At 37.9% G+C, this 70,573-nt stretch overlaps 8 protein-coding genes across 10 annotated transcripts in view; 6 read left to right on the forward strand and 2 right to left on the reverse strand.

Annotated features, from left to right (window-relative positions):
* The first annotated feature begins 984 nt into the window (after nt 1-984).
* On the forward strand, nt 985-4,384 carry LOC147856419 (copper transport protein ATX1-like). 2 transcript variants are annotated; one of them, XM_087329779.1, is made up of 4 exons: nt 985-1,135; nt 1,418-1,483; nt 3,899-3,974; nt 4,099-4,384. In XM_087329779.1, the coding sequence occupies exons 1-4, from the start codon at nt 1,079-1,081 to the stop codon at nt 4,257-4,259; spliced, it is 360 nt and encodes a 119-aa protein (XP_087185905.1). In that variant the 5' UTR covers nt 985-1,078; the 3' UTR covers nt 4,260-4,384. The 2 variants fall into 2 exon arrangements, with proteins under 2 accessions (XP_087185905.1, XP_087185906.1); XM_087329780.1 differs by lacking the exon at nt 1,418-1,483 and having other exon boundaries at nt 1,012-1,135.
* Nucleotides 4,385-21,347: 16,963 nt separating this feature from the next.
* LOC147856420 (serine/threonine-protein kinase D6PK-like) lies at nt 21,348-24,475 on the forward strand. Its single transcript, XM_087329252.1, has 2 exons — nt 21,348-22,252; nt 23,451-24,475. The coding sequence occupies exons 1-2, from the start codon at nt 21,501-21,503 to the stop codon at nt 24,349-24,351; spliced, it is 1,653 nt and encodes a 550-aa protein (XP_087185378.1). The 5' UTR covers nt 21,348-21,500; the 3' UTR covers nt 24,352-24,475.
* A 1,746-nt stretch (nt 24,476-26,221) lies between these two features.
* On the reverse strand, nt 26,222-35,073 carry LOC147856421 (uncharacterized). Its single transcript, XM_087329251.1, has 14 exons — nt 34,807-35,073; nt 33,111-33,200; nt 32,838-33,020; nt 32,525-32,731; nt 31,432-31,821; nt 31,246-31,340; nt 30,362-30,503; nt 30,119-30,285; nt 28,877-29,111; nt 28,655-28,798; nt 28,423-28,551; nt 28,263-28,349; nt 27,707-27,805; nt 26,222-27,620 (listed from the first exon to the last, which is right to left on the reverse strand). The coding sequence occupies exons 1-14, from the start codon at nt 35,056-35,058 to the stop codon at nt 26,505-26,507; spliced, it is 3,336 nt and encodes a 1,111-aa protein (XP_087185377.1). The 5' UTR covers nt 35,059-35,073; the 3' UTR covers nt 26,222-26,504.
* Nucleotides 35,074-38,580: 3,507 nt separating this feature from the next.
* Nucleotides 38,581-40,312, forward strand: LOC147856422 (uncharacterized). Its single transcript, XM_087329614.1, has 3 exons — nt 38,581-39,336; nt 39,596-39,781; nt 39,942-40,312. Exons 1-3 carry the CDS (start codon nt 38,581-38,583, stop codon nt 40,218-40,220), a joined length of 1,221 nt encoding a protein of 406 aa, XP_087185740.1. The 3' UTR covers nt 40,221-40,312.
* Nucleotides 40,313-41,816: 1,504 nt separating this feature from the next.
* On the reverse strand, nt 41,817-43,869 carry LOC147856423 (zinc finger (C2H2 type) family protein). The gene is made up of 4 exons (XM_087328992.1): nt 43,705-43,869; nt 43,459-43,558; nt 42,873-42,935; nt 41,817-42,125 (listed from the first exon to the last, which is right to left on the reverse strand). Exons 1-4 carry the CDS (start codon nt 43,787-43,789, stop codon nt 42,005-42,007), a joined length of 369 nt encoding a protein of 122 aa, XP_087185118.1. The 5' UTR covers nt 43,790-43,869; the 3' UTR covers nt 41,817-42,004.
* Nucleotides 43,870-47,756: 3,887 nt separating this feature from the next.
* Nucleotides 47,757-53,657, forward strand: GBSS1 (UDP-Glycosyltransferase superfamily protein). The gene is made up of 13 exons (XM_087329308.1): nt 47,757-48,150; nt 49,134-49,214; nt 49,752-49,850; nt 49,964-50,053; nt 50,155-50,215; nt 50,308-50,408; nt 50,598-50,707; nt 50,820-51,063; nt 51,663-51,839; nt 52,106-52,297; nt 52,623-52,712; nt 52,812-52,940; nt 53,277-53,657. Exons 1-13 carry the CDS (start codon nt 47,782-47,784, stop codon nt 53,391-53,393), a joined length of 1,860 nt encoding a protein of 619 aa, XP_087185434.1. The 5' UTR covers nt 47,757-47,781; the 3' UTR covers nt 53,394-53,657.
* Nucleotides 53,658-57,609: 3,952 nt separating this feature from the next.
* On the forward strand, nt 57,610-63,400 carry LOC147856425 (uncharacterized). Of its 2 annotated transcripts, XM_087329433.1 has the most exons (3): nt 57,610-57,710; nt 58,218-58,594; nt 58,764-63,400. In XM_087329433.1, exons 2-3 carry the CDS (start codon nt 58,421-58,423, stop codon nt 63,090-63,092), a joined length of 4,503 nt encoding a protein of 1,500 aa, XP_087185559.1. In that variant the 5' UTR covers nt 57,610-57,710; nt 58,218-58,420; the 3' UTR covers nt 63,093-63,400. The 2 variants fall into 2 exon arrangements, with proteins under 2 accessions (XP_087185559.1, XP_087185558.1); XM_087329432.1 differs by lacking the exon at nt 57,610-57,710 and having other exon boundaries at nt 58,061-58,594.
* A 6,306-nt stretch (nt 63,401-69,706) lies between these two features.
* LOC147856426 (uncharacterized) overlaps nt 69,707-70,573 on the forward strand; it is a 7,650-nt gene continuing 6,783 nt past the window's right edge. The window contains exon 1 of the mRNA XM_087329516.1: nt 69,707-69,927. Coding sequence (XP_087185642.1) covers nt 69,764-69,927 — 164 coding nt within the window. The 5' untranslated portion in view covers nt 69,707-69,763. The remainder of the gene's footprint in view (nt 69,928-70,573) is intronic.

The following is a 70,573-nucleotide window of genomic DNA, read 5'->3' on the forward strand; positions in this document are numbered from 1 at the left end:
TGCGCTATTACTAGACGCTTCGCCTCTAGATCATGAAGAGGGCTCCTATTTATAGTACATGTTACCAAGGATGAGTCTGGTCTCCATTTTTTTATTTTTGTTTCCAAAACAAAATATCCTTCCATTAGTTTTAAAAAACCTATCAAGTACAAACTACAAAAGAGATGAAAAAGAAGAGGAAAAAGGACTATCCCAATGACTAGCCATGGATCCTGCCGCTTACTTTCATCATACCAGAAAATGACATCATAATAATTAGACACCTTACACATGCCAGATACATATCCTTAATAATGTGAGCACAATATCAAGATTATGAGCACATGTTTACCACAAAAAAAAATGGGGAATCCTCTTTGAGATAGTATGTGTTCTGTTTGGAACTATGTTCTTGACCATATGAACGAGTCACAAGATGACAAAACTAAGTTTTACCACTACATTGTAAAGAATAGGGTGAGCACTATGTTGACATCCCTCTATATAGGATAAATAATACATGATGATTCAACAAGCAAGTTTTGATGAAACTTACGATAATTTTCGGATACTTTCATTTCATATGATTTAAATAATTGCATCTCATGCCTTTCTCTTTTCATAGTAGTATCAATTTCTATACTCTTCCCTCATATGTAGGAATTTATATGCACATTGCACACAATTCCCGCATTCTAACAAGATAAAATCACCTTGTGGTTTTAGGATAGTTCATCTACAAATTTCATTGTTGTCCTTAGGTTAAGCGGTTTGCCACACCATCTTCTACCATTCTTTCATTTTTTTAACAATCTTTGGAGAAAAAAACAAAACATCTATTTAATTCAAGTATATGCTAATGTTACGGCACATGCCACTATGCTTTAAAGTTCAGTATGGTATTAAATTGTAGTGGGTTGATATGATATTAAAATCTTAGTGGGGTGATACGTTGGAAGAATGCTACCCTTTCCACCTTAACCATTGAGTTCTCTATAAAAGCAAATAATTGTCAAGTATCCGTCCTCGTAATATCCTTTGCTCAATTATTTGTTCGTCATTTCATTTGTTCATTTAGCAGTGAACTCATTGTGTGGCTATGGCAACCATTGATGAGCAACCTCCTCAAATAGTGGTTGTGAAGACTAACAATGAGGTAATCTCTCTCTCTCTCTCTCTCTCTCTCTCTCTCTCTGAGCCACTAAAGCACACCATGATGATTTCATTGGATAAAATATTTGGAGGAATTTCCTTGGAGCTCCCATGCTCTTATGGATATTGATGTTTAAAAGATAGTGTTTTTCTTTAAACTATATCTTTCAAATTCTTTATGTAAATCTAGATAACGATCAAGTAACTACTCATACCATTCAATTAATTTCTTGTTCCACCATTTCATACATTGGTTTATTCATTTATTGGAGAGCATTCTTCTCAGATAGTGGATACAAGTGGCATTTGTGAGCAACCTCCTCATGTCGTGGTTACAGAGATCGCAAGCCAGGTGATTTTTTTTTTATTCACTCACTCAAACACTGATTCTCTCTCTTTTTTTGGTAAAAGTACTCAATTCTAATAATTTTATGTAAAATCCATCTGTAACTTCTACATACCTATGTAGGGAGAGGGACACCCTATAAAGCCATTAGAAAACTTGAATACACACGGGAGGAAATGATCTGACATGCTCTAACATCCATAAATTCCTTTTTTAAGAATGCCTTCCAATTTCTTCATATAGGTTTTCACCCTATGTCTAACTCTCTCTCTCTCTCTCTCTCTCTCTCTCTCACACACACACACACACACACACACACACACACACACACACAAGTCTCTATTAGCCACCTTTACACACAAGAAACAAAAATTCTTGAATAGACACGATAGGAGTTCCCATCCGCTTACAGATATTGTATGCGTCTTTATCTACCACAACTTATGTTGTACCGTCTGTTGCGCGATCGATTCTTCGGCTTATGTAATCCGAAACACTGCTACTACATGCGTCTCGAGCGCTAACCGCAACATCTACTGAGCAACAATCAAAACAAAACAAAAAAAAACCCCAGAAACAAAAAGGGTTAATTGAGCGATCGTAAGCAACAATGCGATGTAGGAATCGCGAGGTTAGGGGGCGGCGAGTACAGATGGAGCTAACCGCAGCAGCGTGTGTGTGCTGTGTGATTAGCGCATTGCGGATCGAATGATCGATCGATCATCATGTGGAGGAGGAGGAGGAGGAGGAGGGCCAATAGCGACTTGGGTCGGAGATGGGCGGGCCAACGAAGCGGACAAACCATATGAATTGAATGAAGGAGGAGGTGCTAATGCTTGTGTGTAATTTGTGTTATCGATATCTAGAAGAATGAAAAAGAATGAAGAATGAAGAATGAAAAAGAATGAAAAAGAATGAAGAAGGGGGTAGAATAAAGAGAAAGTAAAGAAAATCGTCTTTCGAACTTCCTTGCCTTTCCTCAGTCTGAGTCAGAGACTTGTGAAGTATTCTTGTGTGGCTATGGCGACCACTAGCCAGGTAAGATCTTGCCCCGCCTGCACCTTCCCCCTTCCCCTTCCTCTGATGGTTTTCCTGAAAACGCCCCCCCCGTATATCTGATGATTTTCCTGAAAACACCCCCGTCTAATATCCTTTCCTGTTTGACTTAGATTAGATCTACATACGTTTGATCCTGGCTCTGATCTGTTCTCTGTCTACGTTTGCAACCCCGTTTTTTCTTTCTCTCTTTTTGTTCTTTCTTGTTTTTTAGGGCATCCAATACCTGGATGGATGCGCGTGCTTTTGACCCCCTTTCTTCTACCTGCTGTTTTTGGATAAATTCACAATTGCTGACGTTTTTTTCTTCCTCTTTTTTTTTTGGCATCATCGATCCTGCCTTTGCCATTCCTAATGCGCATGAGTAATGTTGTTTTTAGCCTCTTTCTCCTGTTAAATTGTGTCCTTTGATTTCCTTCTATATCTGATTCTCTGTTCTTGGATGCGCTTAGGTTTTTAACGTTCTGTAGTTCTTTCGTGTATTTCGGTTTTTCTGGAAAAACAGACACATACATCGATGTCTTTTCCGAGAAGGCCTTCTTTCTGTTCACGAAAATGATCAATATATTCGTGTATGTGGTGTGAAGAGAAATTCCTCTCTCGTCTGACAAACGCCTTTGGTTGGCTGGAGTCTCAATTTTCAAAAACTGTTAGTTGAGAGGTCTGAATTGATCTATAACCTCACAAGTCAGTGGGATGTCTCCACACAGGCTCCTGGAGGCCTGCCAAGGAAAGATGGCCCAGGTCTTCCTCTCAGGTTGGGGTCATTCTCGCATTTTTCTTGGTTTCATTGCTGATTATCTTGTATGTCGGTATATGCTCCCTCATTTTTCTGGATTTCCAGGGCCTCTTGAGCTTAGAATGTTTGTAAATACCATTACTTTATATTTGCACTTCCCTCAGAATTAGGCCAGACTGGAAATTCTGAAATAAGTTTTCTACAAGTGATATAAACCCCTGTTTTTGAGCGATGAAGAGAGAGAGAGGGAGAGAGGCTTTAAATGATGGATTTCCCAAACTTATCCTGTATTACTTGATTGGTCGTACTGGAGAAAATCCAAAACTTTTAACCCGTGGATTTCTATTTCCCAGCCTTGGAGAGAAAAGAAAATCTGTGTCGAGATGTCTTTTTGCATATATTTATGTCTAGAATTATCCCTAAAGCCCACTGGACTTTTCTTCAGGCTTGCTCTTTTACTTGTGGATTTGTTAAAACTTAATCGTTAACCTGTGTGGAATGGAATATGTTCTAAGAAGTAGGATCCAGAGTTATAAAAGGGTATCAGTTCAGACAAGCATCCAGATGTTTTAAGTCGCGGCCATTATTGCTAAACTTATCACTCTTGATCTATTGACTTCTATCAGACTGTAGAGCTGAAAGTGGCCATGAGCTGCAATGGTTGTGTTGGAGCTGTGAAGAGAGTCCTGGGGAAATTGGAAGGTACTCATTTTTGTGCATTTACATAGGCAATTGCATAGTTTGTCTATATAAGTTGAGAGACTTTGGAAGGAATGATGAAGCTTTTTAACCGAGTGTCTTATGGTGTTTGTTTGCCTTCTACTAGGTGTGGAAACTTATGACATTGATTTGAATGCGCAAAAAGTTACCGTGAAAGGGACTCTAACTCCTGAAGAAGTTTTATCGTCTGTCTCTAAGACAGGTAAAGCCACTTCATATTGGCCAGCCGAGGACAAGGCCGAGAAAGAGGATAAGGTTGAGAAATGAAGATGTTGATGGTTTTAAGCATTCCCGATGTAACCCTATCCTGTCATACAAACTACTGGCATTGTCCAGAATAATGCATTCTTTGTACGTTGTAAAAGTACACATGTCATGGTTTTTTAAGTTTCTTTCTGCTTGGTAACAGGTTCACATGAAAAAAATACATGAAAAAAATATTTGATGAAAGTACAATGTTTCCTGCTCTTTGTGTATTTCCGACTTCATATGAATAAAAATAACATGTTTCGTGCTTTAACTACATGCATAAATATGTGTTGGTATCACATGTATATCTATATAATAATCTCTCTAATGTTTTTTTAGCTTGAAGTTTAGATGTAGATGAGTTTTTACCCGAAAATTGGTATGCACATGTCATAATCTTTATGGTTTTTTTTTGTTCGTCGAGGATAAATCATACATTTATAACATATCTAGAATGATACTTTGGCTGGGTGGGTTAATCAGGCTGATTCAAAATCATTGCCCTAACGAAATGTGGCTTCTTGTTGTCTAGCTATTCGTGTTAATGAAAACCTTTGGAAGCAGATACTATGTGATCAGTTGAATTAGTTTTTCTTCTGCTTTTTTGGAACTGAAAAGCTCTCTAACAAATTGTATGTGTGGTGTACCTGTTTAAAATGTTTAGATGCATGGTTTTTTTGAGGCACCATTATGTCTAAAGATTCAAGGCATCGTTTATGTCTAAAGATTCAAGGTAAGTAGTGCATTTTTCTGATCTGAAGGTTTTTGGAAGGTTTATGCATCAAATATTTCTTGATCTCAAGTGGATTGTTGTGTTGGAGCATGTTCTATGGCTCGTATTGTAAGTATGAACTTGCGTAGATTTGGTGATATGTAAGGAGTTCAGAGAGAGAATTGATGATTGCACTTAACAAATGGTAATATGGCGGTGTGCGATGATAGTGCTATATAGAAAGTTCAGACAAAAGCTAATTGCTTTGATATTTAATATGGCTAAGCTTATGACGGTGGTATACATCATGTATCATGTGGTTCTTCGGATTTGACACTTATAATGTGAAATGATTGCACAGTACATTCAGGCATGGTATATGTTCTTGATGTTGGAGTATCATGTTTGTGGAATATGTATTCATGCTATGCACTCGTGTTTCTAATGATCCTTATTAAAGCCCCAATACATAAGTATATATGCAAATACAATAATTTATTCTTGTGGCCATGGAAATAGAAATTTATTACCCTCGTATGTAATAGTCGAGAATCTATTGTATTGAAAAAAGTATGCTTTCCTTTCCTCTTAACTAAATGATTGATCAAAAAGCGCATTCCTAACATCATGAAAAAGTGGAAGACAATTGCGCTCATGCATTGTTAGTGTGATTAGTATTTTTATATATCTCATGCACTTTTTATTGGTTAGCCACTTGATGGTGTGTTGATTGATGTTATCTCCTCAAAGCTATTGATAGTGAGCAGTAAGGGTATGATGTATCCGCACTTAGGCTTAGAGCTCATCACTTTGGCATTCATTATTTGTCTTGAATAAATGGCGTGACTATTTCAAAACAAATAATGTGGCATTATCTCGTAGAGAGTTTACGATAATACTAAAATCTGCCTAAAATGGGGAAAAAGAGTAATATTAAACTAGAACTAGTAGTATATATGAAAAATTGACCAAGAGCAGTATGTCTAACTAGCTTCCCTTACGAAATAACACAAGAAATAAATTGAATCGAATATGTAACTAATGCAAGGAGGTTTTTGTTTTGGAAAAAAAAATTAAAAAAATCTTGCCATTGCACAACTTGCATATGCTTGCTTAGTTATCTTATCCCTACCCTACACTTCTTAACTTTCTTAAGGGAAAAGCAAACAAATCCCAACATGTGCACTCCACACAAAGAGTGTGCCCCCCTCCCCCAACACACACAATCTCTATGTTCTGACAAAATATTTCAATTTGACTTGCGACAACCTACAAAAACCAAATAACCTCCTTCCCTCTTTATATACTTGAAACACATAACAATTTTGCATCATGATAATAAGGCATAACAATTTTGCGTCATGTTTTTTCTTGCTTTTAGATTCACATGGTTAAAGGCTATATATATGCCATATACCACATGGTCTTCTCCATATACCATATGTTTTGAAGATTTACTATGAGTGGCAAGAGAAGGGAAGGAATTCCCACGTGACCAAGAAATAGAGGAGTTGGTAAAATAATGTCAAGATGCCCATGTTTCTCACAACTCTTGACGTCAATGATGTTCCTTACCTTTATAAAAGGTTCTAACGAATGATAACGTTGATATTTCAATAAACATATTAATCACAAAGAGACATTTTCCTTTGACAAATATTTACTTTTTAAGTATCAATGGTACATTTCATTTCCCATGCCATTCCAATGACGTTGACAATGGCATTAGTACCAAAATGACAAGTCGAGAGCAAGGAAAAAGGGGCAGGACGAGATAAAAAGGAAGAGACAAAGACCCTTGTTGTCACTACTATAAAAGGTTATATACAAGCCACTTTGATGGGTTTCTTCACTTCTCCATTGAGCTTGAGTCATAACCCCCCTCTCTCTCTTTGTGAAAACACACAATCATATTAATAAGTGTGAGTGAAAAACATTACAATGGTCCCATCAAAGGAGCTTGGGTGCTCCTTTGATGGGTTTCTTGACTTCTCCATTGAGCTTGAGTCATAATCTCTCTCTCTCTCTCTCTCTCTCTCTCTCTCTCTCTCTCTCTCTCTCTCTCTCTTTGTGAAAACACACAATCATATTAATAAGTGCGAGTGAAAAGCACTACAATGGTTCCACAACTAAGTGGTGTCACCGTTGCATGGTACGGACATGCTAAACAACTGATAGGCAATATGAAGAACACTCCACTAAGTAAAGAATTTTGACTTGCACCAATAAACAAAATTGCAACATCAATCCTCCAACTTTCGTTGATATGCTCTCTCTCTCTCTCTCTCTCATGGAAACACATAATATTATATTTATAGAATGTATGTGAAAAGCACTACAATGGTACCAAGTGGCAAGAATGATTAATGTCACCACTACTTGGGTAGTGGGACATGTTGAAACGCTAACATGCAAGAAGAACACTCCACATAGGAAAGAATTTTGAATTGCTCCAATAAGCAAAAGTGCTACATCAATACTCCCTTCAACTTTTGTAGATATGTCCTAATTCTAAGCGCAACATTCAAAGGTATGAGTTGTGTTGGCCCCTTTGAGAAAACTCGATCTAGGAACGAACACAACTTATACCTTGGCGTGTTCCATTTCGAAGGATTGCTACCGAGTCTTCACAATCACATTCCTCACAATGAGCTAACTAAGGGATTGGGGGATGCCACTCCCCAATGGCAAAGATTAAGTTAAACTAGAATTAACACATCAAAAGCAAGTTTTAACCCGTTGGTATTTGAGTCCTGAACAATGGGTTTTTTATAAGTATGTTCAAAATGGTTCAAATGATGACATGGAGATATTGTTCCAATTTTTACGTTATTGGGGATTACAACACAATTGGAATATGGGTAATGCTTTCATGTTTGATAATAAACATGGGGTGAAAGCTTATATGAAGAAGTTGAAAGGTATTCTTATGTGGAATTTCTAGATGTTAGAGCATGTGGGGATCATCTCCTCAAATGCATATGCAGGTTTTCTAATGGCATACAAGACGTCCCTCTACCTACATAGGATAGGTAGGTAGAAGAGACTAAGAAGTGTTGTAATTGTGGATTTTACATACAATTAATATAATTGTGTGCTTTTACCAAAAAGAAAAGAAAAAGTAGGAATATAAAAAGATACAGATGTAGGAATTGCGGTTAGAGATTCAGAGGGATATCCTTGAGTTTTTGCTTAGATGGACCAATGAGACGACTTCATTGCATCTTGTTTTCAATTCTTGATTCGCTAATCCAAGGTTGTTCAAGATTTTGGCACTGCATCCACCTTGATCCAAAATTCCTCTCAACAAGGAGTTCTCCTCTCCCTTTTATAGGTAGAGGAGAATTAAGATAACTAAGATAAGACTTTTTGTTATCCTTTTTATACTATCATGACTATCTTTTCATACTGCCTTGTCCTTCAATATTATCTCTCTCTCTCTCTCTCTCTCTCTCTCTCTCTCTATATATATATATATATATATATATATATATATATATAACTTGTTTCCTCAAGTGCAAATGCTTTTGGTGATTTTCCTTATCATTGACTACATCTAAACACATAAGGCACTTCCAAGCTTCATGACATTCCTTATCAAACCATTGTTTCTTTCAACGACTTTTCTGGATGCCTTAGCAAGCTATGTGCTTTACTAAACAATACTTGTTTGTGCTAGAAAAATGACTTTCTTGAAAGCTTCCCATTTGCATTCAAGTGGTGCATCATCCTTATCTCTGTCCTTTGTAACACATCCTTAAATATCTTGGAATATATGAGTGCTAGTTTAAAATTTATGCTCAAATATGGTTGTTTGAACTTTGATATACTCAATGACCTTCTTCTACTTAAACCTTTTCATAAATTTGAGGTTAATAAATAAAGTCCTATAATCGGCTCCCAAAATTATCGGAAAAAAAAATCTATAAAAGAGCGACTACACATTTGTATATGTTGTTGTATCCTTGAGATATGTGGCATGAAAGATTATTGTGTATCACATGTAAACTTCTTGTATGAGCATTCATGTCACCAAAGACAATAACTTACCCCTTTGCTTTAAAATAAGTAATATCATAATCTAGATTGACAAAGGTTGATCTCCATCCAAATAAGCATAAAAGCTAGAATCTTGATGAGGAATGTTGCATCCATCTACACAAGTGAGTACGTCATTTGGTGGTTTTCTATTTTAAACATAGGTAGTATTTATGTTCGTCATTGTTTATCATCAACACATATTTTTCCAATTCCCTTTTAATCAAACATGAAGCGTGTAAATACAGCGAGAATATTCTCGGCTCCGTTACATGGAGTGATCAAGGGACCAAAGAAAGAAGAATAGGTAGATAGGAGTACATGTTGAGAAGAAAAAATCACGAATAGAGCTTCAAGGGGGAAATCCTTGAGTTTCGATGCAACATCTCAATGAACGACAACCATGTGGCATTTTGTTATTGTTGATTTTGCATGCTCTCTTGATTCGCAATCCCTGAGCTTTGAGCTTTCTTTGGATTCCGACAATGGTCCAACCCAAACAATAAGCTCTCTTCATCCTTTAATAGTATTCGAGAGAATCTCTCGTAGTGGATGCTTTTTTAGTTTAGCATGCACCACACTCTTTTTTCCCACGCACGCTCTACTTTTTCTCTAACACATGAAGTTAGAGAAAACCTAATCATAATGTCCACCATACTAATAATTTGTTCACTTAATCTACCAAGGTTCAAGTGGGATTTGAATTAACCTCCCACTCATTGCACATGCTCTTACCAATTGATCCAAACCTTTTTTTATATTACTATTTAGGACTAGTTAGAGACCTTCCTTGGTTGTTTTTTCCGGAAGGTCTCTCAGTCTAACTAAACTTCATGTTCCTCAAAGGGTTCTTTGAGCTCTTCAAAGGCACACCCTAACTTTATCATTCAAATTTTTTGGTATTCCTAGTTTAACTTATTTCCTCCTATGTGCACCCCACATCACGACATCGTTAAAAAAGGATAAAAAGGAAGAGAGAAGGAGACACACAATACAATATTTCTATTAAGAAATAGCAATCAGCTTTTGAAGTTACAAACATTAGTCTTGTTATAGGTTTATGAGGTATAGTCATCCAAATCATGATGGCATGGAAAAATTAGAACAACTCTTCACTATAAAGTCGTAAAGCCTAACCATAGATTCCCGAGACTTAATTATGTGACAAAGCAATCTTAGTTACATATGTCCAAATTCATTAGGTAGCCCAATTTGAGCATAATGAAGATGCAGTTGAAGCTCTAATTGGAGATTAGGAAGTTCCTAAGCCCAATTGTGCATTAAGGTTAACAAAATCATGCTAGAAAATAGTTGAAGGAATAAGGAGGATGTTCACCAAAGTAAAGTAATGGATTTGATAGGAAACATGTTGAAATATAGTCCAATATTGAAGGATAATGAGTTGCCAATATAAAATAGAGTAACATCCATATGTTGAAACCAATTAGCACCTAGAACCTTTGATTGTTGCTTGTATGAAGGATAATCCAATACAAGGTCAAGACATGTGTGATGGAGGTGATACTTTGTCACAAAATCAAACAAGAAAGAGCCTATGTATGGCATAGAGATTGCCAATGATGGAGAGTTTTGGTACACCTAAATTATTTCAATCCTTTACATTGAAGAAATAAACAAAACTTCATTTCAAAACAAGTCAAACCCAAGTATGAAGACTTTGATTCAATAGTAATGAACTTAGGAATAGAATACCAAAAGAGTACAAACAAGATAGCAAGAATTCTTGAGAAAGAATTAACAAACTGTATTAAAGATGTCATATGTATAATAACACAAAGAGCACAAACAAAACAAGGGAAACTTAGGAACACATTCATAACTTGCATTGAGGGGGAAGGTTGAACAAACAATAGAAGAGACCACCTTTTTCTTGCTTAATGCACGTGGAACAATTAGTCTAGTGCATCTTTCCTATCTAATCCAGGTGGAATAATCAATCAAAGGATTTTATTTGACCATACGTATGATACCCACATGGTCATTACATTTAACCAATTTACTTTTATTGTAGCTATCAATGGACATATCATCCACAACCAATATGAGGATGACTAAACTTCCAACTTTTTTGCCTTCTCAATGTAGAGAGTTTGCTAACATTTCAAAGTGGCAAGATTGAAAATGAAAGTGAAAGGTGAGAACAATTTCCAACTATGGACATGTTAGCCATTACTTGAACACCTACAATATCAACTCATATCATTGACCGAAAGCAATAAGCATTAAAGTGAAGCGGCTCATGTAGGCAATTGTAACAACATACACATGGTACACAATCAACATAATCAAACAATAAAAGTTTATATGATATCCTTTATTAAAGCAATCTAAAGTATATCATAAAACTAACATGTAGTATAACTGAAGTAGATGGTTCGATATTATGACATTCTACACAGGGACATAATGCATGTTTGGAATGTTGATTGGCCATTAATGACACAAATTTTTCTTTATTGATTGTACTTGCATGTTTGGAATGTTGGTTGGCCATTAATGACACAAAACTTTCTTTATTGATTGTCGGTACACGATTGGGAGGTCTTCATCATGAAGAGGTGGGCGGGTTAGGCTGTTAGTTGTAGGATTACTGGAAGACTAGAGAAGGTGGTAACCCAACTGATACATGGGGTTGTTGCTGGATTAGGTAAGTTGATTGTGGAAGAGATAGTTTGTTCAGGCTGGTTTGTAGGTGAGGGTGATGCACAACTTATCCGTGGTAGGTGCTCCACTAGCGAGGATCGTTTGTGGGGTAATTGACAGATGATGGTAGGTGGTTGGCAGTGCGGGTGGCAGTGTTGGAGGGTAAGTGTTGGCAATTGAACCTAGACCCTAAGACACTGAATCATGATCGTAGAATATGGCTTTTCGATAACAAGCCCTTATATGAGTTGGAGTGGGATCCATTGGAGGTATGGTGGCAAGCACCAGGAACAAATATCTTGAAAAAGTTTTTTGAGTACAATACCAAGCTAGGAAGACGAATCATTGGCTCCAAAACCGTGGGTGTTGTAATGATTCGCAATAGTTGGAAGGATAAAGGCATTTCAGACAATGATTTGAAGTCGTTTTGGAGGAAACTATGGGCATTGGATATGCCAGAAAAAATTAAGGCTTGGTTGTGGCTTCTTAGCCACAAGGCGGTACCTGTATGCGAGTGGTTGAGCTCCCGTGGTGGTGAGGCTGGTTGTAAGTTATGTGGACATGCTTTGGAATCAATCTCTCACTATTTCTGGAATTGTATAGAGGCGATTACCATTTGGAGTAGAAGCCTTCGAATCGTGGCAGCCTATGGTGTGAAAGGGAACGTTGTGTGGGGCGCAATACAAGGGTTGTCCCTAAAAGGGGACAACTGAGGTGAACGGTTAAACCCACAAGGACATGGATTTATAGTGCAAGGTGGTAGTGTGTTCCAATGTGATGGGGTGAGACCACGTACAAATTCTAAAATTTTCGAGGAGATTTGGCTTATGGTGGCATGTTTAATGGCCTGGCACATCTGGATCAGGCGTTGTAAGTTTGTTTTTCAATAGCAAAAGCTCTCATGTGGGGAGATGATGTTAAATATATGGTTTGATCTTGTGGCTTGGTTGCGCGGTCGGTATGATTCGATTCAAGGGGAATCGGAAGAAGCAGAAAGGGCAAGGTCAAAGTTCTTGCTGAAATGGAGCAGCTCTCCCATGCTAGTCAAATCTTCATCGAGGCCTAAGTGGAATTACCAGGCACCTAGGTGGTTGTTTCCACCAATGGCTCCCAATATTGTACATGGGTTGTAATTATGTATGTATAGCTGACACAAGCGTGCGTCAGTATAGTCATGTTACCTAGATAATGTTGTTAGAAAAGAGTTAATTGAGAGTTGTGGAGTCGGGGTAAATTAGGGTTTATTTCAGTTTTGTTTGAGTTAAGGATCGGTTGAGTTTTTTGTTGTTTTTGTTTGATAGTTTTGGAGTTGTTCCTCCAAGTTGTATATGTTGACCCCATTGTGGATTTGGGTAAACTCTATTGTATTCTATTTGCTAACTAATGCGAAGTAGTGTTTTTTTTGGGAAAAAAAAAATACAACAAATTATCTCATAAAATCTCAAAAACAACGCCATTGGTTTGCCATTACTGCCCTTCCATTTAAAATGGAGGCATGGTGTTGTTACAACCATTCAAATGCAACATATCTAATAGCTAGTGTCACTAAACTTATGCTCAATGCACATAAAGAACACAATGACCTTTGGAAATGATCATCTCTCTCCTATTTATCTTGGTTATTATTACACACATTTCTTTTATTATTCTCAACTGCATGAAATCGTGATTAGCATGATGAACAAAATACAAAATTCTAGGCATTTTACCTTGTTTGGCATGGTCATTGTTGCAATGATATAACGACTAATGTTTCATTATTTGTGTGTTCTCAAAGGAAATGTTGTATTTCATTCTAAAAGACATCATGCTAAATCTCCATGATCTAAAATCTAATCTTACTAAATCAAGGGTCCATGCCCTCAAAGAACATACAAATAACATATTATGGTTCTCTCATTGAGTTGTAAAAATAAGCGCCTCTTGTACTTTCTTTAGTCATTGTCACTTAGTCGTAACAAGAAGTGCGCATATCCACCTCCATCCCCCCCCTGTGCAACAAGGATTCATAAAATATAAACTTCAACTCTCTCAATATCAAGCATAAAAAATAACAAGAGTACATATTTTACTAAACGTTCATATTAAAAAAGAGCACATCTCATTTCCATGCTTTGGAATATTGGTGATGGAGATTTGAGAAGGTACTGATAGATGTAAAATAAAAGAAAAACTTGTGGAAAATGGGTTGAGATATTTTTTAATGAAAGTCACAAACACAATCCACCATCACAATTCCTATGAAGGATAGCATATAAGATGATAAACACTTTACAAAAGTGAGGAGAATGCATAAAAATATGAATTAGTCTTTTAGCATATTAGAAATCTTGCAAAACAAAAATGTAATAAGTCATGTTCTAGAATATGTGTCAATAACAAATTAATAACTATACAATATTTTGTAAGGATGCAATGCAACAATGCACAAATGAATGCCAATGCAATTGTGCGTGTTTTCAACTATTTGATTGTATATACTTTTAGAGTTCTTTTCACTCAATTTCGCAATCGAATGAGTTACAATGAAAAGGATTTGGTTAGCAATTAGCTCGCAAGTTGGTTAATTTGCTCAATGCAATCAAGATATGTTGTCTCCAATTATCAAAACTAAAAGTAAGCCAGAGTAGTTGGTTCATAAATACATGGTACCAAACCTACTAAACATTTCAATAAGTCTTTCACCCTAGTATCCGAGTCTAACATATGATTTGCACATCACTATTGTTATGAGCCTTCACTATGCTTTCCTCTTGCTTCACCCTACTTAGGCATCATTCGCCATCTTTTGAATCCCATCAAATACATTCCCTATTAAACCATTCGTAGATTCATGGTTGGTTGATGGTGCAATCAGCAAGGGTTATCCAACATATGAGGTTACTTTCGCCTTAATCTTGTATATATGCTAGACTTTGGTTTGTATTTCAAAATGACTCATATGTAAAGCCTAGAGCACCAACATTCTGAGCATGAAAGTGCATGTGGCTCTCCTATCAACACTCACTTTGTACCTCTACAACCTTGATGACATCATGGATCAAGAGCTATAAATATTCTTATTGTATGAAATCCCTTCTTCGTGAATGACAAATTTATTTATAGAACTCATGAAATTGAATCATTTTCTAAACTACAAACATTGCCGTTCTATTTAAAGTTTGAGACCTTTTGTTAAACAAAGGTTTTAACATCATTTGCATGAATAAGGCTTGGCAATGTCTATGTTGGTTAGTGTAAACTACAATCTAATACTTATTTTCTCTACTATGGCCTATATTGGTCTCACATTGTGCTTAACAAAATACTATGAAGACAAAATTCAACCAATGTGTAGCCTTGTGGGTCAATGATGAAACGCGTCCAACGTGATATCTAGGCCATGCATTCCACTAGCTTAATCATAGGGTATCATGAAGACATACACTTTGGCTTACAAGAATTCAAACCCACAACTTCTTGGTTTATGTGTTAACCTTTAACCATTATAATAACATATATGATGTATAATCATCAAGATATTTAGAGTATTCTAGAACATTATAGAGTATTTATTCTGGAACATTCTAGATTATTCCATGATTATCATAAATATCTTAAATATTCTAGAATACTCCTTAAGAACTTATCAATAGGTGACTATTCATTCATCACAAGTAATTCGGTTCAACACCAATCTTCACCCCTTAGTCTACTCTTTGTAACCGTTGTTCTCTTATAATATAAACTCCTTCTAGTTTCTCTCTCTCTCTCTCTCTCTCTCTCTCCTGCTCTCAAGTCATGACATGGGGAGCCCATTGGTTACTTAGGTTGCATTGTTGGTATAGATTTACCATCTAAAGTGATGATATCACCATTGCATGTTATCAATAAAGTGTAAGCTATTATATTGGGAATCTCGGCACCTCTCCTTTGCAGGCCAAGTTGTGATTGCAAATTCAGTCTTGCTAGCCTCCGATGTGGTTTATCACATCCGTCTAGGTCGGCAATAATGAAAGTTCAAAGTCTCATGCGTAACTTCCACTGGGGTGGAAAGAATGGGCCTCACGCAGTGGCCAAGGTGGCATGGAATGTCTTGATTATGCCTAAAAGCCAAGGAGTTATGGCTTTAATAGATCCCTTGATGCAATCTCGAGATCTCTAACAAAGTTTGTAGGCAGAGGACTGTTGTCAAGAATAGAGGCCTAGAAGGGTATGCTGCTTAATCAACTAATGCAATTATCTTCCAAGACGGGAGGAAACTGGTTGCCATCTTTGAAATGGATGTTCTTGATAGATGTACAAACACCGAGACAAAATCTGTCATTAAATAGATTTCTCCTAGGAATCGTCAGAGCATAGGATGTAATCAAAATTTTCTTACACAAACAGATGCCTGACACACAGGATGGCTGGATGAATCAACCTCTTCAAGCTATTCTCTCATCCAGGATTTTGTTGGAAAAGTATTGGGCCTTAGGACTCGTCTTGCTTGAGGAAAACTTGATAATGGGCTAACAACATCAGTGACATCTTGGATTCATTTTCAACAAATGTCAAAAGCAGATAATCTTGAGTAGTTACGCTCGATACATGGTGTGAAGACAATAACAATGGATATTCCAGCAGCTTTCTCGCAACCTTAGGGCAATTTCAGCCAATGTAGGAGCATATTTGGTTTGGTTGCCTTACGAATGCTATGATGTTTTTTGTTAAAGGAATTTCTGCAAATGAACGTATTTTTTATTTTCATATTAAACAGGATAATAAATTCTAGCCTAATATACCCTTGGGCAATTCACTACAAAACTTACTTGTTGTTCCAATTAGGGTGATGGCTAAATCCGGTAAGAAATGGCTACACTACATCCACAACCATCAATAGCTTATTTGTGGGATATGCTTTGGTTATATGCATGGCAGCCAGTTGGTAGGCTTATGTGGGACCTAAGGGATGGTTCTAGACCAATCCCATGATGGATCTATTGCAGAAAGTTCCATTCTTTCAGTACACTGTGAAATTTGGCAAAACCTTACTCATGTCTAAGAATACTCTAATTCCTTCAGTGAGAAGCACTGGCATAACTGGGGTGTTTAAAGTATGATGCATTTGAAGGCTTATTGGAAATGGATTTGGTCTTTTAGGGAACCAACCAAATATATTCTCTTCAAATGACTTTTACTACATGCATAACACTACCAGTAGGTCAGTCACCGAAAGGAGATGTGACAACCATTCTTAGACAATGTTGTTATTGTTGTGACATGCAAGAAACTACCAAGCATGCTCTCTGGTCCTGTTCACTAGCTCATCAAGTATAGAATAACGTTCCTTCTTTATTCCCAACGACTAATGCAGGTTGCCTCTTCTCCTTGGGATCAACAATATGGGGGGTTCTCCATTCCAGTCTAGAGTCACTTGTTGTATGAGGCAAATGATGTTCCAGAGGCTATGATAGTCATCAAGAGGCACCTAATTTATGTCTCCCTCTTTCAGCAACCTCGCAAGCAAGTGCATGCAACCCATGTATGGAAAACAATGTCAACAATTACATTATAGATCTTATGGAAGTATCGTTGTAAAAGATGATATTGTTCCATAACTCCTCTTCTCTTAGATATATTGCCCAACCTATGGGAGAGCTTGTTGGCGGTAGTGTGCAGGCAATATGACACTATGCATGGTTCTTTGGAGGTTCTTAAGAAAAGGAAAAAATTACTTCAGTTATGGAGGAAGTTGCCTCTATTCACAGTCTCCCCTCAAGGACCAATCTGGAATTACCATTTCCCCCGGTCCTTGCTCTGACCATCTCCTTTGTACATAACACTTTCTAACTATACATTTTGTAGCCTTCCGACGTTCTTTTAATACTAATGAAGAAAATCTTTTGAGAAAAAAAAAAAAAAACCAATGTGGGAGGTTTTCGTGTGGCCAATCTATTTTACTACAATTGGACCCCAAGTTAACACCTTTTAAGGAGTCATACGTTTTTTTTTTTTCATTTCAAGATCCAACAAATTAGTTTGCATAAGGAACTTGCAACATTGTCCAAAGATTTGATAAAGTACTTGTGACACTTGATCTTTCCCATGGATCATTCCACCTACTTAGTGTTGGTGGGTTTTATCTAGCTTGCTAGTTTGATGTTATCTAGGTCAATTGTGAATCATTTTTTATATACCACATTAGCAAAAGCAAATTTCTACATTTATCTGTGAAGGCACACTTCTCTAGATCCAACTTCAACCTTGTATCTTGGCACTATTGCAAGTACAAAGTTATTACTTACGTTGAGGAAATTCACTCTTTACCCAACAATGTCATGCACAAATACTTTTATTAATTTTATGAGGCAATCATGGAACACCCTTTCTAATATCACTCATGTATTTCAAAGTTCAATTATCATAATGGCAACCCTAGTCCCCCTCAAAACTCAATCAAAAAGGTTGTTTTGATCTTGTTTCTAACTACATTTTTGGCTTGGACATAACCAATGAACCCATCAAAGATACTTATCAGTTTTAGTGTTGGAGTTCTAGTAGTTAGTACATTCCCTTAATTTCTTGTTTTTTTGGAGGAACACTACCACATATAACTTCTAGGTTTATTTCCTACCAATTGTATGAACTAAATCCTTTATGGCATATCAATTTCGTCCTTCAACATTTTCCCATAGTTGCGTTTCATACAATACCTTGATTGTTTGTTTGACACTACTCTCACCTAATGTAGGTTTGTCTTACGCTCATAAAGTTTGTGGTTGTTGCTCTTCGTGTTTGTTTGTGCAGGTTCTATGATGCAATCAAGATTAGGACCATTTAAACCATTTTTAATTTTTACCATTTTAAGAGACGTGTTAGTTAATTAAGATCCAATAATTATTTCTATAGTTCCACCTTGCACTCCTCAAGTGTGCCCAACCTGGCATTGCCCTTTGAATAATATTGTATGTATTGGCCATTCAACTTCCTAGCTGTAGCACCAAGTGAGTCTCTACTTTCGTTGTTTTCCTTCCCTATAGTGCGAAGAAGGATTAGAATATAAGAACTCTTCTTCTATGGTGGGGATGGTAAAGTAATGACACAACCATCCTCCTTGGCAACATACGAAAAAGATAAACAAGAGTGCCTAACTTTTGTAGAACACTTGGTCTTAAATAAGGGCGCACAATTCTTTTCCACTATTCGGATATTAGGTAAAGCGGTGTTTAACAACAACAACAATATTAGCAATAGGAGACGGAAGTAGCACTAGTAGTGGGAGTGCTCTAGCAATAGCGGTAGAAGGAATAGGAGTAGGAGCAGCAAGAAAACAAGGGGGAGGAAAATAAAAACAAACAACTCGTGGGTCGAAAGATATTCGGTCGAACTCACAAAAAGCATGCAACTGCTCGGAAGCATGAATTGTAATATATATGCAAACATACATATAATGAAGCAGAAAAAAACAACACTAAAATCAATAGATAAATAAGAAAAATTCAAGTATGGATAGTATACAAATAAGTATTAAATATAATACTCAAAACATACATATTATACAAACACACTTACACATAGACATACAGATATACAAGTTCACATACACATACACATACACATACATATTATACAAACACACATACATATTATATAAACACACATACACATATACAAGTACACGTATACAAGTACACATGCAAATGCACATACACATACACATACACATACATATTATACAAACACACATACATATTATATAAACACACATACACATATACAAGTACACGTATACAAGTACACATGCAAATGCACATACACATACACATACATATACACATACACATACACATACACACACATACACATACACATACACATACACATACACCATGTACACATACACATACACATACACATACACATACACATACACATACACATACACATACACATACACATACACATACACATACACATACACATACACATACACCATGTACACATACACATACACATACACATACACATACACCATGTACACATACACATACACATACACATACACATACACATACACATACACATACACATACACATACACATACACATACACATACACATACACATACACATACACATACACATACACATACACATACAACATACACATACACATACAACATACACATACACATACAACATACACATACACATACAGCATGTACACATACACATAGCAAAGAAAGGTATATTATTAGGAATTAACAACCATCATCAATAACAAAACAAGAACCCAAAAAGAAAACAACAGACAAGAATTAAGTAATATACCCCCCCCCCCCCCCTTCTTCCCCCGAGGATATAGTTTACTCTGCTTTAATGGCTGCCCCATTCCCTTTCCCAATCTAAATCTCACAGTGTCCTCCTCATCCCCCCTTCACTTCTTCTGCATCAGCATCATCGGATTCGAAGGTGAGTTTGAACTTTTCTCACTGCTTCATGCTATGTGGAAGAGAACATTAACGAAAAAACAGGGATTATCATATCATTCGCCTCTGTTTCTGCATTTCTCTTTTTCTTTTCTTTTCTTTTTTCTGTGAGATCTCAATCGTTCATCAGCTTTCTTTCTGCGTTTTTTTTGTTAGTTTCTTGATTTGGGTTCTTTTTTGTCACAAAAAACCTGCAATTGCTTAACTCTGGTTTTCAGCGATTCTGTTTATTTCTTGATTTTTGGGTTTTCTATTTTTTTATTTATTACTTTCTCCATATCTCAATCTACCATCGCTTTATTTCAGAGATTGATGTTGGTTTTTATTAGTTTCAATGGTGTTAGAGGCTTTTATTTAGCCAAAAGTATGCTTGATCATTCTCAAAAGCATATATTTATATGCTTGCTACTATATATTTGAATTTCTTATCTTGTAGCAACATCCTTGACCATATACCCCTTAATATAAAGTGGATGAGGATAGATGGGAATATTTTTTTGCTTGTTCATAGTTATTTTGCTCGTGCACAATAAATGGCAATGCACATTGCTTATATTTCTGCATGTAACATGTTCTGAAAATGGAATCGATTTAATTATGAACTTTAGGGCCTACTTGTCTCGATCTATGAGATCAATTGCTAATGGTGAGAAATAGCCAAACGTTTTTCTATGTAGCGGTGAAATCATTTCTCCACTACATTAATTTGAGTGCTACATAGAAATACGAAAAGGTTTACACAATTTTGCAGTTCTTATACACTGTCCGATATTCTTGCTTTGGTAGTTCTTGTGAACTGGTGATACACATGGTTTGTCGCAATGGAAAGATCGGATGCATCTGACATGTTGGAATCAGGCATGGAGAATATAGATCATCTTGTAAGGGATGGGATGCATTTGATATGATATAGGACACAATAACTTGGGATGCACTATGATTCATGTTATTCCTTATAGCACTATCTGTCTGGTTAGCCTGGTTCTTTATTTACATACTAGATTGCATTTTGGTTTTTGTTGATGATCAACTCAATTAGCTATTCTTTTTGTATGGATGACATATCACTTATCACTATGGTTGTAACATTTTGTGGGTCTCAAAGGTCATTTTGGTTTCTATAGAAATGTAAATATCGTTTTTTCTCTTTGAAGTTTCAAAAGTTAATTACACAAATATCTTTCCCAAACTTTAATTATTTAGTTTGTGGCATTAACATTGATTTGTATTTGTGTGTAGCATGGATGCCGCATATTTTTGTATCTAACTGGATACAAAATCAGCTCAGCACACGTATACCCATCCGGTTGCAAATTTTGATTAACAAATGCTTTGAAGAACTAAATCCATTCAATTTATATGAAATATCAAGCTTTCAATAAAAGATAAAGCATGGCTGGCCCCAACACTCCAAGAAATATCACAGAAAATTCAAAGACTACAACCATATGTTCTGCAGAGGCTGTACATAAGGTATCCATTCATCTCAGTAGCACTCTAACCTTGGAAAGTATCAATGAGCCCACAATAGGTGGATTCCCTCCAAGCAGTCATGATACCAGCAGCATCAATTCAAAGAAATTTGTTCATCCCAGTGCAGATGATGGAAAATATGGTACAAATGATGTGAAAACCAGCAATAAAGCTAATTTGGCAGCAGCAGACGGTACAAAAACTAGCTGTAGTCGGGTAAGTGTCAGTAGTTCAGCAAGCGATGGGAGTGTAAACAGCAGTATTGTGGGAGGCCCTAGTAAACCCCACAAGGCTAATGATGTCAGGTGGGATGCTATTCAAGCAATATGTTTACGTGATGGCAATCTTGGGTTGAGCCACTTTAGGCTACTCAAGAGGCTTGGATGCGGTGATATTGGTAGTGTTTATCTTTCGGAGTTGAACACCACCAACTACCTCTTTGCCATGAAGGTCATGGATAAATGCTCCCTGGCAAATCGGAAAAAACTTGTAAGAGCTCAAACAGAGAAGGAAATCTTGGCATGTTTAGATCATCCATTTTTACCGACTTTATATGCCCATTTTGAAACCGAGAAATTTTCTTGCCTTATAATGGAGTTTTGTCCTGGTGGAGATTTGCATACTCTTAGGCAACAGCAAGCAGGGAAGCATTTTCCCGAGCTAGCTGCACGGTATTCTCTTTTTTGAACTCAAGGTTTTTCGTTTTATTCTGTTTTGATGTATGTGAAGTATTTATTGAACCTTGGATATGTTGCATGTTTTATGGATATTTTTTATTTTAGCACATATTATCTCTCATGCAGGAACCTATCTATGTCAATATTATGTCTGACCCGTGGAACATTGAGTTCTTCCCATATGTTTCCTGAAAATGGGAAACTACCACCACAATCCTGTTTCTTATAAACTAGTTCTATGTACACTGTAAGTTATGATTCTGAGTCGTTCATGATTACAATGCCAAAGCCAATACAGTACGTTAGTGACCATGCGGATTAGACTAAATATGCTAGTTTTTATATGCTAGTACTTACTCGGGAGTTGAGCTTCCTGAGAGGGGTGATGTTTTCTTTAAATATGGCTCTCTTCTTTAATTTTAGGGAGTTTATACAATGGCACTATATGCTCACTGAATGGTTCCTTGTGTATTACTAGTTTTCAGGCCATTATAGGCGTTTATAATCATCATTAGTTTTTGGGGTACATCTCATAACTGTTGGCACGTTATTTGTGACATGTCATTATAAAATTGTCACTATCATCAACACCTGTTTCATTAAAAAGCATGGATGGGATTGTGCCACACTATATGTAACTTCATCACCTTAAGTAAAGTAAACTTTTACTTTGTTCTCGTGATATCAAAGTATCTATTGATTTTATCCATTAACCCATAGAAGAGCCCATAGGGTTGGTACTTGATTCAGCTATGGCGTAAGTACATCTACATTGCATGTAGCATTAGAGAATAGAAATTCCAGATCTCTCCCAGAATTGAGAGATGAGATTAGAGAGATTATATAAACATGTCTAGATAGCAAATCTGATGATGTAACATAGCTAAGTGGAAACACAATATCATATTGATGATGGAAATATTTGAACATTCTTATGCCACTTTCTTTTATTGCCTGCTTTTCTTTGAACATGTACATTTTTAATATTCTCTTTTGTAAAAGAATTGTGTCATTGATCTTCACTGATTATCAATTATGTGAAATCAATGAGAATTTAGAACACCACGCATTCTAAAATGAGATATAAACAAGAAACAGTCACTCCTGGTATTTTATTCGTAGAAAAACATACACTGTTTATTAATCTTGCGTATGCAGTATCTTAATGGAAGTTCGCTTGTGATGGTTGCAGGTTTTATGCAGCTGAGGTCTTGATGGGTTTGGAATACCTTCATATGCTGGGGATCATTTATAGAGATTTGAAGCCAGAGAACGTGCTGGTTAGGCATGATGGACATATCATGCTCTCAGACTTCGATCTGTCCTTAAGGTGTATGGTTAGCCCAACTTTAGTGAAGTCTTCATTGCAGGAGAACAGTACATCAATAGCATATTGCATACAACCTTCTTGTGTGGAACCCTCTTGCATACAACCAGCTTGTGTACAACCATCATGCTTTGCACCAAAGTTTTTCGGATCCATGTCAAAGTCCAAGAAGAGCAGTAAGTTAAAGAATGAAGTGGGAAATCAAGTTATGCCGTTGCCTGAGCTCATTGCTGAACCAACTGGTGCAAAATCCATGTCCTTTGTCGGTACTCATGAGTATCTTGCCCCAGAAATTATAAAAGGTGAAGGGCATGGGAGTGCTGTTGATTGGTGGACATTTGGCATTTTTCTCTATGAGCTATTGTTTGGAAAGACCCCTTTTAAAGGACCAGGGAACAGAGCCACACTATTTAATGTGGTCGGACAACCTCTCAGATTCCCGGAAATACCCTCTGTAAGCTTTGGTGCAAGGGATCTTATCCGTGGCTTGCTCGCGAAGGAACCACAACATAGGCTAGGATCTAAAAGAGGTGCCACTGAAATCAAACAGCATCCTTTCTTTGAAGGTGTAAATTGGGCACTAATCCGATGCACCACTCCACCCGAGATTCCAAAACCCTCGAAAATATCTGAGCCATTACACAAAGCAGCTCCAAGTGGTACTTCTAGCATGGTTGGACAATATGTCCACAATGATAAGAAACCCGGGGGTCCAGGCTCTAGTTCTGGTGCAGATGGAAAATACTTAGAATTTGAATTCTTCTAATTTTGAACTTTACTCGCAAAACATTTCGAAGGACGCCATGCTCTTATTGAATTAGTGAAAATACTATTATTTGTACCATAGAGGGAAATTATTCAAGTAAGAGAGATCTACTAATTTCTGTGAAGGAAGATGAAATTTTACAAATGATCTTGAGTGGGTGAAAGTGTTTGTTTTCAGTGGTATGGGTAAATGAAATTGTCTACATTTGAGAGCTGGAGATAATTAGCACCTACATGAAAATTTTACCTTTATGCATGCTAAGGAAGAGAACTAAGCCATCATATATTGATCTGTAGATTACTCCACGAAATAATGACTGTGTAAGACAGTTACTCTTACTTTGTAAGTTCAAGTAATGGTGGCCTAATAACTAAATTCATAACAAATTAATACGCATCATCATAACAGTCAACTACAACTAATTTCATTTTGAAGTTCAATTGTATATATCAATGCTAAAGAGGTTGAGTATTACATGCATATTTAAGTTGCAATGCTTATATCAATGCTAAAGAGCTTGATTAGTATGCATATTCATAACAAATTAGTATGCGTCGTAAGCTACATGGTAAAACACAAGTGATATAATTGTGCTCAAGTTGTAAGCTACCAACACATAGGAAAATATTAAGTTGGACGATACCATCACATGGTCAATTATAAGTGGTGTTGTTGGCATCAACTCATAAGCTATCATCCCATTTCTTAATCTCATTTTGAGAACTATTCTCCGATAGTACCTTAGAGCTCTTTTGTCTTAGTAACATATTTGGAAGATGATAGCATGTGGTGTTGCTGACATCAAGTCATAAACTATCGTCCCATTTCTTAAGCTTCATTTTGGGGATTGTTCTTAGGTAGTACCTAAGAGCTCATTGTGTTAGTAACATACACGGAAGATGATGGCGTGGATATTAACATTTAACATCTGAATATTAACCATGCTAACCCTATCAATTATATAACCATGGTATCTAGACTAAGAATGCAAAGATGTGCTATTGTTTGGGTCTGTTCTCAAGAAGTATCTAAGAGCTCATTGTCTCTAGCAATCAGCAACAGTTCCGTTTGAACCAAACAATTGATAATTTTCTGAAATATTTTTTTGAACATTTTAAGCCTAATTTTGATGTCTTTTAATGTTTAAAATTAAAATGTAAAATTTTGAATTTTGACCTAACTTGAAAACCAAAACCAAAACCAAACCGTGAAACCACAGTTTTAATGGTTTAAAGGTTTGAAAGTCTCTAAAATGGTTTGGTTTAAGCTTGAATATTTTGTAACAATAAGTTTTAAACTGTTGGAGTTAGACACTCTCGAACAGTTGCCAATTGTTAATTGTCTCAATAAACATGTTTGGAAAACAGCATGATTATTAACATCTGAGCTTGCTTACTCCCAACAATGAACCCATATCAAACAAAAAAGGGTCCTAAAACCACCATGGTATCTACACTATGAATGCAAGGAATGTAAAGATTGATTACTATCTTAACTTCAAGGCTTCATAGGCTTCACGGACACTTCACAGATACCTTCAATGAGAAACCATTCTTCCATAACCTGATTGGGAAAAGGTATTTACTGTGGGGTATGTCAATTAGGAGATGACAAGCTAGATATCATCACATTCATGGTAGAAAACTTAATTCCATGGGAAGGAACTAGAACACAACAGAGCAGAAAGAAGTGACTATGATCTATGGTATTAAAAAATTCTGGCATTACCTACTCGCTTGCCGTTTCCTGTTTCATGTATATCACCAAACCTTGCAATGCTTTGAGAACAAGACTTGTTCAGCGGGGAAAATCTCTCAATGGATCATTATCCACAGTAACCAAATATTCGATCATAAACCAATACTTAAACTGACGTAAAATCTTGGTATAATTATGTAAAGGGAGCAAGACCACATATCATTGCACAAGCAAACATTGATTTCGTTACATGCCAATGCAGTGTAAACAAATTATTACACATCAAAATTGTTGGCATGTTGGGAATATAATATAGCTTGACTGGGGGGCAAACTAGACCTGCAAGCTAGTTCTTACACATCATAACCAAAATTCCTGAAGGTGATCAATAGTATGAATATGCATATGCACCTTTCATCACTGGGATATGCTTATCCAGTATAACACATACAGTTTCATGCAATAGTGCATAACATTTCATCACAGCTGGCCTCTAAAAGAGCAATGACCACTCGAATCAGTTGGCGCTCTGCATCCGTGTGAGAAACACCACATACCCATCTACCCAATACTCTATGAAATGCCTCTCGAAGCTGCAGCAATACAGATCCATCCCTTCGGGGAATCACAAATTTGAGCCACCCATCAGCCTCAAGAAGCATCCAGTCCCGACCAAACTCAGGAGGTGGAGGTTCTGAACTAAGGTTTACTGCCCATCCCATAAGAACAAGTGGAAGAGAAGGCAACAAAGTACACCCTCGAGCAAAGATCATGCTCGTCTGGACCTTCTCATGGAAAGCTAAATAGCAGTTTGATTCAGACTTAAGTTGCTTGTCTGATACCACTGAAGTTGGATGGATGAAAATACGACCATTTCGAACTTTGAAACCCATCTTCCACCTATAAGCATTTTTTGATGCACTCTTCGTTCCTCGTAATTCACGGCAAAGTTCTGAACATGCAATATTTGGATACAATCCAGCAACCAAGAGGCACCTAGCAGCGTGCATAGATGCTTCGGGCCTTAGCCTTATACATTCCTCTTGAATGCCTGCTTCAACTAATGTCCTCTTCAGCTGCTGTCTCATCCCAGCGATAAGCTTCATTGTGGGATGTGCCAGAAAACTATCTTCACAGAAAATGCTCCCTTCTCCATGACTGCAGGCCACGCACCATTGCTCAAAAGCATTCACCAGAGCTAAATGATCACTACCATATAACACCCCAACAGCGAAGCTCTCTCGCATCTTGTCTGCTTCAGCACGTCTGTTCACTGGTGCAACAAAAGGATCCCTAAAGCATGCCGCTGCAGCAATGGTTAAAAGTGGTTCTAAGCAGCCAATTAAGGCACCATAAACTAGCATCTTCCCAAACCTAGGAGGAACTGTCAGCTTAGACAGTATCATTCCCATAGGTGTTAAATTTTCATTTAGATCGATAGCACCAAGGTCTTGAAGCAACTTCACTGCAGCATGTACAGCATGTATCTTGGGAGGCTGCAATGCTTTTGAAAGAAATGTAGCAATATCTGAATTCTGTGATTGGCAATCAGCAAGAGCAGTCTCTGCAGCCTATACATTCACAAGTTTGCAGTTTACATTCAGTGTAAATTTACCTTTTTAGGTGATGAAAATATTTTCATATATCAATAACATACCGCAGTCGGAGTTACAATTGCTTTTATCTGGAGGCAGAGATCATCAAGAGGCACACGCTGCATTTCCGGCACTTGATGCACCAGCATTGACGCGAATACCTAGAACAGATCTTTCCATTCCCATTCAAAACTCATAATCCTAAACATTAATGACTCCATCTTTTAAATTGAAGTTTTTACCCAAAAGCAAAGAGAGCAACAGATAGAAACATGATTAATAGATTTTTAAGCATGTATATTTTTAACCATATATTGTAAGAAATGCAAGGTAAAGCATGTGGAATAGTCCGTTAATCTGGCTGTTGTGCCACTTCATAAAACATGTAAGATTCTTGTTTTAGTCACAGCAATTAATTTGTAGGAAGAAAACCAATAGTAGGTACTTTAAGTGTGCAATATATTTTTAGCTGGCTTTATTTCAAAGAGCCAAGAACAAAGACAACTACAAACATGGCCAAAATCAGAACTTGATGACATTCAGACTTTCATCAATCATGGAAATCGGAAGCCTAAACGAGGCAGATTTTATTTGGAAAAGCTTCAGATCAATACACACCTCTCTTGTGTACAATCGGAAGCAGAAACCAGCCCTCACCCGCCCAGCCCTTCCTTGCCTCTGTCGTGCACTTGCTTGAGAAGTCCACTGCATACAAATTATTTGTATTATGAAGGACCATAAATGCTTCAATAAAAAACAGGAATGTTGAAACTAACACCTGCACTCGAAGCATGTTCATGTTTCGAGATGGATCAAATTGATTTTCTTTTATCTTCCCACTGTCTATAACATAGACCACATCATCAATAGTAACACTTGTTTCAGCAATGTTTGTTGACAAGACAACCTGCTCTACATAATGGAAAAGATATTGAGAGGCAAGTGTTTCTATAAAACGAGTTTGATCACTTGGAAAGAAACAGGAAGAAGAGTTTGACGGGAGCACAGACCTTGCGTAAACCTGCAGGCGTTCGTGAAAATACTGCTCTTTGTTCCCCAGCTGGGAGTTGTGAATGAAAAGGGATAATCATCATATACCTACTAGATGGCATCCTTTGCAGCTTATCCCTTACCATGAGAATATGATCAAGACCCTACATCCCCAAAGATGCCATCAGAGTTATCAAAATAGAGAAAGGACAACAGAATCTTACAAAATTTCCTCAACTTACAGGTAGAAAGCATAGTACTGCTCCATCTGTCTTTGCAAATATGTCAACAGTGGATGTAATCACGGTTGCAACAAGGTCCACATCCACATCTTCATCATCTGTAATCCTTGTCTTTGCAAGTCTCGATCTAATAAAGCTAGACCGACCCATTACATTTTCTAAGTCTTCTAGATAATAGACTTCAACTGGGTGCATCATGCCTGGAATATTGATAGTAGGGCATCTGTTGAAGTAACTGCATACAACATACCTCATCAGGATCAGTCATAAACCAGAACTTTTCCAGTATAATTTGGTAAATAAAAGCATTCAGTGGAAACACATGTTTCTAATTCTTATCAAGACATGAAATATGTCAACATAGTTTCATAAGCCACATAAGCACTGCAGCCTAGTTAGTATTTTTATCCTCAATCTACCTTAATGGCAAGCATGATTTCAAAGGAATTCAGGATAAATCAACACATCTGATTTATCTGTGTATCTTACAGCATACCAGAGTTAAGTAATGTTCATAATGACATTCTGAGGATTTTTGTAGTGGCCTCCCCTTGGAGAAACATAGTTCACAGAGATTATCAACATTTCCAGACCTCTGTGTGTTCACTTACAACAGTGACTAAGGTAGCCATATACATGATGTCTGAATGTAACTACACAGCAAAGACACTTGCAATAAGATTTTGTGGCTAAGTCCATCCGACATATACCTACAACAGTCGATAGTCTGCAGAATGAATTTAGGTAGGGTTTGTATCAATCCTAGATCAACAGTGAGAAAATATCCCAAATTGCAACTCCATTGTATCCATCTGAAGTCACTTTGATGCTATCTTCTTTCTTGCTCAATTGTGAATATCATAAATCTTGCTTCACACTTAGCACACTAAAAGGTTGTTGAAATTAACGAGACAATTGACAACAAGATTGAAAGTAGAAGCATGATAAGGATTCAAGATGCAAGATTGTCTGAGTAATATTTAAACTTCATTTAATCATTGACATCCAGGACATGGAGCATCCCTGCTTATGATAATGCAAACCACAGATACATAAAGAGCTTTAGAAATCGTACAAAACCTTTCTAACATTCTAAGAAGTTACAAGAATTATATGGTGCCTGGGACAATATATTTATCCACAGACTCCTGTGAGACCAAGCTCGAAGTATCACCTTATATAGAACAGCACACAAAAAGAATGAAAAGCTAAACAATGAGGCAGAATTCTCATGCATCATACCGAGTATATATATCTGAGTCAAGGGTTGCACTCATTATAATCACACGTAAAGATGTGTTACTCTGAAGTATTTCCCGAACAACAACAAGTAAGCAGTCAGTATACAGGTCTCTTTCATGAACTTCATCAATCACAATATGAGAAATTCCAGCCACACCATCACTTCTCTGCAAGATGGTACAGTCACACCAACAATCAATTAAAGCTTCAGAGCAAAAGCCATATCAATTTGACTATTACCACCTGAAGTCTCCTCAATAGGACGCCAGTTGTACAATATAAAATACTGCCACGGGGTCTTGGCAAGGCATTCTCAAGCCTAATGGAGTAACCCACACTCTTTCCAAGTGGCTCGCCCCTTTCCCATGCAACTCGTTCAGCAACACTGCAAACTGAAAATTCAGGAATAGTACACATTATCCAAACAAAGTGAAAGAATAACTCTATCAAAGACTCTGACATGTAAATAAAAGTTCAACCAAAAAATTCTTTAACTTCAATACCAAATTGGTTACAATAACCCTAGGCTACAAAAACTTGATCTCAAATTTTATGATCTCCAAGTGAGCATGCATTATCCAAAACGTAATAAACTGGCTATCAACCTAATGACATGACAGTGCCACATATTAGATGGTGTTGTTATTATTACAACACATTAATGAACAATATTTGGGAAGAGAAGAAATGGATTAACAGCTTGATACAGGTGCATAGAGATCAGTATGAGGGATGCAGCTGATTTATGGGAATTTACGCATTTCCACTCTGAATGATGTAACATATTTGCATCCTTGGTCCATGAAATGTCGATGAACAAACTGCAAAGTGCACTTCACAACAGCACAAAAAGTTGGAAATAGCCCTTGTTACTTATATAAAAGATAACATATGAATGACATTAAGAAGCGCAGTCAATTAGTGTGTATCTTAAAAAGTCATGTGATCATCTCATAGAACGCTCTCCTCAAGTAATATAGTTATAGTTTGTTCAAGGTCGTAGCCTTATCTTGTTTACAAACCTTTTCTCTTTTGATAATATGGAAACATTTCATGATATTAGACAAGATTTTCAATATTTTCTCAAAACAATGAAATAAATGGACATAAATGTGGCAATGGAGGACCTGATGGCAGCAATCCTTCTTGGTTGTGTAACAACAATATGAACATCTGCACTAGCCCCGTCCATCTCAAATTCTTCAAGCAAAAATTGTGGAACCTGTAATGAAAATACATAGTTGATAAATACTATGGAAATGGCAAGGTGAGAAATCTCATGAGCATGCTTTTTGCACAAAACTCTTACTAACCTGAGTTGTTTTTCCACATCCGGTTTCACCTGTCAGCACAACTACTTGATTGTTGGCTACCAAATCTACAATTTTCTGTTTCTGTCTCCATGAAGGTAGTGACTTGCGTGCTTTCCATTGATCAGACATATGTGGAGAAGATAACCTTTGCTTTGCTTCCAAACACCATGCACCATTCTCTGAAGCTAGCTGCTCTTTTCCAACATGATTTAAAGGCATTCTAGATTCTTCCTTCTGCATGTTGCCCTCTGATTGTTCCTCAAACGGGAAGGACTGTCGAGACATCCTTTGCACAAAATCCATGTCAACATCATCATTCAGCCTTTGAAGAGCATCCACCATCATAGAGAGTTCATTCTCTCGAAGTCCTACAATCGCAGGTCGTTCACTCTGTAGAAAGCATCGTCATTTATGAACACAATTACAATTACTCACAAATATTATACATAAAATAGAGCACATCCAAAAAGACAGTTATTCACCCTTTCTTTTATTTATCTTTTTATAATTTAAGTACTCGCATTTCTTATCCAGTACAAGAGATGGAGTTCTTGCTCCAATTGTGATTATTATAGCCCATTTTCAAGCTTCGTTGATAGTGCCGAATGAACCTCCAACATTCACAGCACATGGAATAAACTCCAGAAAGATATATCTGGTTGCCTTTTGAGTCTTCGTCACAGCTTGCTGGATAAAGGAAGCCGCATTTTACTGCTTTTCTAAAGAGCTTTTGAACATTTTTGTTATAAATTGGTTTCATACCATTAGAATTGTAGTGATGTAGAGTATCCGTTTTTGGTCCAATACGCTTCCTTCGATGGAATTCCATAGACATTATGATTTCTTTTCTTTCTATCTTTTTCTTTTGTCCCAGTGTATCTTAGGAAGCTTCACTAATTCCTTTATATTTATATCTATTTTTGGATTGTAGTTCTCCAAGATGAGACAACATTCCAGATGTAGTCTCTTATTCAACACACAGTAATGGATTCATCAGATTATTGTGGATAGATTTTTGAAATAGACATACGAAAAAATCCTTAGTCTTAATCATGCATTACTATCTGGCAGTTATTCCCTCATGATTCATCACCTGTTGGCTCTGGTAGACCTTCGTAAAGCTTGAGGCTGGTGAACCAGCAACAATTCCTTGTTTATTCAGAAAACCTTCCTCATGAAGTTTTTCACATGCAGCATAGCAGCACATACGCTCAGCCTCTCCTTTGTTTCGTCCTTTTCCAATAGCCATAAAAGGCTCTCCTTTACCTGGTATTGGAACAGCCAACTCCGCAATAAAAGTCTGCAAAAGAAGGCTTTCAGGGAATTTAGTATCAAAGTTGGGATAAACTTTCAAGTTTTCTGCATCTTTCATTTGAAAAGAAGAAGATAATACAGCATGGATAGACCTTCAAATGATCTGGTCCTGAGGAACGCACAGTAACTGGCAACGGCCTTGCACCTTGTCCACAACACATGTTTCGAAATGCAATAGTCTTAATTAGAATATTCTTTGGATTCTCTCCCCATCCCACATCAGCATTTGCAGCCGTTGAGTTGCTATTACATTCACCAACCAGGAAATTTAATTCCTGACAAATAAAAATTTCCAATGGTTGGATTCCACTGCAAGAGAATCTCATTGCAAGAAAACATCTAATAATGCATGAATTTCCACTTACATTCAGCTTATTGCATGCATCAACAGCAGCATTCCTCTCTGCCAGCTTTTTTGTCTTTGCATGTCCAGAACCCCATGCCTCCCTTCCATCCTATTGCATTGTTAATGGTTTGTGAATTTTCAAAAGTAAGAAACAAGTTTCTTATTGAAATAGATGTGTACAAAAATTGATGTTAATCCACCAGCCAATATCATCTTCTAAAAAAACATGTTAACCAACCTCCCCCTCCTCTAATAGCTTGCCTCCAGAAGATGAATGTAACCAAAGCATCTATGATATATAATAATTTCTGCATCTTAATTGCTCTACATATATACTGCAAAAGGTTTTTAATTTTCCTCACAAGTTTAGTAGGAACATATTCATATTGCAATTACCTAATCCTAGTAAACACTTTATGTAAAGAATCTAGCTCTAGTAGAGTTTAGTATTCAGAAGCATAGTGTGTGTGTGTGAGAGAGAATGAATGTATAAGCAAGAGAAGGAATTACAGAGAATAACCAGAAAAATAAGAAAACACACAGTAGGGGAATGACAGCTTATGCACTTAAGAGAGCTATATTAATTATCTAAAGATCATCGATAAACTAAATGGCCAAAGGGGGTTTTATATACAAGTCCTGAAGGGACTGCCCTATTAAATGTGTTGGCAGAATCTAACCAAGATATCCACTTGAGTACGATTTTGTCATAAGAATATCTAATATTCTTTGACCACACTAACACTCGACAACTACACGGATTACAATAAAGTGTGCTCACACATCGTCCTTTTCTTCATAAGCACATGTTCACACAAGTTGAGCTTGATTCTCAACACTTTATAATGATAGATAAGCACAACTAGGATGGATTGAAACATCATGTTTAAAAAGAGGCAACGACAGCCTTTACATGATTATTCTTCCATATATACGTAAAAGGATAAACTGCTAATAGAGCTCTTAAACTGGAAACAGCATCATTTCTTGTTAGCAACTTTGATAGACTAGAAGAGACGCAAGCTATCAAATGAAGTTAGGCATAAAAACCTATATACATACATATGTATGTGTAATGAATTGGCTCACTTCATTAGAGATTCTCCTTCCATAGTTTCTTCAGTTTGATACCCTAAACCCTTTGAAATATATATCTTCCAAGAAAAGTTTTCAAATATTTCGTACATAGCTTTGCTATGTTTTAGTCTAGACATTATAAACACTTTTACCACATCACCACGAATTTCAGGGCCTGGATTTTAATATATATTCTATGATGATCTAAATAAATACGAATATATTCCATACTTAACTTATGAGGAAAAATGCAAGAATCATGTAAATTATCAAAGCCAAAGCCAAAAGCTTCTACAAATTAGCACAGCAAAAGTGCAAATTTTATCTACAGATAATCAAAGCAGAAAAGTGACAAAAAAAACAGCTTATTAATGCGATTTTTTCCTACAGATTGGCACTGCAACAAAAGGGCAGAAAGGAAGTACACAAATTATCATTTCCACAAATAGATAAAAATGTTTTTATTGCAGTTTTTCTACAAATTGTCACTGCCGAAACTTCCCCAAAAGTTAATGGGTGGAAAGAAAGAAAGAAAGGGCGGGTTTCTTCCACAAATTTATAAGGAGAAAGAATGTACACAAAAAACCAAATCATACAAAAATAATTAGACCAAGACGAAGAAGGGGAAAACGCATTACCGGTAGAGGCAGCTTGATGGAGGCCTCATAATATACTTCAGTTAGGGATCCAGTGACGGCGACAGAGAAGGGGAGTTGCTGCTGCGTGAGACCTTGGAAGATGGGCGATGCAGCGAGGAGCATCTTCGGGTTTGCTTGGATCATGGACGCGATGTATTGGGATTTAGCGTCTCTCTTTCTCTTGTTGTTGTCATGGAGGGAAGGGGAAGGGGAAGGGGAAAGGGAAGCTCCGCGCAGGTCCGGCGTCTCCATGGCAGCAGCAGCACACGCATATGACACACACAGAGCCTTTGGCGGAATACAGAAGAAGAAGAAGAAGAAGGGAGGTTCTGCTGCTTTCCTTCTGTGTTCTCGAAGTGCTGCAAAATGGGCAATGGCCGGCCAAATTAGTTATAACCAGCCATTCACCATCTCTTTGGGCCTTCCTCCTCTTGACCGGACATATCCAGAGCTTCACAATGTCCGCATAACCAGAAACCGACTGACTGCCTGACTAACTAACTAACTAACTGAGAGTTCCCGATGTCGTCGCCCCATCATGCACTGAGCCTCACTATATTTATGCCCATGCCCTATCGGCTTTATAGCTGGAATCTCATTTATATATATGCCCTACGCCTTTTCTGTTACGGGCATGACCATATAACATCCCGTGGTGAGAATTGTCGTAGTATTCTATACACGTGGATAAGTGTGAGGGTTAAACAAAGAGTCTAAAGAAGGGGAGGATTACTTTTAATCCTCGGGATTGAGACAACCCATGAGGCCAAGTGTGAACATGGCTGGGGGCCTTGAGAATTACTATAAATAAGAGGCCTAGCTACCCTCATTTGGGGCATGCATTGACTACGTCGAGACTCTGTCTGTGAGTGGAACGACTCTTGTAGCAAGCGCGCTATCGTCCAGGTACGACTCGACGCCAAGGCGGTGGTATGGGACGCCGATCGAGGCTCGAGTCCGTCTCGATCCCTTCGCTCGGGGGTGGTCGGGTGGATCGGCACCCTTCTTTCTCTCTTTTCTCTCTATTCTTTCTAGATCTATCATTGATATATCCTTATTTTATGTTTACTTTAGTACCTAATCTCTAATATTTTCCGTCGAGCCTCGCATGGTTTACGGCTCACGGTTGGGTCTGATATTATCAATGGCTTTCCCTCGAGTCTAATATGGTCTATCTACACACACTGTTGCACTTCATCGCGCCGTTCTGTTTGTTCCGTTGATAAGCGTCTGAGCTTAGTCAATATGTTGTTAGGTTGTGAATCATATTACATCACAATTCAAATGGCATGATGGTGGAGCCACTTGGTGTTGATATGTTTCTATATTTTTCACTCTTAAATCTTCTTATTCTAATGCCCTTTTTCTATTTATGGTCTTCTGAAATCTTGTTTCTATGCTCCGCAATTTTTTTGTATGGTGTTGAAGTTGTTTTTCGATTATTAGTACTTTCAACTTAGGATGAATATAAATCATGGTCTCTCGAATCATATTCACATTCACATTATTCCCCTTCGTCTTGTTGTAACAATGAAACTCCAACTTGCTTTCGTCCTTCCTTGCATGCACTACTTTCTGGTGCAAATTTTGTCTTAGAACATGGGTTGTGTGAAGTGCTTGGTTGCACCTGGTGGTGGTCAAGCCAATAACTATAAGTATTTGGTTTGGGCTATGTTAGCTTGAGCAATATTATTCTGCAACTCTACTTGGAGTTGGGTGAGATCCAATTATGTTCCTAGACATCCCTATATATTGGCTTTTCTTCACCTTTTTTTGTGCTAACAACAAAGCTCCACATTTATTCAATCTTACCTCTCATTTTATTGCATGCACTACTCCTATTATGCAAAAGCTATTGTTAACTATGAAGGATAGTTTCATCATTGAGTTTTATGTAAGCCATGCAAAAATGAGTCTTAAATATTGGTTTTGTCATCATTGACTATTCTTATGGACATGGTGATGAAGACATTACGTGTAATATATTATCCAGATTTTGAATCTTTGCCGCATTTCTAATGCTAATGACAGTTTCTTATACTAAGCATTCAAATGTACATGGTGACAACCCATGCAAATGAATCATGACATAAGTGGCTTTGTTGGGTTGAGTTTAACCTTACTACTTAGGACCAATTTGCTTGAAGTAAAGCACATTGAATAGTTTGACTATGCTTGTCCGGCCCCAACATCACCTACTACTATAAGCACATGACCTTATAAAGATTAGGCCTACAAACCTCATTATCCTCACTCAATTACTTAATCCCTTGCCCAAAAATCTTTCAATAATCGTCATCACACACAAAGTATCTATTTTGTTGCAGTTTTGGCTCTGATCGTTCTTACTATGGTACCTCTATTGTCACGCAATATGAAAATGCCAAATCATCATTTGTTAGCTTTCACATTGCCTTTCAACTTGTTGAAGCTGGACACTTGAGCCAGTTGGGTAGCCTCCATCCTAGATGTCTCACCAAGGTGCAAAAACACTCCTAAAAAGGAAGAATGGTGGTTTTTCTCAAGAATACTCAACGAGATGCCCCTAGACATAGGTATCGTTTATGGTTTATTTGTGCATGTCTTGTATAATTCTTAGTTGTAGTGCATTTACTCTTACATGGTTGGTATCTTTGTTGTTCTTACCAATACTTAGGATATCTACACTTGCGACTTCCTTTGTCATCCACCACAAAAATCATTAACCAATTGTAAAACCACCTCATTTATCGAAACATAAACTTTTTAGTTCTATGACATGGATAGCCCAAAGCTACAACATATTTGCAAACATGATTTGTCTAATGTGTAGATTTTGACATCAAATAGATGATGTCTTTGTTATTGTAACTAGCTTACCGCAGCACTAAGTGGTTAGATCTTAGGTCTTGGGTTTGAGACCCTACTCTATTACTCCATACGTGTCCTCTTAATTTACTAGATGCCACTTTGGTCCATCTTAATCATGTCCACTCAACAATCTAATAGTATTAGAATTTGAGTGCACATATTTTCGAGATTCATTAATTATGTTGCCATGTACTCTTATTATTTGGATTTCCGTAGGATTACCAAAATTTGCAAGAAAGCGTGAACCTTTTTGCGTAGGATTACCAATAAGCTTGTCTCAATGAAATTATTTATAACTATAAAAGAAATCGGCAATGGAATAGAAGCTCACAAATTTGATGGATCATATATATACATATGTCCAACAATAAGAGTGGTCGATGTGAGTGTTTATATGATCTATCCATACATGCGAGTGGTCGATGTGAGTGTATATATAAGAGTGGTCATGTGCATGTGCGTGAGATCCATCCATGTTGGGTGTCTAGTGAGAAGCATTAGAACGTTTATTAGTAATGCTCAAAGCTCATCCCTGATGTGAATCAAATAACTAGAATGTGAATAAAATTAGGATCATGCATGAGTTTTGCAAACAAGAGGTTGATGGGGAGGGGGGGGGGGGGGGGGGGGGGGGAGAGGTTGGTGATGGGTTGGTTGGTTGGTACTTAGACACTACCAACAATATCACAAATCAAGGGAATCATACTTCCCCGGCCCCCCTCTCTCTCTCTCCCTATAGTTAGTGTTGGCTCTCATATTAGAGCTCATTTTGGGATTTGAACTCTAAGAGGCTAGTATATCTTTCTTTTCATGAAATCCTCATGGATCCTACCACATTTATATAATTTTGAACGGATTGTTACCGGGACCGGCCATTCCATACATCCTAGGTGTTTTTCATCGGATTGTCGCGGCACCCCCGGGATGCACTCTAAGTCAGACTCGGAGGAGATGATGAGCTTGCCAAGATCGTCCCCTCCGGCATCGCCCCGGCCACACAACATTCATGAGTATGATGCTTGGACGAGGCCAAGAATGGCAGGCACCATTGGCAATGCGAAGTCCGCATTCGCATTGGCCTGTGACACCACCGGTTCGGGCGCCCATGCCGGTGCCAAAGCACACCACCAACCAATATTGCCTTTGGCACCGGCCTACTATGTGGTGCACAGCCCGTCCCGCGATTCACGGGACCAAACATCGGCCTCGAGCAATGCATCGTCCCGCCCATCAACACCGCAGCTCACCCCGCTGGGCTCGCCTTTCCATCCCATGGCATCATCGGACGTGCGCACGAATAGAGCCACTCGAGATGGTGGGGCCCGGCACGCACGCATCCCGTCCTACGTAGATGCCCGCTCCTCGATCAGCTCTTCGTCCCACGATGCCACCACGTCGACCAATATGTCGGGCTATGGTAGTACCGAATCGGGCCGCACCCACAAGCCACCCAAGCATCAATACCACCGAAGGCTTCTCCACGACACGATCATCGAGGCCGACAATGAGGAGTTCTACTCTGATCCCGATTCCCGGCACCATATCGATTCAATGCCTTTCTCCGGCGCCCAAATCTATAAGTTCCTCGTGTTCACATTCTTCGGCTCTCTCTTGCTTGGCCTCTTTGTCCTCATCTTTTGGTTTGTGTGCAAGCCCTCACCTCCCATCGTTTCCGTCAAGGTGCGGGTGGAATCCGAAGTGTGAAAGCAATCAATCACTTTAGTACACCCTAAGTATTATTAATCATCCCAATAAGCTATTAGGATGTAGATATGTTATTAATAACCATCATTTAGTAAAATAAAATTGATGTTTTTTATTAACAACCATGTCAAATTAGTTAAAATGTTTGTTAACGATCACCGAATTATAAGTGGTATTGGCATGGAGATATAAATCATAACTCCTTCTAATCAGGTTTTGATTACTCTTTTCTTAGAATATGGTGTTTCAAAATCTCTACATTGCTCAAGGGACGGATGCATCCGGAGTGCCTAGTATGTTCCTCACCGTCAATTCGACACTAGATATCCACTTCGAGAATCGGTCAAAATATGTTCGAGCTCGACTTAATCCATTAATTGTCAAACTACTATACCAAGATCTACCAATAACCATAAAAAAAGTAAGTTACAACCATTTGAACCAACCCTTAATCAATTTTTGCACTCACAAACTATTCTAAGTTTTAGGTGGTAGGTTGAGCATAATATCATTACTTAATGCAATCATGTTCTTCTTATTCTAATGGATGTCTCTTGTTTGATATATGCTCATATGATAAGGTGAGTGGATATGTTCAAACCAAGAAGAGCAAGAAGGTGATACGAGTTCCCTTGGTAACAAACAAAGTCCCTCTTTATGGGGCAGCAACCAATATTGGTGTGGATCCAATTGACCATATCATTGTCCTAAGTACCCAAGTCTCCATCTGTTCACACTATTATATATTGGGGCAAATGTTAAAATCTACGTTTTGCACCCGAATATCGTGCACCAATTTGCATGTAAACTCGCACACGATGACCCTTGTCACCCCACTTAAAAATGCTTGCTCTTCATGAGATGTACCGAAAAGCCAATCCATTCCTCTCATTGAATTGAATCTATTTTCAGTTGTTAATCATCATACTCATCAAGTATTCGTACTTTGATATTGATTTTAATTCCCATCTTGATTTAATTCTTAATACTCATTGCCACACGTACATTGAACTACAAAGATAGGGGGCTTGGCTAAATATGTTTCATACAAAGAGAGAACATTAACATATGGTTGTCTCAATATAGCAAAAACTAAAGAACGTGTCACTTTGGAGTGCTTTGAATGAGAGCATCATGCATGATTTTAATTAAAGAATTCCTCAAAGTTTGTACTAGCTACCAAGAATGCTTAGGAAGGATGAACCAAACTCAAGGAAGATCCAGGGATTAGGAGAACTTAGTTTTTTATTTCAAGATTTTACTTTTTGTTCTACCATTTTGAATCAATTACATGATTGGTGAAATCAATTGGTTGTAAGGGTCATGTTGGTCCCCAAGGACATTAATATATCTTCAATATCATCTTCACATGCATCAACTTAGATATATATGTTACATTAACCCATGTGGAATATTCTTACAAGACAAGTCTCCGATGCATGCATTGCATACTAGCATTCTTTGGCATTGGCACCCATTTTCCCATACCATCTTAGTCCATCATCACTCACATTGTCATTGCAATTAATTTTCGTTCTTGATAACCAAAAGGTACATGCAGCTACACTATCTATTACGTTATATGCTAGTTCCAGCCACTAATGTAATAAGTCTATGTGTTTCTTCCTTTCAGCCTCTTCAAAAGTGCATGATTAGCAAATGTAACATAAATCGTTGGTGTTAGTTACATGCACGTCAGAATATGGATCTTAAACAACATTGTGTTATTGATCGAGTAATGCAATTAATGCTTGCCTTGATCAAGCCATAATCTAATAACACAGCTGCTTTTCACTCACTTATCAATAATCAACGTAAAGCTATGAAATATACAACGTTGTTTGCACATGTTAACAAAACCAAAATATAAAGCAAACAAGATATTTGGGACACCATGGCTTTTTCCTTCCACAAGGCTTTATGTGAGCATCAAATTTACAAAGACCCAAACCTCGATGACCTTACAAACTAACATAAGTACCAAGGCATAAGCAACAAAGAACAACCAGCTTGATAACCAACAAAGAATGACTTTGTGATAGGCAACACCTTGAACAAACAATCAAAATAATAAGCAATAAAGGAACAAAATTCATAACTAAAAACCAAGTATATCACACAATTCATCTAAAAAATCGCCATTCTGGCTATATGTTATGGTTCAAGGTGATGTGCTGTTGATGGTGTAGATCATCCATCCCCCAATCCCAAAATATGTATCAGTTTTTACCTTAACCATCATGGGCACTCAATCTTACATTTCGTAAAATAATAATAAAATTGGCAGTTTTGGTCAACAGAGTACATGTTCAATCATAAAAAAATGCAAGCAAAAGTTTTGATTCAATATACTGTAGGATAGATGACTCTGAGATTTAAATCATGTTTTTATCAACTGTAGAAATCTTTAATACATAAAATTGAATAGGTATTTAAACTTGTATATTGGAAGCACATTGAAAAAAACTGCAAAATGGCATTTGACACTCTGAAAGGTACATAAAGTCCTTTGAATGGAAAGACAAGGCTGGCCCTAACATTCAACTCTTGAAAAGACTTTCACAGCCCAAAAAACCTCTATGGGAAAGTGTTTTACTGATCTTGAAGAAGAAGAATGTATCAAAGAACACAAATGTATTCTTCATCAAAGGCCAGTGTACATATCACTCAACCTCAAACTTGGTCCATTATCTGGTTTGCCCATACCTGCTGCCATCTCAGCATCTAATTGTGAATGAGGTGCCTCTCCTTGCATCATTTTTATTCTGAAAATCTCAAATATATTAGACATCTTGAGAGACATGTGACAGTACTTTGAATTGCATATACATATTTAAACATTTATTTCCAAAACAGAAGTACCTTAACAATTTTGAGATCTAGATTATTTATCTGGCCTAATTTACAAACAAAATTGTTATAATGACAATTAATATACAAGAGGGAAAATGCATGAAATCAGGAAAAATACAGACACCATGTCATCCACAAAGAGATCAATATTCTAAAGCTTATCCACAAGATAAGACAAGTACCAGGAAGAATACATGTTTATGTGGAATCACACTCACAAATGAAGAGATAGAAAGTTCCATATGTATACAGCACAAATTTGTACCATGGAAGTGCCTATTGTATGGATGTATGAATAAAGAATCGATGTATGTGATACAAAAAACAGTTATACAAGAGAAAATCCAACCAAGATACAAAGTCTAACTAATAATTTATAAATATGTAGCCCTTCTTCCTCACGTACATCTACATTTCAACTCCTCGAGGTTAAACTGTAAGACTGAAAAGGAAAAAACTCTTCAACCAGATCTCATGCTCTTAGGATGAAGCTTAGTACAGAGAATAATAAAGTAAAAATATAATGGTATATGAGAAGGCAATCATGAAAACTTTTCATCCCCAAAGAATGCCATCTTTTGGTCCTTGGGGAGTCATGATTTGTGTGTGTATGTATATATATAAACTTAGATTTTGGTGAAATGAAATTATACAATTACCGTTTCCGATGCCGCTTGGTCTTGAAATGTTCATCTCGCACAGCAGATGTGGCAAAGAAACGGCTGCAAAGAAACACAAAAAAACACTCTTTGGTCTCATGAGACACTTTGGCATTCTTTAAGAAGTTAAAACAGGACATCTTCTCTCATTGTTCTTCTTAAATACATACTCAGACACCTGTTTTATCAGGATCAATCACACCATGTCTCTACAACACCAATTTTATTACCACCGCTCACATCATCTCTCTAAAAAGACAAATGTCTTGATTAACATCACTCGCGTCAACTCTCCAAAGCACTGCACTTTATAAGCACTGACCACATTTATCATTATAATTATAATAATTTTCCTATGTTTCGTTAGGGTAGCACCTCGGTACATTAAGGGCAATCAAATTCTACCCCTCTCCCTAATTCCAAAACAATTTTCCTATTTTTAGGTAAGCTTGCACCTTGATTCATTAACAATCAAAGTGTTAGTCTTTAGTAAGGTTAGAGCTTGAGACATCAGATAATCAAGTGGTTAGCACAACTCTGCAGCCACATTCGGCGAGTGGATATGGCTAGGGTTAGGGTTACTTACTCACAGTGCAGACAGTAGAATTGACCCATTCCTGGCAAATCTTCGTCCAGCGGTTGTGGCTTCAACCCAACCTGAACCTCTTTGTGAATAATATCATCACGTGTTCAAATGCCCCAGCAAAACAAAAAGTTAAGGTGCATATACATACACATGTAAAATCATCAGAAACATAGGATAAGTTACACCAAGAGAAATCAGACAAAAAAAAAATACTGAAACCAAAAACAGAAGAATCAGGAAGGATATCTTTGATGAGGAACTTTGCTCTCCTCGCAGTTTTGTGAGAGTATCCCTTCTTCTTGCTCGATTTGTGATTAGGGCAGCGACCCATCTCTGTCTCTCTGTCACTGTGCTGAAGAAAAACAGAGCACCCTGGGGCCAAACGCAAAAAAAACACACCTAAAGTCTATACATAAAAGAGATGTACAAAAATAATGTCTTCACAAAAACTCTTCATAACTTTGTGAAGGTAAGTTTGTAGTAGTAGTGTCTTCTTCTTCTTCACAAAAACTCCTTCTTTGTGTTGGGAAGGTGTGTTTAGTATGTTAGTTCTTCACAAAAACTCTCCATAAATTTTGTGCTGGGAAGGTGTGTTTAGGATGCTAATTCTTCACAAAAACTCTTCATAAACTTTGTGCTGGGAAGGTGTGTGTTTAGTATGTTAGTTCTTCACAAAAACTCTTCATAAATTTTGTGTTGGGAAGGTGTGTGTGGTTTAGTAGTAGTAGTTCTTCACAAAACCTCTACCGTCGCAAAGGTAGATTGTTGTGGTCATATACAAATCGATCAATTACGAATAAGAGCTTTAAACGAGAACGTAGTCCTTAAAATATCACCCTTCTTGTAGGGACATGGCAATCAAGAGATTCTTCTTCTTCACGACGACTTTCTTAGCTACCCAACTCGCTAGACCATGCAATTGACTCAAATAGCAGGAGTATTGTTTTTCATTTGGGGAAACAACTAGAAAAGTGAGCGAGTTCCTAACATATCTCCATTCTTGTACGGACATGGCAATCAAGAGATTCTTCTTCTTAACTACAACTTCTTTTTTCTTTTTTTAAAGAAAGATGCACCTTAGTATAGTACTTGAAAAGTCTACGTAGAAAAAATAGGAGACATTTCATCTCACTTCTTATTTCTTGACTACAACTTTCTTAACGAGTGAACTTGCTAGACCATATAATTGACTCAAATAGCATTGTTTTCCATTCGGGGAAACAACTAAAAATACGACAAATCATTTTGACTGAGTTTTTTTCCGCTTCGAAGTAATTGTTTGCCCAAATGTGGATCTATTGTTCAAAATCAGAGCAATTTAGTTCATGATATGATCGTACTTATATGCATGTAGATGTGTAAATCAACGAGATATCAAAATGTAAGTGGGTTCCAAGAAAAATGTTTGAAGGAGTTTTCCCCTTCTTTGTAACGGTTTGCAAGAATGTGGGATAATTGTTCAAAAAGGGCTTCATGATATCGTCTTTTTTGTATGTACATGGATGTGAATATTGATAAGAACACCTCCTAGAATATCGATTAGAATCGTGATGGATTTGTCGTGGTCACAATTGTGTAGCCCAAAGAGCGAGGTGTAGCCCAAATAGTGAGGAATATACAACTACAAATGAGAAGTGCATGATTGGTCATTTGTCCTACATATATTCCTCATAAACCTTATGTTTCTATATAGATCACTCTTTCGGTGGCTCACAAAGTAATAGATGGGATATTGGCTTAATTTAGTCCTCTTGGTGCTCAATACCCATTCCCATAATTAATTATTGATATTTTAGAACTCCCTCCATATGCCAAGTTTCATAAGTGAAGGTTGAGAATACTAATTTGACGAGGGATTCATTGGTGAATTCTTACTAGGGAAGTGAGTTTTTCTCGACAATGGTGAGCTTTTGGAATAAATTGTTGTGAGCTTTTTAGAAGTTTGCTTCTCACTCGTGACCATCAACAATCTACCTCCATTGCATGTGCATACCATACTTTGTTTTTGTCGATACATCATAACCATTCATACCCTGCTTCCATTCCACATGCAACCATGCATTCTCTTAATCATGGCACTTTGACAACAAATATATTTCATCTCCATGTGCAACTACATTTTCCTAATCATATCATTTTCATGAGATATGCCTTTTACACATCCATGATACGTACCATTGAATAACTATACCATTCATAATATGTTCCATGTTTACCCATAAGTTTGTATTCATGCCACTAAGATAGCATCCATGACGCATAAATAAATATGTATGGTTTCACATTGCATGCTGCCATGCTCATTGTGCATTATCTTAATCGTCATTAGACGTGGTCAATATCAAAATACGGGTATCGTTGTCCTCTTCCTACAAACACCATTAGTTAATCACCTCGTTACTAGTTAACTACTAGGCTTGAACTTCTTATTTCTCTCTTTACACCACTTTGAGTTAATTACATAAATAATATGAGTTTCTTCTGGTTTGAACTCCTTTCTTTTCATCATTATGAAAATTAGGTGAAAAGGTTCCACATGCGTGTTTTAGGGTATAATTTTAAATTTTTATTACCATAGGAAAAACTACTTTTGTTCGATGCACACTCACAAATATCACAAGTTATATGGGTGAACACAATGTCTTGTCTTGTGCTTTTTAGATACCCTTCATTAACACGACAAACACAATGTCCAAACTTCGATTTTGTTATTTCAACAATTTTCTCTCAAAGTAGGTATATGCCACGTTTGGGTAAGTATATTTCTAAGTTAAATGCGTTTGTGTAAGTTATTATATATGTTGTATCAATCCCCCTTTTTCTTTTAGGGGTCGATACTTGTACTTGGGGAAAAACTGAAAAAATATTGGTTAACATAACATTAGCAGAAGAAACTTCTCATGAGAGTGTAAATGCGACAAATTGCAAGGGCGGGCAATACATTTCACTTTCACATCATCCCTTTATTTTATGCACGCACAAATAATATGGTGGTTTAAAATCAACGATAAAACCAATGGTTGAACTTCCTTTATGTTGATATGTAGTTAATAAATTAACTACTAAGCTAAAATATATGACTCGATGAACCATTATCAATGTGTTAGATTAGTACAAGGATGTAATGTAGCCAATGGATTAATAGCACGAGCATAAAGGAGCTTAATCATGTCCATTACCTTAACCATAATCTTTATCGATTGGTTGTATAACGAGGTGCTTTATGTTCATATCCACCGTGATTTTAGCCATAAGACAAACCAACACGACAATTTGGATTTATGCACTTTAATGATGTAGTGCACTTATTTAAGAATGATTAAGAGATTTAAGCTTGCTAACACCTTTATCCAGAAATGCTTATGATACACCCCTATCATGTGGTCAAGATCGGAAGAAAGCTCGTGGTACAGACATTGGTATAGAGACCATCACATTGCATGATAATCGGGGGAGGCAAGTGCTAGTAGGACATGGGGTGAAGGGTCAAGACTCAATACATAGCCATGGGTTATCGAGTTATGCATAGAAAATCTAAGGAGTGATTTTATGTTCCATTAAATGTTATGTTATGGGTCAGGGTAAGCCGACTTGCGAATGTCTACATGATACATGTATAAATAGCACTGACAAAAGGAACGACTACTCAATGTGGACTTGTGCGGTGCATGAGATGTCGGGTGCATGTGTAACAGTAGTATCCCATGGGCCCGACACTCGACACGGAACGATGGTGCGTGCGGGGGGGGCCGTGGAAGAGAGAGAGAGAGAGAGAGAGAGAGAGAGAGAGAGAGAGAGAGAGAGAGAGAGAGAGAGAGAGAGAGAGAGAGAGAGAACGAGTGGTGAGCAAAGCGCGTGGATAAGAAAGAAGAAGCACGTGCGCTTTGGGATTGCCACGTGGCGGGCGCCCATTTGCTCGGGAGGGAGCTGGGGATTTTTTGGAATTAAAAGAGCATCTCGACGGAAGCTGCTGCGCTTTCTCCCGCCTGCCACGTGGAAAGGAGGGTGCGCGGACCTGCCACGTGGGCATGACGTGGCGCAGGCGCCGAGCTGGCAGTGCGGAGCGGTGGCCCGCGCAACGGGGGGCGAAGGCGCACGCCACGTGGCGATGACGTGGCGCTGCATAAGAACGATGAACCAGCGGCAGATGGAAAGAAGAGCTCAAAACCTTCTCTCTCTCTCTCTCTCTCTCTCTCTCTCTGTCTGTCTGTCTGTCTGCAGAGTTAGGGTTTATAGAGCTTCTCTCTGTCTCTGCCTCCATCTCTGTCTGTCTGTCTGTCTGTCTGTGACTGGAGTTCAGAGACGCAGGCCTCAGTACAGTCCATGGCTATGGCTTCCACCACCTCCTCTGCCTCCCTGGCTTCAGCGTCCTCCTCCCCATCCCTCACCAACAAGCTCATGCAGATCAGATCTCTTCCTACCTCGTCCACTACCAGTTTCAATGGGTTGCGCCTCCCAGAAGCCGCCGTTCCTCATCAGGGCCTTCTCCTTCAGTCTCCATCTACCTTGTTTGGCAAGGACAGGAACAACAACAAGAATATGATGAAATCGCTCCTGGTTCGTAGCATGAATGCAGCCGCCCTAGAAACCCAGAAAGGATCATCTTTAATCTTCATTTCTACTGAAGTGGCCCCGTGGAGCAAAACCGGAGGCTTAGGAGACGTTCTTGGAGGTCTCCCTCCTGCCCTTGCGGTATGGTTTCCTAATACACTATAGAACATCTTTTGATTTAACACATGATTTTGATGCGATTAAATCAAGACCAGAGATAGGCGAACCAACATTTGAGGTAAATAAAGGTAGACCAATCAATATTAGGCTGACTATAACTACACATTAATAGGCAATTAGGAGTCAAATCAAGACATGAGATAGGGCGTTCATCATTGGATGGCCCTAATTAACTTAACATTGCGGATCTAATTAGGAATGACATCAATGCTAGAGATAGGACAATCAGCATTCGGATGGGCATATGGCTACATTTGTTTCAATATCTATGATATTAACACATACATTGTTCACATGCACAGGTTCATTAGGTTTAGGGTGATGTGAAGAGCTAGGTATTCCCACCAATCCACATTTGGGTGATTAGAAGTCTAATCAAGGCTAGAACTAGGCCATTCAACATTTGAGTGGTTTTATGGCAACCTACCTTCAGGTAGCTGTAGTCTAGATATGGACATTGTTGATAGTGTGGAAGTTTCTATCTAGACAGTCACAACATGAATGTATTCATTCTTTATGATGGACCAAAGAAGGATAGAGATGGGACAATAAATATTAGCCTTATGGGCCACCTTTACCCTCAAATATCTATGACCTGGACACAAACATTACCCATTTAAACAACTTCTGAGCGTTTGGAGTTATATAATATCCATCTACCCTTCCGCATCTCTTCTTCACCCAAGTCATTATGTGAATGGATCCACCCTCTTGTGATGGAAGAGACATATTTTGGACATTTCTTTCTGCACTACTCTTCTAATGGACATGCTAGCATAGTATGGGATGTGTGTGAGACGCCAATCAGTGATAATTGGTCGTGTTGGAGAATTAACTGTGTAGGTTTACTTTTCTTTAATAGCATTAACATATAGATTCATTCGTGTTATTAATATCTACAGCTTTTTAATTTTGATATTTCTTAATAATGTTTTGTTTTGCAGGGTCGTGGTCATCGTGTTATGACTATCTCACCCCGTTATGACCAGTATAAAGATTCATGGGACACCGGGGTTGTGATTGATGTAAGTGCAAACATTAAATTCTGATAATGCAATTGAATCTCATATTTTTTATTAGCAGAAATTTAAGAATGGCATTCTTTTTTGTTGGGAGAGCCCCCCCTTTGCCATGTGCTACCATTTTAGGGTTCATGTCATAAACTGTAACTGTGCCATTAACATGAGCATCATATTTAACAAGAGTGATGAAGGTTTATGTTATGACAGTTTTATTTGAAGGTCACTAGATTCTGCATTTAGCATTTGATTCTTTGATGACATATACCAAGAAGTATTTGGCAAATTTCCCTTCCTCTCGAATTTTCAAATAATGTGCAACTCTATAAGGATATGTAATTGGGCTTTATCTTTGTTAACATTTAAACTTAAGCGAAAGATTCTTGTTCGTTTATGATTCCCATAATGCTATAACCATGCCTGATTGTTGCACTCACAATACTGTCTGCTCCAAACTGCAGAAAATGGGAATTGTAGGGGCAGAAGTGTTGAAGATTTCTTTGAATGTGGATAGCTCTTATGTTTAGATCATCTCCCTTGCAGGTTAAAGTGGGGGACAAAGTAGAGCAAGTTCGATTTTTCCATACCTACAAACGTGGTGTAGATCGAATCTTTGTTGATCATCCCTTTTTCCTTGCCAAGGTATGACATAGTGATTGGCTTATAGGTCAGTCTTGTATATATCGATTCAGTCTTTGGATAAATTAACATACATTCTGCATTTCCACTCATTCCCTTTTCTCCAATCTAAATAGGTGTGGGGTAAAACTGGTGGTAAGATCTATGGACCAGAAGCTGGACGAGATTACCAGGACAATGAACTGAGATTCTCCCTCTTTGCACAAGTATAATGTTTATAGCCTTTCTTTTTCATGTTTGGGTTGTGTGTCACCCTCTGGATTAGAGCCTTGTGGACCTTAAATGGAAAGTCTGTATTTTGTTGCAGGCAGCTATTGAGGCTGCTTTAAAGCTAAATTTAAACAATAAATTCTTCAGTGGCCCTTATGGTAAAACCATTTTATCTTCCATCTGGTTGGCTACCCATTTTGATTTGTATTATATTTTTTCATTGCCTTGAGATCTTTCCCTTTGCATACAGGCGAGGATGTAATCTTTATAGCTAATGATTGGCATTCAGCGCTTGTACCATGCTATCTGAAGGCTAATTATCAATCGAAAGGCTTGTTTAACAATGCAAAGGTATCTAGGTGCGAGCACCATTAAATATGTTTTTGTATAATGTCATATTTGTCGGAAGAATACCATAACATGTGGTTTGGAATGGCAACGTGATACACATTGTTAAAATGTGGCTTAGGGGAACATGGCGATGTAATGATAATTATCGAGGCTCACATTCATGATTCATAATATGAATATTGGATGCAGGTCGCTCTCTGTATACATAACATTGCATACCAAGGCAGGTTTGCTTTCCAAGATTTCTCTCTTTTGAATCTTCCGGATAGCTTCAAGAGCTCCTTTGACTTCATTGATGGGTATGTGGCGGTCCTTGCACTACAATTCTCGTTGAGTAAGAATGTTTTGAGGTTGCTTCATCTAGTATATATAGCAAATGAATGATACTTTATTTCTCTTTATGTTTTACAGCTACGATGTACCTGTGAGAGGCAGGAAGATCAATTGGTTGAAAGCTGGAATGTTAGAGTCTGATTTAGTGCTCACTGTCAGCCCAAATTATGCTTCTGAGCTTATATCAGGGGAAGACAGGGGTGTGGAATTGGATACAATTGTTAAGAAAACAGGCATTACCGGCATCAGTAATGGAATGGATGTCCAAGAGTGGGATCCGTCATCAGACAAGTATCTGGAAGTGAAATATGATTCGACGACAGTAAGTTTTATCTTTTATGTTGTGTAGAGAATATTTATTTGGTTTATCTTGATCTCGAAAGTAACATATAACAATTTCCAAAGGAATCACAATTCCAATGATAGCAAGTATATGCTAATTTAGTTTTGGCAACTGATTGAAATATGTTTGTTAGACTATTTATACTATAATCAGTTTTAACCTTTGAGCACCCTATAAAACATGCATGACTATAACATCCTGATTACTTTCTTTGGACCTGGCCCTGAGCTATCCTGGGTTCACTGATGACATTTCTAGTCTTGAGCGTGCCATGCCTATACACAACCATCTTTCCATGCAAGTGGTGTTATATACATTTGAGTTTTTCTATGGCTCAAATCATGAACTAACAATTGCAGTTGGTTACGTTGAAATCATTAAGGACATCACAACATGCAAGTTTCTAGTCCATGATTTGTGCTATAGGAGAACAATGGCGTTTGACCTATGTTGAGTTCAATTGTGACATGACATGTCTTTTCTAAGTTTCTCATGCATGAAACTGGTTTTCCATGTGAATGTGCATGAGAATATTATGAGGTATTTTCTTGATTTCCTCTTCATTCATTCCATGGCAGGTTCTTGAAGCAAAACCAGCTTTGAAGGAAGCTCTGCAGGCTGAAGCAGGGTTGCCTATCAATCCTGACATTCCAGTTTTTGGTTTTATTGGAAGATTGGAAGAACAAAAAGGCTCCGACATCCTTGCTGAGGCAGTTCCAGAGATCCTTAAGGATGATGTACAAGTGATCATCTTGGTATGGTGCCCTTGAACTTCAATTTCTTGTTTTGCAGTGACGACTTCATTAGTGTTAAAGTGTTCTGTATCTCCAATTCCTTCCCGTTTTTTGGAGGAGGGGGGGGGGGGGGGGGGGCATTAGGAGTATTTATATGTATTTCCAGTAACTTTCTTGGGATTAAGTTATTGTTGAGAGCATTTATGTATGCATATATCTATTTCCCTTTATAGCATTGGGAGAATTTGTGTGATAATTCATTGTCATGTATAATCCACCTATCCCAGGGAACAGGCAAAAAGAACCTGGAGAAACAATTGGAAAAGCTGGAGTTGAAATATCCTGACAAAGTCAGATGTGTTATGAAGTTCAATGTACCCTTGGCACACATGATAACAGGGGGTGCCGATTTCATGCTGGTTCCAAGCAGATTTGAACCATGTGGTTTGATTCAGTTGCATGCCATGCGATACGGCACGGTATGTACTCTCTATCTCTCACACCCCTCCTTATGCATATACATATTTACATACATGTGCAGAATATGTATCCATATATATATATATATACACTTTTTGTATATTGTCGTTTCTTTCATCGTAGGTATCTCAAAGACATGCACTCTTGTTCATATACTTGTTGCGTAGGCCTCTAGTAAACTTCATAGTATATACACATGTTCATATATTTGTCGCCTAGGCTCCTAGCAAACTTTGAAAAAAAATCTTTCTTTTTTACCCTCTCCACATATTGGGTGTCCTAAACTAGACCTAATATTTGGGAGTTGTCTCTGTTTTTTGTCAGGTTCCCGTTGTTGCATCTACTGGAGGTCTTGTGGATACCGTAACAGATGGAGAAACTGGTATTCACGTTGGCAAGGCTTTCAATGTGAAAGTGAGTGCTATATATGTTTTTAAGGCAATTATATGTTTCAACTTTCAGCTAAAAATCTTTATGTTGAGAGATTTGGGCATTTATGGTTTGATTTCATAGTGCGAAGAAGTGGATCCAAGTGACGTTTCAGCTCTTGTAGCTGCAGTTGGAAGAGCTGTAAAACTCTATGGAACACCTACATACTACAAAATGGTGAAAGCCGGCATGGCACAAGATTTGTCTTGGAAGGTATTAATTAACCTTTTAGTGACAATGTTTTCAAACTTGAATAAAAAATGGCATGTGCGCACTGCAAAGCTATGGACAAAACTTCCTATAATTAAAGAGCCCCACACCTATCTACACACACACACAACATGTATAAATGTGCTACACCAACCTTACCTACATAAGCTATGATATTTTGTTCTGGTAAAAAGTGTGGAAATATAAATCAAGAAGAGTGGGACGAATTTGTCCCTTATGTATTCCTTTGTGATATATGTTTTGAAATCAAGCATCACTTCCTTGTACGACAACGACCCTTTGTGTTTGTTTGATACTAATCATGTGTTTGAAACATAGGGCCCTGCAAAGCAATGGGAGCAAGTATTGTTGAGATTACGAGTACAAGGAGATGGAGAAGGGTTTGACGGTGAAGAGATTGCTCCTTTGGCAAAGGAAAATGTTGCCACTCCATAGTATCTTGTCTCAAGAGAATTATGATATGGAGATGCCAAACTTCACAAAGACCTAGCCTTTTGGCGGGAGCTTGTAAAAATTTTAATTTTTTCTTGTTACGAGTTGATGGTATAATCACTACGGAGAGGGCTATAATCATCACAAAACTTTTCGTATATACTGCTAGGAAAGTTCCAATTTCTGAAATAGAGTGATGGACCCACCTATGTGCACAACTTTTCATCCTCTTTAAATTATATTAAGTTTTCAAGAGTTCTTCTAGAACCAATAGTGTAATTTTTGTTATCATGATCTCTTCCTTTTTTACGTCTCACCAATTTTAATAACTGCTTTGTAATATTTTCCTGAATTACAATGATGTTAATCATTCTTGTTTCATTGTTGTTGGGCTCATTGAAGTAGTATGTCACATTATTTTGTTCTTTGTGCTACCATTAAACAAAAGCTTCCTAGGCCCACTACAAAGCAATAGAATTTCCTTAAAAGCAACCAATCTTTCATAAAATAATTCACTGGTTGCATTGCATATGTATCCAGTCTATGATTTTAACATTAAATCCCCACAAAGATAAATAATACTCCACAAAAGGTGAACGCACATGTGCTATGCCACGTTGTATTCTCTGAATTTGCATAAAATATATGGTGATGCAAATATTCAATATTTTGAAATGCAAAAGCTTGTGCTAGATAATGCTTGCAACATACACTACAACATGCATGCATGCACTTGTGTCTCATAGTTCTTGGTAAGTTTAGTGAAAATCTTTAACTTTAAACTCCAAATGTACAATAGTCGCTTCGAATAAGTCCACTAGTCCTAGTTATAAAATAACCCTACTCAAAGAAGGAAAAACAAGTTTCCTCTCATGTGATGTTGCATATTCGATTTGACTTGGAAACTGTACAACCTATATGAAGATCCAATAACTCTACAATGAATGGGAATCTCTTGTGAAACATTAACCATTAAGACTAACGTAAAACACGAGGTGAAATTTTATGAGTGTATGTTGTATTGGTGACCATCATGTACATGTGATGAAGGATAAGTACGAGAGAGGGGATGATTAATAGCACCGCAAGTCAATACACGGAAAAGAAAAAAATGACCACATAAATACATGATAGAAGTTCTTGAAGTTTTCGAGTTTGATGGTTGGTTGAGGTCCCGATTTCCAAAAGAGCCTAGATTAAAAATCCACTTAGTTTTCTAATATGGGCTCTTCCACTCTCACTATTCCAACAAAGAAGCATGTAGGAATCATTTAATGCTCGAAAAGGCATCTCAAATACGCACACACACACACACATGACAGAAGAAGATTTCAAAATCATTACATGGATGCTCAAACAAAAAGGGGTAAAAAATCGAGTAAGATGGAGGGTTTATATCTTTGTAGAGAAGGGTTTCTTATGATTGAAAAATGGCATCTTGATTCTACGAGCCACACATGATAGAGACTGAAGACAAGTTTTTTGGAAACATTACATAGATATTCAAACAAGAAAAATACGAAATTATGGATTTCATATCTTCTTGTAAGTGAAATTGCTACGCCACCCGATGGCATTGTGCTTTGGGCAGCATGCCTACAAGTGAATGATGTGGAATATGTCTTTATTTTTGGATGCTGAATTTGGGAGTTGAATCACTCATTCTTTTAATAGACACGATTTTACTCAATTGGAGGACACAAATACTAGGAATTTGTAAATTGTACTAATTATTTCCGATTTTAAGTTGACGGTTTATTGTGTCTCCGAGTTTCGGGAGTCGAGACATCATTTAATGAATGAACCATGCATCTATCTTTTATTTGAGACAACAAATCAAGATAGCATAATTTCTTCTCAATTTTGTTTGAATAGGCCGAAGAAAGAAGGAAGCTTATTGGTTACAACTTACAACAATAGTGGTCTTCATTTAGCAAAGGTTTTATTATTGCAAAGTTATGAGTAGAGTGAGGTTATGTTCATAATAACAAATTTCACCACAAATACATCATTTTTGTTGTTATTTTTCCCCCGTGTGAACTACTAGCCTTGGTGAGTTAAAATGAACGATATAATATTATTTTTTTGCTTTCGTGCATAAAAGTTTCATCTCTTGTCAAATAATAATATGAATCAATTAATAGAGTACAATGGTGATGTGAATTACTTGATATTGTATTCTAGCAAATATGACGCCTTATCATTCTCGATTTTTAAATACTTAATAAAACTATTGAGAAAAGCTCGTTTCTAGAGAGATATTCCAATGTTCAATAACAATGTTTTTTTCGAGACTCTATTACACTCATCGGCCAAAAACATTAGATCTTGGATTTGACTATTGCAGGGCAACAACGATCTTGATTTACATTTGCAGCATGCATGCATATGTATTTGGAAGACGTCAATCAAAACCTTGTGCTAACTTCATAAAAGCAATGTCTCTTTAAAAACAATTAATCAATTAAAAGATCGAGCAAGTGTCTGATGCAATACGTACAAATCCACAAATGAATATGTATGCCCAAATGTCACAATGACTTGTGGTTAGAATAAGTTTAGATTAGGACAAACTTGATTTGCTTTTGGTCTCAACCTTTGTGTCCTTTAATCGCTCAGCTCAACCTTCCATGTTTTTTATCACTTTCAATACTCACCCGATCCAAGAAAATAAAACAATGTTCGTGCATTTTTTTACTTGCAACGAATCGAAATGCATCATGAATGCCTGTCTCAAGGCATTAAGGTTTGTGCTAAAACATTACTTGACATGGTAAACAATGGCAACTATTTATCCATTCCAAATTCCCCGGAATTGATCGACATTCATCATAGAATAACCATGCTCAAGAAATGTGTTCAAGAGCACATAGACCTCGTGGACAGAGGTACACATTATACTCCTTGTATGCATGGGGCTAAGATTGTAGCAAAAGGGTTGTGGAGGGAAAGCACGAGGAAAAAGCATTCGTCTGGGCGAGATGATTGATTGATACACGAGGGGTTGAGGTATGGTTCGAGGGAGGCTGCAAACTACTCGAGAATGGCCACATGGCTCTAGTTACAACAATACAAGAGCCAGGTGCGGCGGGGGGGCAGGCGGGGGGGGGGGGGGGGGTGTACACGCACATGGGGTTCTCGAGTCTCTCAGCCAGCGTTTCCTCGGAAGCCCACGGGCGCGACGGGCATGACGTGTCTCCACACACACATAGAGGCTCGCTTTCTCGAAGGGTAGCCGATCATTCCGATCAAATGTCGGAACACGAAGAGCACGACTAGTTGGGCCGTGCCAGCTAGGCTTGGGCAGGCCACGTGGATGACAGGGGTGCTGCTGACTCATCACCACGACCCTGTTTCTCTGTGTGTGTGTGTGTGTGTGTGTCTTCAGCTACACTAGGACACAGACGAGAGAGAGAGAGAGAGAGGTCGCCATTAAAGCTCGATCATATCATAATTTGAGTTAGTAATAATATAGGAGGTTTAGGTTTTAGGTCGACGGCGGGCGAGACAGTGAACTCTCTCTGTCTCTCTGTCTCTGTCTCTGTTTCTCTCTGTCTCAGAGAGGATGCAGAAGTAAGAAGAAGAAGAAGAAGAAGAAGGAGGAGGCGTATCATATCGTAATGGCGCGCTTGGCTCTGTGTATATACATTACATTACATACATGCATTAAATAAATATTTACTATCGATATAATTATTTTTTTGTAAAATCCTCTGTTTTTCACCTTCCTGCATCGATCTCTCTGCAAAAAGAAGCAAACGTCTCTCTCTCTCTCTCTCTCACTCTCTCTCTCCTCAGCTCAGGAGCACGGAGGAAGCAAAAAGCAGAAAGCAAAAAGCAGAAAGCAGAAAGCAGAAAGCAGAACGCAGAAAGCAGAAATGGCTAAAACAGAACAGCAAAACAACAAAATCCGATAGGAGAAGGATCTCCATCGCCGGGAGAGAAACAGAGACAGACAGAGACAGAGACAGAGAGAGAGACAGAGAGAAAGAGAGGATCTCTATGAGCTTTTTTTGTAACGCCTTTCCCTTTGCTTTTCTTTTTCCTTTTACCTCAACTAACTCTGGTCAATCGCCATAGCTACCACTGCTCTCTCCCGCATGTGCAGCCCATTACTCTTTTGTAAACCTTTTACTTTCATTTCCTCAGAATATCTCTGCATACTTCTTTTACCATTTTCTCTGTCTCTCTTTTTGTTGTCGTTGTTGTCGTTGTTGTCTGTCCTCTGTTTTCTGTGTCTCCTCTCCTCTATTTCTTTCCTCATTGCACGATCTCATCGATGCCTACCAATAAATAATAAATCAGTAAGCTTGCTTTATTGTCTTCTCTTCTTTTATACTCTAATGCAACCACACAGAAAACGCAGATCTATCGTCTCTTCTTTACAGTCACATTCTGCAGATTACATCCTATTTGCAGCTTTCAGGGCGTAAACGTTGGGGGAAGGAGGGGCCACCATTACATTAGCTCTGTATTGGATGCCATTGTGCATAGATCAAATCTTGGTCTTTTCATCTCTTACATTTATCCATAGAGAATAGTCTATGCATTTCTAACCACAGAGCCAGTTACTGCAGACTTAACTCATGAATAGATCTCACCTCATTGTACAAACTCAGCTAATTTATACGCATTCATGTAGCTAATAACTGAGGTAAATAGGTTACGGAATTTATTCCACAGCTAATTAGCCTCTCATTCTGTAAACCGGTTCTCACTTCATAATCTTTGGCATTCTGTGACATGCCCATGAAATCACTCCTCTTAGATCTTCTTTATATATCTGATATTAGCTTTCTTTTCAGGTGGGTCCTTCATCATGTTAAGCTGGGGATTAAACGGATGATGTGAGAGATCCAATGTGCGAGACCTTTCAACTGCATTTCAGTATAGAAGAAGACTACGCCTAAAACAAATGGATTAGATCTTACAATTGCAGTCTTATAAAGAAGAAGATCATACATAGAAAACAGGTGGAGTGGATCTATCCGGAAATACATATATATACACACACACACACACACAGACGAATGGCGAGTAAGCTGTCTCCTGCTACCCCGAGGTCTAAACTTCAAAGAGGATCATCAGGGTTAGAGCCAGAGAGAACCCCTCCTTCGACAAAGAGTGTCGGTAGCATGTTTGGTGAGAATAGCCCTAAATCCTCATCAGATCGAAGGTCTCCACGCCCCATTCTCAATGCCGAGGTTTGTTAAAGTCACTTAGACATCTTCTCTGTATCGTCTCTATTGTATTGGTGTATTTGCCTTCATTTTTTGTGACCAAACAAATGATTTTATGAGAAGAGAAGAACATTTTTTATATTAAGCTTTGATCTCGTTCTCATTGAAATCGATCTCTTTGCAAACAATGTAGAAAAGAACCCCTCTGAGTAGAGGAGCGGAGCTGCACCAAGTGCAAGAAGAGCTTGCCAAGACGAAAGAGCAAATGGCTTTAATGGAAAAATCTAAGGCCAATGTGCTTCAAGACTTAGCTCGATCAAAGAGACAAATTGAAGATTTGTCTGCAAAACTACAAGAAGTGAATGAAGTGTCGAAGTCTGATAAATTAAGAGCTGAGGAGATAGAGCATGTGAGCTTCAAAGCAGTTGAAGATTGGCAAACAGAGCTACAAAGCATGAAAGAAAGGTATGACATAGCTATGCAAGATTTGCATGCCAACAAGCAAGCTATGGAGAGCTTGAAACATGAGCTTAATGTTTGCATTGAGGCTAAAGATGAAGCTGTGAGATTGGCTGGAGAGGCCATGAATGCAGCCGAATTGACAGCCAAAAGAGTGGAGGAGCTTTCGGCTGAGTTGTTAGCTTCTCGAGGTTCGATTATATCCGAGAATGGATTGTCGAAAATGGATGATTTGATGCATGATCTCTCATGTGATGCTCGAGATATTCATTCTTTGGAAAGTGATTCGATTCTACTTGATATTAATGATACTGATCTGCACAGATCGGATCAGGAAACTGTCCTGGAAAGTTCTGATGCATATAAAAAAGTTGAGATGCAGTTGAAGGATGCAAAAGCAACCATCCAAGATCTAGCACTAGAGCTTGATTCTGTGAAAGGTGAATGCACCTCCTCTAGTGCTAAATTGAAGAATGCTATTGAGGAAGTTTCAGTGGCAAGATCTGAGGCAGAGACGTTGAAACATGAGCTTGCCAAAGCTCAAGCTTTTGAATCAGAGCTCAAAGATGCAAAATCTGCTTTAGAAAAGAAGCAGATTGAACTTGATGAGGCGAAATCCCCTCTCACAAAAGTAGTAGAAGACTCTGGTATTTTACAATCTGAACTAGCTATCCTGAAAAAGGAACTTGATTTAGCTCAAAGCTTTGAAGCTCAACTCAAGGACACAAATTCTACCTTAGAAAAGCTTCAGTCTGAGCTTTTGGCTTCAAGAGAATTGGAAAATAGCTCTCAATCTCGAATCCATGAGCTAACTTCAATGTTAGTATGCCTTCAAACCGAACTTTCTAGTTCTAATGAAGCTGAGAAAGAATCTAAATTGCAACTTATAGACATGAGGGCTATGATGAAGAAGATGAAGGAGGAACTTGAAGCAGTCGAAGATGCAGAGGAACATGCCCTTAAAGCAGTTCAAAATGGTCATGATCCTAGCTATGGTACTACCAATGGCGATGTAGAGGAAGCTAAGAGAACTGAATCTACAGCTGTTGCTTCATTAGCCTTTCAGCTTGAGGAAGCACAGGAAAACCTGGTAAGGATGGCTTCTCAACTTGAGGAAACCAAAAAGAACTTGGTTGAGGTAACTTCTCAACTTGAGGAAAGACAGAGTAACTTTATCAAGGTGACTTCTCAACTTGAGGAAACACAGGAGAACTTTGTCAAGGTGACTTCTCAGCTTGAGGAACTACAGAAGAATGTTGTCATTGAATCACAAGAGAATTTGATCAAGGAATTGCGTGAGAAGTTGGTCAAGGTGACCTCTGAACTTGAGGAAACACAGGAGAACTTGGTCAAGGTGACTTCTGAGCTCGAGGAAAAACAGAGTGATTTGGTCAAAGTGGCCAGTCAACTTGAGGAAAAACAGGAAGACTTGGTCAAAATGAGTTCTCAGTTGGAGGGATCACAGGAAAACTTGGTCAAGGTGACTTCTCAACTTGAGGGAACACAGAGAGACTTGATCAAAGTGACTGCTCAGTTTGAGAGAACAGAGGAGAGCTTGCTTGAGGTAACTTCTCAGCTTGAGCAAAAACAAGGGGATTTGGTGAAGGTGACTGGTCATCTTGAGGGAGCACAGGAGAACTTGATGAAGGTGACTTCTCAACTTGAGGAAACAAAGGACAACTTGGTCAAGGTGAGGCAAGAGGGGGCAGGTCTTGTCTCACACGCGGAGTCACTCCAAGCGAATTTAGAGAGAAACCAACAGCAACTCACAGTTTTGAAAGAGAATGAAACTTGTTTGAAATTGGAGCTTGAAACTTTGACTCTCGAGCTCAGGAAGGTAACAGAGAGTAAACAAACCGAAGTAGATGATTTGAAAGTTAAATTAGTAGGGCTTGCTTCGGCTATGGCATCCTTGGAAGCGGAATGTGAAAGACAGAAAATAGATCTCCTTTCATTTGCAGAAAAAGAGTCAATAGCATCTACAAAGACTGCTGAACTTATGGCAGATCTCGAAATCACCCGAAAAGAGGTAGCAGAGCTTGAAAGAAATGAGTCAATATCAGCAGCAAAGCGGAGTGAACTAGAAGTGGAATTGAAAAATAGCGTCAATGAGCTCTCCATTACTAAAGGGAGAGAGCTTGAGCTACTCGCTCAGGTCCAAATTCTGTCCACTGAGTTAGGAACAAGCCAAACAGAGGCGAAAACTAGTAAAATAGAGCTTTTGGCAGTGAAGGAAAGAGAGAGAGAGATGGATTCCAAGATTACTGTGTTGAAGGAGGAGCTACATAACTGTCAGCAAGAGCTTTCAGAGGTGAGAGAAAGAGAAGCGAAGATGAGCCGTAGAGTGGATGTTATGGCTACTGAACTTGAGAGCAGTCGTAAAGAACTCTCAAATGCTGAGGAAAAACAGTTGATTACAGACTCTAGAGTTACTGCATTGCTAGAAGAGCTTGAAGGCAAAGGATGGGAAGCTTTGGAAGTGAGAAATAGAGCTGATTCAGCAGAAGCAAAAGTTGCTGCCTTGTCGTTAGATCTAGAGAAAGCTCAGTCTCAACTGATAGAGGTAAAAGAAAGAGAGTCTAGTATGAGTGATAAAGCTTCAGCTTTAAGTATCACTGTAGCTTCACTGGTGAAATCCAACGAAGAAAAAGCTCTTGAGCTTGAGGAGAGAGTAGTAGCTTCAAAATCAGAGGTCGTTCAACTAAATGCTGAGCTGGAAAGGGTTCAAACACAGCTTGAAGAAGCCATGGCTATTGCTAAACAAGTAAAGGAAGAAGCAGACACTCTTAGAGCTTCCTTAGAGTTAACAATTGCCGAGAGAGACCATGCGAAAATGAAAGAAGAGGAGGTGAATGCTCGGAATAAGGAAGATGTGGTATCTGCATGTGCTGAAGCTGAAACTGCAAGAGAGGAAGCTCGTAAAGCGATGGAAAAATCTCATTTGAGCGATTTAGAGGTTCATAGAAGAACAGAGGAAGTAAGAGCTTTGAAAGAAAGTCTGCAATTGGCTGAAAATGCAATGGAAACAATCAGAGAGGCACTGAAGACCGCTCAATTAGAGGGAGAAAGGAAGGGTGAAGAATTGGAGAAGGAAAGAAGAGAAGCTGAGGAGGCTAGAAAGCAAGTAGATGTTTTGAAAGTAGAAATGGCCAATGAGAAGGAGCAAGCTATAGTCGCAGCCAATGAAACTCGGGTGGCTCTGAAGGAGGTTGAAAAACTTAAGGAAGAAGTGAGTAGAATCAAAATCGATGAAGAAGAGGCCATTGGTGCCTGTAAAGCTACACAAGATAAACTTCAAGATGCATTGCTAGAGCTTGCAACGCTAAAACTTGGTACTACGCCAATACAAGATGATTCAAGTAAGCAGCAAAAACTAGAGTTATTAGATGATCTCAAGAGAAAGCTGCGTGAGGCTGAAGAAGCATTAGCCAAATCTGAAGAAGCATTAACCAAGTCTGAAGCATCAAATTCAAGCGCCGAGAGACTGCAAAGAGAGATAGAGGCCTTAAAATTGGATAAGGAAGCTAGTGACCGATCTCTAATTGAGGTGCATCAGCTTCTTGCTGAAACTGAGAAGGCTAAAGCAAACATGGAAGCAGAGATACAAAGGCTCCTAGATGATAGCAAGCAATGGCAAATGGCAAAAGATGCTGTAGACATTGACATGGTCCAGGTGCCCATTTCCGAGTGCCGAGAAGACAAACCTCAACCGGATTGTGTGGAAGAGGTAGTTGATATAACCACAATATCTTCGTCTAATGGTGACCACCATACTGGGGACATGGTGAATGGTAATTCGCCCTCTGCAAGTGCTATTATGGAGGGCATAGAGACTAAAGATGATGATAAACTGGATATAAGAAGACTAGAACTTGCAAGCTCATCATTGAAGAAGGAAGACGTGGTTGAGAGGGATCAATATGGACATGGTAAAGATGAAATGGCCTCTTCTCAAGAGGACCTAGCCTCTAATACCTCCTTGCCCATCAAGAAGAAGAAGAAGACTCTGTTTCTTAGGCTTGGCACCCTCTTGGAGAAAAAGAAGCATTCTCAGACTCCTTGAACTTTTACCCTAAACCCGAACCCTACAATTTTAAACCCAAACCCTAAATTTGAACCCTGAATCCCAATCCTAATCCTAAAGCCCTAACTCTACAATCCTGAAAAATCGATGTTGCAACTTTTTTTGAGATGCCATTCATATAGCGCATGGATGAACAAACAGAAAACTTGTATGCAGTATTATTTCATGCTTTACTAAATGTGCTTCATAGCTATGGTGACAAGGAGTACATACGTATATACTTATATATGTATGTATGCATGTATATTTATTTATTTTTGCTATCTTTATTTTCCATTGATTTTTTAGAGTTGTGTTTTTTCTGAGTTTGCAAATGCACTCTAAGGTAAGCACAACATCAGTCTCCATGGAAGTGTAATTGAGTTGTGAAGTTTCTCACTGCATAAATTAGATTTGTTTAATAAGGCCCAAAAAACTTTGACAATACCTGACTCTATACTAGTGCTTGAATGGGGTCGTTGAATGGTGTTTCAGGAAATGAAGAAAAATCTCTACCCTAGGGTGCTTGGGTAAATTAATTGAAACTCAAATAAGGACTATGTCGAATTGAGGTACTAAAACTGTTTTTGTCAACATGATGGGATGCATCTTTCTGTGATGCTTATTGACAGAATATGGCATTTGGGGTTCACTCTGATTTTAGAATGCCTACTAATGGAACAATTATTTCCCAACGATAGGCGGACTTTTGACAAGGTGGAGTGGTTGTACTCTAGACTGAAGTATTTAGTTAAGCTGCCAGCTAGAAACTGTAAAGAAGGAATACCTTACCATTGATTTTACTTCACAATATTTGTTTAATCATGATTCAGTCAATAGTCTCGAGACATGTTTGTTTGATGATTTGAAGGGGGCGAAGAAACTCTCTTTCTCTTTGGTTGCATTTGCTTTAAATGCAATAGTTTGTGTGAAACTTGTTGCCACTTCAACTTAAGGGGTGGTCACAGCCAAGTGGAGCAATGCAATGGATTCCGGATCCATCATACACAAGTTCAATCAAGAAATGGTCTGAAAATCCATAATTGCTCATGAAATGGAATAGTTTAATAGAGGAAGACATGACATAAATTTATTAAACATTTATGTTAATATGGGTATAGAACATTGTGGGTGAATCTCTCCTCTTTAACAATGGGTCATTCTAAGATGGGAATCCCAAAATCATCACTTGGTTCTCATGTTATCCTTGGTGACCATAAGCCAATGGCTAGGTCGGTGGCTTCACAACTAATTTTTGGAAGGAAGATGCTCCATTGGTGACAACGGAATTGTTAATTGATTTCAAATGTTTTCTATTAAAGTATGAAGATTGGCATGAGACAATATTTCGATTGACTTCAACACTTTTACATAAAGGTATTACAATGATGTAGGTGTGACTCTTTATAACAAACCTTTAGATCTCCAATTGTCTATAAAAAAAAAGACATTATGTGCAACACGCAACTTCTAATGTGTTGCTACCCTTTTTTAGTTTACAATTTTTTTGCATGGTTGTCAAGTTACAAATATATCTAGTATAGCAATATGCATACAAAGTGATACTCGACTCATAATGTTTGTAGGTTCTTGATGAGAGATGCAAAGACATTACATATATAGCATGTTGCATAACTATGATAGTATGTCTTATTTGCAAAGGTATCAAAGGAATGTTCATATAGGTAACATGTTCACTTTGTTGGAAAACACGAGTATCTAGTTACATTTAGCATACAATCCAATTAAGTAAAAACGCAATTGTTTTTTTGGCTTCAAAGATAACTTTTATTGCAAATATTCAAATTAAGCTCCTGAGAGTAATAGATTTATGTCGTAAATGTTAGAGTGATAGTAGTAACAAGACATTCCACACTAAAGCACAATGTGGGAGCATTTCCCATCACATCCATGAGTTGAATCTAAAGTGTTGGATCTTCTGATAAGTAAAAGAATGGCTTCCACTTTCTAAAGCCCAAGGGTTAGAAATGATTATAGTGTTTCTATGTTATGTGTGTTCACTCATGACTAGTGGAGGACAATCAAAACAATTTTTGTGTTTGTGAATAAAGCTTTTGAGCTTCAATGCATGAATGTAGCGCATCACTCCATTGTAAATTCTACTTGTCATCTAGTGATTCGTACACCATCCATGATGTCTACGATGAGTTTTAGGACTATTTTGAGCAACAATAGACAAGCGTGGGCATTTATTGATTTTGCATGGACTACATTTAGTTAATGTAAGAATTACACGCGTATATCAAAATGCTCATGGGGAGAGACCATTCGTAAGCTTTGTTATTCTATTATTTATATTGTCAATCTACCTAGCACCTACCTAGAAAAAGGACATTCATAAGAGACGAAATTATGTCAATAATTTATCTTAGTTGTTCCTAAACCATATCGTCGAGAGAGGTAGCATTGAACTTTGCCTTTGGTTATTATATTATGTAAAAGTGTCATTACATTGTGCATCATCATTTGGACAAAAGAAGTCTTCCTATGGGCATAAAGGAATGCCCATCGAAATTGTATTGTAAAGAGGCATCAAATATCAATATTTCATATATGACTTCCTGTATTTGAAACATTTGTTGCATATCATATATAATGACCTATAAATACAAAAAAATGTTATGGATCCTTTCTTATCTAGTCCTTTCAGAAAACTACACAGAGAAACACCTTGACTTCCTATAAGCTATTGTCGTGGCTTTAGGTTGTTAATAAACAGATGTTAATGTTTTTGCTCAACACAAAATCTCAAGACATACAATGATTTATTATTTGTAGGTTCTACTCATGTAATGTGTAAAGTGAACACTCCAACGCATTAGTGAAGTTGTAGGAGAGAGAGACAATTGTAGCATATTTACTTATTTTGTATTTATTTCTTGTTTGTCGTATTGGTATTTATGAGTCTATTGTTTTGACCAATTATCTTACAATTATGATTTAGGGATTTAACGAGTGAGGGTAGATTCACTGCGATACAATGTATTGAAATTATTCAATGGCTAGTATTTAGTTGTTGTCTATCAAACTAAAACGTGTCTTATCCCTCTTGTACATGTAAGCTATGCAAGTAGTCATTGTAGTATTAGTTGAATTTGGTCCCAATCAATAGTCAAAATGGTTAGTTCAAAGGCAAGAGGTTGATCGTTATGATACAATAAGTTGTTTGTAACAACCACTTGACTACTCAATATATTATTGGCACACAAAAGATACAAAAAAATTGTACATAGGTCTCCATCGTTTGTCCATATCACCAAATGAGTTCAATTGAGATAATAGATGGGTCAACAACTACCACCATTATAATTTGTAGCTATTCTTTACAATGTATTGACGTTTCAATAATTTAACAAGCTCATTCTAATGCGTGTTTACAATAAAACATATGATCCTTGTTCCATTCAAACATGCAACTCTTTTTGTTTGGTTGTATACCCAAAGTTCCTCACATGCTGTCACATTTACATGAGCAACTAGGAGCTAAGTCTAGACATGCATGCATGAGAGAGTTTTGGGTAGTGTTAGAGCTAGCTACTAATGTAAGCATATGATAAAGATAATATAGATAGAAAAATAAGAGAGGAGAGAGAAAGAAGGTTGTCGATCCACCTGACCACCCCTGAGCGAAGGGATCGAGACGGACTCGAGCCTCGATCAACGTCCCATACCACTGTCGTGGTGTCGAGTTGTACCTGGTGTTGACGCGCTCACTACAAAGAGTTGACCCACCACAAGGATGGAGTCTCGACGTAGTCGATAAGGTATCAAATGAGGGTAGCTAGGCCTCGTATTTATAGCCAAACCTAAGGCCCCCAAGCAAGTTCACACTTGGCCTAATGGGTTGTCCCAATCCCAAGGATTAAAAGTAATCCTTCCTTTCTTTACACTCTTGTTTAACCCTCACATTCTATCCACATGTATAGAATACTATGGTCAAATTATATGGTCATACCCATAACATACTCCCCCTCTTTAAAACATTGCACTTTTGCAATGGAAAGTTAGGGAAGTTAGTTCTAAGAGTATTTTCACATTCCCATGTGGCATCTTTAATAGACTTATCCATCCATTTAATTTTAAATTCTCAAATTATTTTATAACGTAAATGTTTTGTTTTAACATCGAGAATTCTTTATGGTACATGTGGTTTAGAAGATAATTCTTCAGAAGTAAGCAAAGTTATAGTTGTAATTGCATTGTCTCTAGAACCAACAAGTTCTTTTAGACGACTAACATGAAAAACTGGATGGATTTCAATGCCATTGGGAAGAGCGAGGCGATAGGTTGATGAACCAATGCGTTTGAGATTGTAAAAGGTCCACAAAACCAAGGGGCTAACTTAGCGCACTTACCCGTAGACAATGTCTTAGAATTGTGAGGTACACGTAAAAATACCTTCTGTCTAGGGTTGAATACATGATGTTGCCTATTATGATCGGCATAAAAATGCGCTCTATCTTGAGCTGTTTTTATATTATCTCGTGCAATATGCAACATATCTTGCATATCTCGAAGAAAGTTTTGCGTACTTTGCAACTCATCATGATGTATATTAACATTAATCGGGGCTTGTGGCTGAAAACCATACATCAACATAAAAGGACTATATCGCGTCGATGTATGCTTGGAGCTGTTATAAGCAAACTCCAAAATTGGGAGATAACATTCCCATTTTGTTGGTTTTGCACCAACGTATGCTTGAAGCATGTCCTCAATCATTTGATTTACTCGTTCTATTTGTCCATCAGATTGAGGATGATCCGTGGAGCTCATGCTCAATGTAGTTTCTAACTTCTTAAAGACTTGCGTCCAAAAGTCGTTAGTAAACTTTAGATCTCGATCACTCATGGTATCCATCGGTAACCCATAAAAATGAAATAACTCATCAATGAATTGGTAAACCAATTCAGGAGCTATTATTGTGGTTTTCGTAGCAATGAACCTAGCCATTTTAGTTAGTCTATCAAACACAACCTAGATGGCATCATGACCATTTTGGGTGTGAGGAAGGCTAACAATAAAATCCACGGAATCTATACTATCCCACTTATTGTTGGGAAATTCTAAGGGTTGTAAAAGTCTGGCGGCTTTAAGTCGCTTGACTTTGTTAACCTGACACTGGTGATATTTTGTCACATAGTTATGTATGTCATGACACATCTTAGGCCAATAGAATTGAGTGGAGATGAGAACGAGTGTAGGATGTATTCCAGGGTGCCTTGTTGAGGGTGCATCATGGCACTGAAAGAGAATTCTCTTTTTGACCTCAGGCAAATCTGGAATACAAACCTTCCCATTACAGTAGATCAGGCCGTTTGCAATGTGGAAGGGTAGTGAGCGCGTCAGTACCAAGTACGACTAGATGTAGTCGATAAGGTATCAAATGAGGGTAGCTAGGCCTCATATTTATAGCCAGACCTAAGCCCCCCCCAGGCAAGTTCACACTTGGCCTAAGTTGTCCCAATCCCAAGGATTAAAAGTAATCCTTCCCTTCTTTACACTCTCATTTGACCCTCACACTCTATCCACGTGTATAGAATACTACGATAAAACTTACCACGGGATATTATATGGTCATGCTTGTAACAAGTAGGATGTATGTAGTGAGTGGATGGACACATAAGTAATATACATCAATTAACACCCATAAAATCAATGATTATTTCGCCTTCAAAATGGATCAAGAGATGTAGACAATGTGTACAAGCAACAAAATTTTGTTTAATTCTTATAATGTATTGAGCGAGCTACTGGCATCGAGTGGTGAATAACATTGCTATATAAGCACACACTTTGGAGGTGATGGTGGTGGGGTGTCGAGCGCTTGAAAGGCTTTGGGTAAAGGCCAACCCTATGAAGACTGTTGTGTAGTGTGGTGAACTTGCTAATTTATTGAAATATCAATTACATTGCAACGAACAACCTGCAATTTATAATGTTGGCAACTGTCCACCCATCTATTATCTTAGTCAAGCCCATTTCGTGACACAGACAAATGATGGAGGCCTACATACACTAAGGGATTGATAAAGCCATGGTTTATTTTATATCCTTAGTGTGCCTAGGCAGACAGATGATGAGAACAATTGGAGACGCTTCGCATTTGTGGGATTTGAACGAGGAGCAGTCAACCCAAGTGTGAAACCAAACGTGCTGTTCTTCTTCTATCATTCTACCACCCATTGGCAACTGTCCACACATCTATTATCTCAGTTGAGCCCATTTGGTGATATGGACAAATAATGGAGGCCTATGTACACAAAGGCATGGTTTGTTTTGTATCCTTAATGTGCCAAGGCCAGGCAGAGTACAATGGGAGACGGCTCGCATTCGGGGGATCGATCAAGGAGCAGCGAGCCCAAGTGCGAAACCGGACATGCTCTTAAAACTTCTTCTTCTTCGATCATTCTTCAATCATTCTACCCATTCATTCATTCATTCATTCCCACACCAAAATCTATAGCAGCAAAATTTAGAACACACCAGAAAGTATAGTATGTATGTATCACAATCCTCTGCACTAGGGTTTTAGGGTTTCACTCTACAGTAGCTGCATCAGTCATAGAAGTAGAGGATTGTGATAGGGTTTTAGGGTTTCACTCGACGACGACGACTGAGGGCTGAGGACAACTTGAAGGAAAGAAAGGATGATCGCTGCCGTGTGCTGGGTCCCCCGAGGCGCTGCCAAACCTGTTCCCCAATCCGTCGATCCTCCCTCTGCTCAAGAGATCCAAGACCTTCTGCTTCAGCATCAGTTGGAGGAAGAGGATGGAGACGAAGAAGGAGAAGCGACTGCAGACATAGCCTCCACGTACTCTTTCTTTCCACAATTTTTTTAATTTTTTAATTTTGCTGAATTTAATGTGTTTCAACATGTTGGCGTTCCTTCTTCTTGAATGCTGTCTTTTTCATCGGTGAACATAGATGTGTTATATATAGATAATTAATATGGAGTAACTTTTGTTTTCAATATACCATTTTCTGTTTCTTATGATGATTTTGCTTCTTCTATAATAATACCTCTCAGCCATATACCTCACTTCTTGAAGTCATTTGCATCATCTCATCAGTCTAACATTCTTCCTGTTCAATATGTCAAGAAATTCGAAAGCTTTAGATGGTTTGTCAAGTGCTGTCTGTAATAGGCTATAGAAGGTCCAAGAAACTTCCAGTTTGAGAAATCAATTTGAGCTTCACCTCATTGTTATGATGGGAAAAATGCGTAAATAGCGAAGTACAAATAACCCACCTGAAGGCATGTTATCTCTACCCAATTCATCTATCATATTTGAAGTGTAACTATGTTAATTATCCAATCAAAACTTGTGCACAGTACAAACAACCCACCTGGAGGCATTTTACCTCTACCTAATTCATCTAACATATTTGAAGTCTAACTATGTTAATTATTCAATCAAAGCTTGTGCACAACAATCTTTGCTGAATCCGCTTAAAAC

This window comes from Azolla caroliniana, unplaced genomic scaffold (assembly GCF_043228905.1).
Source record: "Azolla caroliniana isolate FFs.n. ecotype wild unplaced genomic scaffold, voAzoCaro1.0.p SCAF_13, whole genome shotgun sequence".
NCBI classification, from domain to species: Eukaryota; Viridiplantae; Streptophyta; class Polypodiopsida; order Salviniales; family Salviniaceae; genus Azolla; species Azolla caroliniana.

Excerpts from the sequence above, each read along its gene's own strand:
- LOC147856419 (XM_087329779.1), top strand. The coding sequence starts at position 1,079 with ATGGCAACCATTGATGAGCAACCTCCTCAAATAGTGGTTGTGAAGACT. Across the intron at positions 1,136-1,417 it reads TTGTGAAGACTAACAATGAG|ATAGTGGATACAAGTGGCAT; the intron begins GTAATCTCTCTC and ends CATTCTTCTCAG. Across the intron at positions 1,484-3,898 it reads TTACAGAGATCGCAAGCCAG|ACTGTAGAGCTGAAAGTGGC; the intron begins GTGATTTTTTTT and ends GACTTCTATCAG.
- LOC147856421 (XM_087329251.1), bottom strand. The coding sequence starts at position 35,058 with ATGGAGACGCCGGACCTGCGCGGAGCTTCCCTTTCCCCTTCCCCTTCC. Across the intron at positions 29,112-30,118 it reads GACTCAGATATATATACTCG|TTACTTCAACAGATGCCCTA; the intron begins GTATGATGCATG and ends TGTTGTATGCAG. Across the intron at positions 28,350-28,422 it reads TGAACATGCTTCGAGTGCAG|TGGACTTCTCAAGCAAGTGC; the intron begins GTGTTAGTTTCA and ends ATTTGTATGCAG.
- LOC147856423 (XM_087328992.1), bottom strand. The coding sequence starts at position 43,789 with ATGGGTCGCTGCCCTAATCACAAATCGAGCAAGAAGAAGGGATACTCT. Across the intron at positions 43,559-43,704 it reads AGCAAAGTTCCTCATCAAAG|GTGATGATATTATTCACAAA; the intron begins ATATCCTTCCTG and ends GCATTTGAACAC. Across the intron at positions 42,936-43,458 it reads TTCTACTGTCTGCACTGTGA|CCGTTTCTTTGCCACATCTG; the intron begins GTAAGTAACCCT and ends GTTTCTTTGCAG.
- LOC147856425 (XM_087329433.1), top strand. The coding sequence starts at position 58,421 with ATGGCGAGTAAGCTGTCTCCTGCTACCCCGAGGTCTAAACTTCAAAGA. Across the intron at positions 58,595-58,763 it reads GCCCCATTCTCAATGCCGAG|AAAAGAACCCCTCTGAGTAG; the intron begins GTTTGTTAAAGT and ends CAAACAATGTAG.
- LOC147856420 (XM_087329252.1), top strand. The coding sequence starts at position 21,501 with ATGGCTGGCCCCAACACTCCAAGAAATATCACAGAAAATTCAAAGACT. Across the intron at positions 22,253-23,450 it reads TTTCCCGAGCTAGCTGCACG|GTTTTATGCAGCTGAGGTCT; the intron begins GTATTCTCTTTT and ends TGATGGTTGCAG.
- GBSS1 (XM_087329308.1), top strand. The coding sequence starts at position 47,782 with ATGGCTATGGCTTCCACCACCTCCTCTGCCTCCCTGGCTTCAGCGTCC. Across the intron at positions 48,151-49,133 it reads GTCTCCCTCCTGCCCTTGCG|GGTCGTGGTCATCGTGTTAT; the intron begins GTATGGTTTCCT and ends TTTGTTTTGCAG. Across the intron at positions 50,708-50,819 it reads TCCTTTGACTTCATTGATGG|CTACGATGTACCTGTGAGAG; the intron begins GTATGTGGCGGT and ends TATGTTTTACAG.
- LOC147856422 (XM_087329614.1), top strand. The coding sequence starts at position 38,581 with ATGCACTCTAAGTCAGACTCGGAGGAGATGATGAGCTTGCCAAGATCG. Across the intron at positions 39,337-39,595 it reads CTCCCATCGTTTCCGTCAAG|AATATGGTGTTTCAAAATCT; the intron begins GTGCGGGTGGAA and ends CTCTTTTCTTAG. Across the intron at positions 39,782-39,941 it reads TACCAATAACCATAAAAAAA|GTGAGTGGATATGTTCAAAC; the intron begins GTAAGTTACAAC and ends TCATATGATAAG.